The 72,089-nt window shown below is 42.6% G+C and overlaps 1 protein-coding gene and 2 long non-coding RNA genes across 3 annotated transcripts; all 3 read right to left on the bottom strand.

Moving 5' to 3' along the window:
* Positions 1 to 7,227: 7,227 nt before the first annotated feature.
* Positions 7,228 to 9,809, bottom strand: LOC123590262. Its single transcript, XR_006708692.1, has 2 exons — positions 9,353 to 9,809; positions 7,228 to 7,514 (listed from the first exon to the last, which is right to left on the bottom strand). It is a non-coding gene; the product is annotated as an uncharacterized LOC123590262 (long non-coding RNA).
* A 14,631-nt stretch (positions 9,810 to 24,440) lies between these two features.
* Positions 24,441 to 28,850, bottom strand: LOC123590263. Its single transcript, XR_006708693.1, has 2 exons — positions 28,317 to 28,850; positions 24,441 to 24,708 (listed from the first exon to the last, which is right to left on the bottom strand). It is a non-coding gene; the product is annotated as an uncharacterized LOC123590263 (long non-coding RNA).
* Positions 28,851 to 41,315: 12,465 nt separating this feature from the next.
* LOC123591773 (antigen WC1.1-like) lies at positions 41,316 to 59,470 on the bottom strand. The gene is made up of 11 exons (XM_045466450.1): positions 59,122 to 59,470; positions 58,711 to 59,028; positions 52,104 to 52,586; positions 50,415 to 50,729; positions 45,552 to 45,593; positions 45,155 to 45,469; positions 44,893 to 44,925; positions 44,185 to 44,322; positions 43,703 to 43,795; positions 42,684 to 42,818; positions 41,316 to 41,599 (listed from the first exon to the last, which is right to left on the bottom strand). The coding sequence occupies exons 1-11, from the start codon at positions 59,468 to 59,470 to the stop codon at positions 41,481 to 41,483; spliced, it is 2,340 nt and encodes a 779-aa protein (XP_045322406.1). The 3' UTR covers positions 41,316 to 41,480.
* Between the last annotated feature and the right edge of the window lie 12,619 nt (positions 59,471 to 72,089).

Below are 72,089 nucleotides of genomic sequence, written 5' to 3'. Positions count from 1 at the left end.
TGTATATAATGGCAATGTTGTGATAGATGGCACTGTTGTGTGGTTGCTTACAATTAAAATTACCATATACTTTGGTTATGTTGGGGGTGTGGCAGATACAAATACATGGTCTCCCACTCTTCCCTTGAGTTAACAAAAACATTCTCAAATCCAAATACTTCCTTCAGCCCAAAATGTATTTCCCACCTGTTTTACTTACCTCACAGCAACACAGTAACCTTTTATATACCAAACATTTAAATTTTATGAGAGGAAACCTTGGTCAAGGTATTGGTAGGACATGTAACATTCATATTGAGGGTGGGAGATGGTGGGCACAGAGAACCCAAGAATCTGGTGCTTTCTCTCCCCGTGATGCCATGAAGGGCCATAGAACAGCACAAAGGAGGGAAGAACTGACCCTACGTCGAGAGGCAAGTCACCTCATATACACAGTCTATGGAAGTTACTAGTTAACAGATGATGAGAATGATTTTCAATCTTTCTCTGAAGGTCTCGTCTCTATAGATGAGAGGATCCTGGGATCCTTCTATCTTTATTCCTATTTCAAAACCAAATTTATAACCACTGCCTGGTTATAAATCGTTTCTTTCCTTTCACCCTCTAGCATGTTAATATGGAAATTTCATCACTGAGTCAGTTGAAAGGGACCTTTAACAATAGAAAGAGAAACATCACAGAAATAGACAAAAAGGAGAAATGTTTCCACTCACAGGAATTAATGAGAGCTCAGAAGAAAAAGTCAGTTTGATACATTTTCTCCCCAGAAAGAAGGCTCAGAGGACTTAGGTTTACCTGAGACAAAGGGGAGGGCATTTACAGAGCCTATGGGGACTGTCTCACTAAGACCAGATTTCTGCACGTCTAAACTGCCTAGCACATGGGCTTTGGAACTCACCGGAGCTGCCAGGTTTTTGTACAGAAGAACCTAGACGTGAGGGCAAAGAACACTCACCTGGCCTTTCCAGATGGTCCATCTTTATAATTTCGTCATCTTTATCATTACACAGAGCATTACACAGGGACCATCTGTACCTGAGCAGGACTAAGACAAAGTTCCCTGGATCAGAGACAAATACTTGGAAACTCCCTCGTGGGTCCCCAGATTCTATAGGGTTTTTCATATTCATATACCTGGTCATTAACCTCAGCTCAGTCAGGGCCCCAAATACTTCCTCAGACTCCACAGGCATACTTAGAACAGACTTCCTAGCCTGATCCTGACCTCTGTCCCTAGGTATTTCTATCATACATGAAAGTATGATTTTTTAAGAACTCTTAGTCCAGGGACATTGAAGGATTTAAGGCACAGGGATGAGGAACTGTTTTCCCAGATCATGTGTTAAGGGACATATTTTCAAATACCTCATATTTTAATGGATCCCTCCCCTCCCCTTCCAGGCTCCACATTAAGACTCACATTTCCTTATGTGTTCATCAACCTCACCGAAGAAGGGAAAAAAATGAGAAAAAGACAATAAAAAGAACAGTGATGGTAAATAGGATATATAACCAAAAAGCCACATTTAGGGGTAAGCAGAGAGAGAGGGAGACACAGAATCAGAAGCAGGCTCCAGGCTCTGAGCTGTCAGCACAAAGCCCAACGTGGGGTTCAAACCCATGAACCATGAGACCATAACCAGAGCCGAAGTCGGACGCTTAACCGACTGAGCCACTCAGGCGCCCCAGGAAGAAAACTATCAGGCCATCTTCAATCTCAGTTTAAGTCCCAGAGGTTGGGTTACAAGGTATATTTGTTAATAAATACATCAGGCTTCTCACCACTCAGGGAACGTTTTGGAAGAGCAACCGTTTTTCTGGGAAGGACATTAGGACTAGAACCTTCATGTCACACACGAAAGATATAGGTTTAAATAACCAAGATTTGGGGAAAATAAATGGAAAGCTATTGGGATTGTGGTGTGCTTTTAGAAAGGTAAGGAAGAAGATGGTTTCCAACTTGGCAATGATTTCAAAAGGGTGGGATCTCAGCTTGAGCAAGGTTAAGCCCTCCTGACCCAGCACCCTGAAGAATCCCGGTGAAGAACAGAAAATGAAGTAATGAGAGAAGTGTTGCCACGTACATTACAGTGTACTAGAGTCACTAGGATTCTCCGGAAGATAAGCAGAGAGCTCCCCTGTGCACTGACTGGGCAACTGAGCTGTATTCCCTCTTACAAATTCCTCACTATCCCTGCTATCTTGTATGCTCTCCCTCAACAGCAGGGGCTGGAAGACTGAGAACTACACTTCCCGCAAACCTGTACGGGTGGAATCTGGGCCAGGTTGCACTGTGCTGGATTCTCCTGTCTGTGGGAGATTTTGTTTTGTAGGGGCCTTTGCACTTGCCCTGAACTTTGCTAGACTTGGTTTTGCAACACGGTGCAGTGGTTTCCTGAGGTTTTTGAAACTTCATGATGAGGAATTTGTAAGCATATAATTTCCCATAGTAAACCACTTCCTGCTTTAAATACCTGGAGGGCTGTTTGATGTCTAATTTTAGAGCCCTGGGTCTCCTTAAATTCATTCAACCTGGAGAAGGATTATGTTTGGGGGAGCAGGGCAATAGGGCCTCAGAGTTGTAATCTCTCATTCCGAAGTAGTGAAACATGAAGAATGAAACATTTGCAAGAAATTTGTTGGGTTGCTAGACAGAAAAAAAGAGAAAGTAAAAGAAATTACACTGCGTAGGAAATAATCAGAAATTTAGAAAACCGAAGGGGGTGGGGAAGATGGCAGCATAGGAGGGCGCTGGGCTCACCTCGTCCTGCTGGTCCCTTAGATTCCACCCACACCTGCCTAAATAACCCAGAAAACTGCCAGAAGAACGGACTCTCCAGAGCCAAGCATAGACAAGAGGCCCACAGAGGAGGATCCACCCAAGCTAATATGCCAGATCCCATGAAGACAGCACCCCAAGCCTGGCAGTGTGCAAGTAGCCTGGACAGGGGCCACACCACTCAACAGTGAGTCCTGCCCCTGGGAGAGGGGAAGCTAAGGTACACACCAGTCTGACTGTGGCCCCAGCAGTGGGCTGGGGACAGACATCGCATGACTGCAGCCCTACCCACCAACACAAGTTACTCCAGACAGCACAGGGGAAGTGCCCTGCAGTTCCACGCCACCCCAGGGACTCCCCAAAATGATGAAACGGAAGAACTCTCCTCAAAAAAACTCCAGGAAGTAGCGACAGCTAACTAATTGATCCAAAACGATTTAAGCAATATAATGGAACAAGAATTTAGAATAATAGTCATAAAATTAATCACTGGGCTTGAAAAAAGTATAGAGGACAGCAGAGAATCTATTGCTACAGAGATCAAGGGACTAAGAAATAGTCACGAGGAGCTAAAAAATGCTATACATGAGGTGCAAAATAAAATGGAGACAACCACAGCTTGGATTGAAGAGGCAGAGGAGAGAATAGGTGAATTAGAAGATAAAATTATGGAAAAAGAGGAAGCTGAGAAAAAGAAAGATAAAAAAAATCCAGGGGTATGAGGGGAGAATTAGAGAACTAAGTGATGCAATCAAACAGAACAATATCCGTATAATAGGAATTCCAGAAGAGGAAGAGAGAGAGAAAGGGGCTGAAGGTGTACTTGAACAAATCATAGTTGAGAACTTCCCTGCTCTGGGGAGGGAAAAAGGCATTGAAATCCAAGAGGCACAGAGAACTCCCTTCAGACGTAACTTGAATTGATCTTCTGCACGACATATCAGAGTGAAACTGCATGACATACAAGGATAAAGAGAAAATTCTGAAAGCAGCTAGGGATAAACATGCTCTAACTTATAACGGGAGACCCATAAGACTAGTGGCAGACCTATCTACTGAAACTTGGCAGGCCAGAAAGAAATGGCAGGAAATCTTCAATGTGATGAACAGAAAAAATATGCAGCCGAGAATTCTTTATCCAGCAAGTCTGTCATTGAGAAGAGAAGGAGAGATAAAGGTCTTTCCAAACAAAAACAAGAAATTCATCACCACTAAACCAGCCCTACAAGAGATCCTAAGGGAGATCCTATGAGACAAAGTATCAGAGACATCGCTACAAACATGAAACCTATAGACATCCCAATGACTCTAAACCCATATCTTTCTATAATAACACTGAATGTAAATGGACTAAATGCTCCAACCAAAAGGCATAGGGTATCAGAATGGATAAAAAAACAAGACCCATCTGTTTGCTGTCTACAAGAGACTCATTTCAGACCTGAGGACACCTTCAGATTGAAAGTGAGGGGATGGAGAACTATTTATCATGCCACTGGAAGTCAAAAGAAAGCTGGAGTAGCCATACTTATATCAAACAAACTAGACTTTAAATTAAAGGCTGTAACAAGAGATGAAGAAGGGCATTATATAATAATTACAGGGTCTATCCATCAGGAAGAGCCAACAATATAAATGTCTATGCACCGAATACAGGAGCCCCCAAATATATAAAACAGTTACTCACAAACATAATCAACCTTATTGATAAGAATGTGGTAATTGCAGGGTACTTTAATACCCCACTTACAACAACGGATAGATCATCTACACACAGGATCAATAAAGAAACAAGGTCCCTGAGTGATACATTGGATCAGATGGACTTGACAGATATATTTAGAACTCTGCATCCCAAAGCAACAGAATATACTTTCTTCTCAAGTGCACGTGGAACATTCTCCGAGATAGATCACATACTGTGTCACAAAACAGCCCTTCATAAGTATAAAAGAATTGAGATCATACCATGCACACTTTCAGACCACAATGCTATGAAACTTGAAATCAACCACAGGAAAAAGTCTGGAAAACCTCCAAAAGCATGGAGGTTAAAGAACACCCTACTAACGAATGAGTGGGTCAACCAGGCAATTAGAGAAGAAATTAAAAAATATATGGAAACAAATGAAGATGAAAATACAACAATCCAAATGCTTTAGGATGCAGCGAAGGCAGTCCTGAGAGGAAAATACATTGCAATCCAAGCCCATCTCAAGAGACAAAAAAAATCCCAAATACAAAATCTAACAGCACACCTAAAGGAACTAGAAGCAGAACAGCAAAGACACCCCAAACCCAGAAGAAGAAGAGAAATAATAAAGATCAGAGCAGAAATAGACAATATAGAATGTAAAACAACTGTAGAGCAGATCAATGAAACCAAGAGTTGGTTTTTTGAAGAAATTTAGAAAACCAAAATAGGAAAGACATGCACAAACCCAGAGATGAAGATGAGAAAAATTATTTAAAACTTTCTAGGGGCACCTGGGGGCTCAGTTGGTTAACCATCCGACTTCAGCTCGGGTCATGATCTCACCGTTTGTGAGTTCGAGCCCCGCGTCAGGCTCTCTGCTGTTAGCACAGAGCCTGCTTTGGTTCCTCTGTCTCTCTCTCTCTCTGCCCCTCTCCTGCTCTCACTCTCTCTCTCTCTCAAAAATAAAATTAACTGGGGCGCCTGGGTGGCGCAGTCGGTTAAGCGTCCGACTTCAGCCAGGTCACGATCTCGCAGTCCGTGAGTTCGAGCCCCGCGTCAGGCTCTGGGCTGATGGCTCAGAGCCTGGAGCCTGTTTCCGATTCTGTGTCTCCCTCTCTCTCTGCCCCTCCCCCGTTCATGCTCTGTCTCTCTCTGTCCCCAGAATAAATAAACGTTGAAAAAAAAAATTAAAAAAAAAATAAATAAATAAATAAAATTAACATAAAAAAAACTTTTTAAAATAATCAATATTAAAAAAAAATCAATAAAATCTAATAAATAACATATAAAAAGAGAACAAGAAAATGGAAAATGGAAAAAGAGAAATGTGCCCCCAGAAACTGCAGGAGCACTTTTGAAGAAAAAAAGATACACAGACATACCAAGAGACAATGCTCCATGCAAAGAAACAGATGCAGACACACACACGCAAAAACAATATCCCATGGCCATTTTGAATAGCATCTTAATAGGCAGCCATACAGTTTTGTGAGCATCAAAGTGAATTGAAATTTAAGTTCTTTCTCAAAAGTTATTGGAGGGGCGCCTGGGTGGCTCGGTCGGTTGAGCATCTGACTTCGGATCAGGTCATGATCTCACAGCTCGTGAGTTTGAACCCCGCGTCGGGCTCTGTGCTGACAGTTCAGAGCCTGGAGCCTGATTTGGATTCTGGATCTCCCTCTCTCTCTACCCCTCCTCTGCCCATGCTCTGTCTCTGTCTCAAAAATAAACAAACATTAAAAAAAATTTTTTAACTTATTGTAATTATTATACAATGAAGGGACTTTTCCAGACAATTTTAACATTGAATGCAATGCGGAAATCTGTCACATAACTGTTCTGACAGGTAGTGCCAGACTTTTCTTTAGAATTTCTTTTTTTTTAAGTATGAAATTTATTGTCAAATTGGTTTCCATACAACACCCAGTGCTCCTCCCAACAGGTGCCCTCCTCAATGCCCCTCACCCACCCTCCCCTCCCTCCCAGCCCCCATCAACCCACAGTTTGTTCTCAGTTTTTAAGAGTCTCTTATGTTAGTCTCTTTCATCTCACAATTCATTCCGAATCTCCAAGCTAGATATCACTGCCCTCTTTTTCCCTCCCTCCCCTTTTCCTTTCCTTCTCTCCCCCTTCCTCCTTCTCTCTCTCCACAATCCCTTATATACCTCTCCAACTAGAGGTTTCCACACAGATGCTTTAATGACCCATCATGACAAAAATATTGCACTTAGTTAAAAGAGGGGAACAGAGAGGAAGAGCCGGTAAGTAGACATATGTGGTAGGTAAGAATGAGTGAGAATCATGTGGAGGAACTTCCGTGAAAATGGTTCCATTGGTAATGAAGCAGCAGCATTTGGGGGGCCATGATGCTTTGGGTAGAAAGAGGAAATCTATACCAATCTATACCAATCCCTTCCCTATGCATCTGACTTCATGAAACTATATTCTATGCTAAGATGGAAAGGAGCCTGGCACTTATATAAGACAACAATCTGGACAGAACATTTTAGAACGTTCCGATGAATTAGCTGTGTGATCATCTTGGGTGGGGAGGAGGAGGACTCAGCTGTGGTCCTGGATTAAGTGTTTGCTTTTCTTCCCCTGAAAGAATGACTCTACATGTTGTTTAGGAGAATAAGAGAACGTAAGTCATTCGCCTAGGATTTTGCCTGAAAATGGGAAATGTGAGATTTGGATTGACTATAAGCAACTGAGGGTAAATTCGACAAAAAAATTCCTGGCAACATAGAACTTTTCTGAGAGTCTCAAAATATTTATTATCTTTCTCTCTCTCTCTCTCTTTTTTTTTTTTTTTTCAGTATAAACATACATAATGAAGGACTCAGAAGCCCTCTCATGTCTGGAATACGATGCCACAGGTGATTCCTTACAGGCTCAGCCACTCTCAAACTGATGGCCCAGGGGTGCAGATGTCAGCCTCAGAATCCCTTGATACCCTCACAAGTAGAGAGGGATCTTTTCTCATCCTGTCTTCCTTCCTTCCCAGAACGTCTCTCCTTGGAGACTCCAGAGGGCAGCCTGAAACAGGAAGAAAATTGTTTGATTATAACTGTGACCCAGCAGAATGGTGGTACCCATTTGGGACGGCAGACACAATGAAAGAGAGGCAGATCATAAAATTTTCTGTACATCATTAAACACTCAGCAAAATCCTGTCAGGACAGGACTATACGACTCTCGACCTATAGTCTGGGAAATAGTTGTCACAAGAGATTATTGTTTCTCAAGATGAATGTATAAGAAATGTTTTAATCTCGGAAGCATTTGTTCCTCAATGGCCAACCCTTTCTTGTGACTTTGTCCTGATTCTACCTATGAAGATAACCCCACCCTTTATAATAATAAAGCTATATAATGTTACTGTTATAGAATCGTTATATTGTTATAATAATTATATAATGGGAGTTGTCGAATGAGATGTAAAAGTCAATCCTCACCAAATAGCCCACAACTTTCACCTTCCATAGCAGAGAGAAAACAGAAGTTTAACATGTAACATTCCTATTGAGGGGGTGATATGAGGAACACGAAGAACTCAGTGATGTCTAAGTTCAAGGACCAAAAACGCAAGAATCTGGTGTGTTATCTCCCTGTGATGTCACAAGGGAGTCACAGAAAAGCACAAAGAAAGCTAGAGCTGACCTTACCTAGAGAGGCACGCACACAATTTTCAGGAATTATGGTCACCTGGTGGTCAGAATGTCCCCCTGAACAGTGGACTTCCAGTCCCCTCAGGCTGTTTGTACGATGATCTATCCCTACAAGGTCCTTCTGCACTTATCCCTATCACAAAGGCAATTTTATAACAGGTGCCTGGACAAGAGTCACCTAATTTTTTTTTAATGTTTATTTATTTTTGAGACAGAGAGAGACAGAGCATGAACAAGGGAGGGTCAGAGAGAAAGGGAGACACAGAATCGGAAGCAGGCTCCAGGCTCCAAGCTCTCAGCACAGAGTCTGACGTGGGGCTCGAACTCACTGACCGTGAGATCGTGACCTGAGCCGAAGTCAGACGCTCAACCGACTGAGCCACCCAGGCGCCCCACCTAATTTTTTTTTTTTTTTTAATGGTAGCTTCATCAATGAAACTATCAGGAGAAACATCACAAGTATAGATGAGTAAAGAGAAACTTTTCCACCTACAGGAGACCCTAGATTCTAAAGTCAGTGAGGGCTCAGAACCAAACTTCTGCTTGAAAACTGTTCTCCCTAGAGAGAAGACTCAGAATTCCTAGGCTAAACAGAGTGTGAGGGGGCTGTCTCACAAAGACTAGATTTGGATGTGGAGTTCTCGGCCATCTGGCACATTGACCATGAAAGTTACTAGAGCTGACAGCTTATGGACACAATGAGCCCATAGAGAAGTGAAGGACAAAGAATACTCACCTGGCCTTCTCAGTTGGTCCATCTTTATCTCATTTCCTTTATCCTTACGCACAGCATTATGCAGAGAATACCTGCATCTAAGCAAGACTAACACGAAGCATGGTGGGTCAGAGACCATCATCTGAAAATTCCTTCATCTGTCGCCAGATTACACAGAGTTTCCTGTGAACTTATACCTGGGCCTTACATCAACTCAGGCAGGGCCCTAGATACCTCCTCATGCTTTATACATGTACCACAAATGGGCTTCTTAGTCCAGTCCTGGCCTGTGTCCCCCAGATAATTCTAGCACCTGTAAGATTAGGATTTCTAAGACGTTTAGCCCTGGGTCATTAAGACCTTGAAGTTCGGAGAACAGCAAACATTGTTTCCATGTCCCCCGCCTTACAATGTGTACCTTCTCACTCGACACACACACATTCTCTCATTCAGCTCCCCTGTGTCCTAAGGCCGAGGGGAAATATACTCACATTTCTTTATATACTGTTCAATCTCAAGTAAAAAGGGAGAGAACATGACAAAGAGAAAAAATACAAAAAGCATAGCAAACAGGGCGTAGAGCCAAGGAACACCATTTGGGAGTAAATTGGCCCCGGGTTCAACTTCCGCCATTGAGATCTGAGGGAAGACACAGAATTCTCTGCCCCAGGCTGTCTCACCTCCTAGGTGATGAAGTCACAGCCTCAGGCACAATGGGAGGGATGAAGATCTGGATGGGGATTGGCCAAGCCTCATTCTATACATGCTGTATAGAAACAAGGAATCTCAGGGAGCTTAGAAGCCACAGCTCTATTGAACCAAAAATACTAGACTATCAGGCCAAAGCGGCAAGAAGGTAGATTGTTCCATAGATATTCAGAGTGTTCAGTTCACTGCACCGGAACCGTATCCATTCACGAAATGAAGGAACTGTTTTCCTAGACTTCACAGTCCCAGAGCTAGTCTTTGTCAGCAGAATGATGTCTAAGTTGAAAGAGCAAATTTTCCTGAGGAGAGAGTTCAGATCCTTCCCTAGAAGCTCGGAAATAGCTTGTCTTTGTGTGCTCATCACGTCAGGACTGTGTGTCACGTGGATCATGGGAACTTCTCCCCAGTCGTGTCAATGGGGAGGGAAGAGTTTATTTTCTTCTTCTTTTTTTTACTGTTTATTTTTTAAGAGAGAGCATGAGCAGGGGAGGGACAGAGAGAGAGGGGGGGAGGAACAGTGGATCCAAGACAGGATCTGTGCTAACAACACAGAGCCCGATGCAGGGCTCGAACTCTCTCCAACCGTGAGATCATACCTGAGCCGAAGTCCAGAGCACAACCGACTAAGCCACCCAGGTGCCCCAGGAAGAGTTTATTTTCTTTTTTTATAATGTTTTTTCTTTCTTTATTTTTGAAACAGAGAGAGACAGAGCATGAACAGGGGAGGGGCAGAGAGAGAGGGAGACACAGAATCTGAAACGGGCTCCAGGCTCTGAGCTGTGGGCACAGAGTCCGATGCGGGACTCGAACTCACGGACCTCGAGGTCGTGACCTGAGCCGAATCAGACGTTTAACCCACTGAGCCACCCAGGCACCCCAGAAGAGTTTATTTTCTAAGATGGGGGTTATGTTCTTTTAAATGAAACAGAACATTAGGCAGGAGTGTTGCTCCGAATATCACCGTTCTTTTCCTGTCTTTTAATTCCTAACCTACTACACAAACCCATCTAACATGTTTCCAAGAAGAACTTCGATCAATCGATCCCCCCCCCCCCCCCACGTTCAAAAGAGCACTGGACACTTGTCTTATGCTTCAAGCCACTTTCCCCAGAGATTCCCCGCCTGCCACAGGCAGCACCCTGTCCCAGCGCCACTCCCCCTGCCCACAAGCATCCCAATCCCCGGTCTGAACTCGACCTTCTCTAACGTCACCCGGCCACACCCGCTGACCAAGTGCCAATGTGCCTCCACGGTCTTTGCCAGCTGCCAACACTTGTTATGGACCGTCTCCGGGAGCCTTCGTGCCTAATCTCTCTCTGCCACGAATACGGGCTTCCTCCCAAAGTCCACAAACAACCTCTTGCTCACCCAGAACATCAAGGAGAAGTCGCTGACACCATCCCACTGCCTAAGAACAAAAACAGTGCCCAGTGCTGTCTTATGACAGGAACCCCCAGGCCTAAATCCTGCCCTCTAGGGGCTTCTCGTCCAGCTGAGGAAATAACACCCCAGGTGGAAAAGGCGGGGGTCATTGTGGGAAAACTGGGGAGTTCTTTATGGAACATGAGAGGAGAAAAATCTAGTAAATTAATGGAACTAAAAGGAAATGATCTCCTGAGAGTCAAAAGGACTTCCTGGTTTCAAGGAATGTAAACAGGGAACCACGACGCCTGCATGCCTTTATTGGCTTTGTTTCTAGTTGAGTCTCAGAAACGAAAAGTTCTTCGACCCGAGCCTTTTAAAAACTTATCAGGATAAGAATTAATGTCTAGAAGCTGAAACAAAACAAACAAACAAAAAAGTTGGTCATTACTGTTACCGTTACTAACAACCGCACTAGAATAAAATCTACATGATTCTGTTATTTTGTGTTGATGTCCTATACAGAAAGCCTCATGTTTTAGGCCAAACCAGTATTCCTTGACCCCAGCACATCTTTCTTCTCCCAAAAAGCTCTTTCCTCCTTATGGAGGACTCTGTTAAAATTCTTTTCTCCTTTTTTTGGGGCGCCTGGGTGGCGCAGTCGGTTAAGCGTCCGACTTCAGCCAGGTCACGATCTTGCGGTCCGTGAGTTCGAGCCCCGCGTCGGGCTCTGGGCTGATGGCTCAGAGCCTGGAGCCTGTTTCCGATTCTGTGTCTCTCTCTCTCTCTCTGCCCCTCCCCCGTTCATGCTCTGTCTCTCTCTGTCCCAAAAATAAATAAACGTTGAAAAAAAAAAAAATTCTTTTCTCCTTTTCATATAATCTGTTTGAATCTCCATGTATATAGGGGGAAAAAATCAAGGAGGATACAATTTTTTAAAGTTTTTTAATTAAAAAAATAAAGAAATACAAATAAAATAAATTTAATTAATGTGTTGATTAATTCCAGTTAGTTAACATACAGCGTAATATTAGTTTCAGGTGTACAATTTCATGATTCAGCACTTAACAGAAACACAGGGTGGATAGATACAATTTAAATAATCACGAGTGAGGACGCTTTTTAAATCAATAGCACTTGCCTCATGCTTTTAACAAGAAAGGCATTTTAAATCCCAAGGCTCGGGGCCCCTGGGTGGCTCAGTCGGTTAAGCGTCCGACTTTGGCTCAGGTCATGATCTTGCGGTCCGTGAGTTGGAGCCCCGCGTCCAGCTCTGTGTTGACAGCTCCAGCCTGGATCCTGCTTTGGATTCTGTGTCTCCCTCTCTCGCTGCCCCTCCCCCTCTCAAAAATAAATAAACATTAAAAAAAAAATTTTTAACAGCCCTCAGACCCTCAAAATTCCTACAAGGGCTTGCACCGTATTAATCACAGCTTTTACCCAACCAGACAACACCCGAAACCTTACAGCAGCATCTGGATCTTGAACTTTCTGAGGGTTCCCTGCCCATCCTCTCCCTTGCAGATGCTCCAGTAAGGCTTTGTCCTGCAGCAGAAACAAGTCTTCCCATGTTACCATTGTATCATCAATGTAATTGGCCCATGGTACTGATGTGGGGAAGGAGAACAGGGACAGGTCCCAGCAACCATTCCGGGACATATGGTGGGGCTGTGCAGGCAGCCCCGGGGGAGCACTTGAAAGGTTCATCATTGTCCCTCCCATGTGAAGGCAAATTGGTCTTAGGAGAAACATATTTGTCAGTCTTTTCCATGAATCTCTTGAAAATGAAGCACTTTTGCAGGAACACTTTTTGCCAAAGGGTCAGAGAAAAACCAGTGCTGTCTGCAAGAAACACAAGACTTAAAAGTGGCCAGGGTTAAAATCCGAGGAGAGGTCATTATAATGCGGTGAACAAAGGAACTTCTACAGAGGTATATTACAAATGTATGTTACAGATATATGTTACAAATTATGCCCCCTTTCTTTCCTTCAGTCTCTGTGGGCCAGGTTTTGATTACCTCCTGAGGAGTTTACATTTCAAAGACATGATAACATTTACAACTTGAAGGGACAGAGAAAGAATGCAAGTTTTCTAGAAGTTTTTGAGTAACTACTATTTAAAACTTTTTTTTTTTTTTTTTTTTTGGTAAGGGTCAGAAAGCATGGGGTATTTTGTCTGTGTTTTCATCAGTTACCATAACATTCTCCTCTTTTCCTTCATTTCATCACTTTCTCAAAGATTTCACCTCTTTGTGCACTAAGCAGGCTTTGCCACAAATGCCCGGATCTTAATCAGTGGCAGCTTGCACCCTCCTGGCTTTGCAAAACAGCACCCTAAGGTCTCCAACTGACTATCCTGCTCTCCCATCCCTGTCTTCCAGCCCTGAAAGTAACAGACTAGTGGACACCCCCACATCCTTCTCTAACCTCAGCTCTTCTAACTTTCTAACCTGAGCTTCACTCTCTAGTCGAGCCTGGTGGCCAGCGAGCTGCCCACAGTAGAGGCCAGCCCACCACGGCAACGACATGCTTCCCTCCTCCCTCACAGTGTGCCCTGAGCGGCTTCGCCAAGTGCATTATATCAGCCTGTGCTTTTGGGGTGTCCCTGTAGTCATGCAGTGGTCCATCTGACATACAAGTCACCCCCCCGGCCCCCCGCACACACACAGAAGTCGATGGCCAACTTAGGAGTCCCCCTGCAGATGCCTCTTGACCAAGGCCCATTTTTTTCAATCTGCTGACTGGCTCACCAATTGTTGGTTCATAATCCTCTCGGGAGATTCCCAGGTGAAAGCTGAAACCAGCCCCATATGAAGAAGGCAACTAGAGGCAGGCCACTCCGGGTTGGTAGGTGGCAGTTTTAATAAAGGAATTTACAAAAGGAATTTACATGAGAGGCTTGTCTTGGGAGGCAGCAAGACCAGTGGGTGCCCCCCACCTGCTTGGGCTCGGTCACGTACACCATGCAGGTGTTCTCATCACCACATCACTATCTCAAGGCTGTGTCCTCTGGGACTGAGAACCACCATTCCAAGAACAGGGGAAGACATGAGGAACCTCCAAGTGCCTGGGTCAGCTGGTGGTCACATCTCTTTGATGACGTTCCCAAACAATATCACTTTCAGGTACTGATTTCATTTTCTTTGGATATATACCCAGAATTGGACTGCAGGATCATATGGCAGTTTGATTTTTAATTTTTTGAGAAACTTCCATACTGTTTTCCATAGTGGCTGCATGCACCAGTTCACATTCCCACCCAAGTGAATTCACCCAAGTCAGTTCTCCCTTTTCTCCACACCTCACTAAAAGTTGTACCTCGGAGCATTTGGGTGACTCAGTCGGTTGAGCATCTGACTCTTGATTTCAGCTCAGGTCATGATGCCAGACTCGTGGGACCAAGCCCCGCATCAGGCTCTGCCCTGAGCATGGAGACTAGTTAAGATTTTCTCTCTCTCTCTCTCTCTCTCTCTCTCTCCTTCTGTCCCTCTCCCCTGCTCCTGCTCTCTCTCTCTCTCTCTCTCAGTCTTTCTCCCCAATAATAAATAAATAAATAAATAAATAAAATAAATAAACAAATACTGTCTCTTGTCCTTTTGATGATAGCCATTCTAGCAGGTATAAGGTGACATCTCATTGTGGTTTTGATTTCCAATTCCCTGATAGTGATGGTGAATGTCTCTTTACCGACTTCTTGGCCATTTCTATGTCTCCTTTGGAAAAATGGCTGTTCACATCCTTTGTCCATTTTTTAATTGTTTTTTTTGTTTGTTTGTTTGTTTTGGGGTTTTTTTTTTTTTTGCTGTTAAATTGTGTGAGTTTTGTATGTAATTTGGATAGTAACCCTTCATCAGATAGGTGATTTCCAAATATTTTCTTCCACTCCCTAAGTTGCCTTCTAGTTTTGTTAATTGCTTCCTTTGCTGTGCAGAAACATTTTCATGTCATATAGCCCACTTGTTTGTTTTTGCTTTTGCTGCCTGTGCTTTTAGGGTCTTATCCAAAAATTGGTGTCAAGACCAATGTGTAGGAGCATTTTCACTATGTTTTCCTCAGTAATTTTTATGGTTTCAGGTCTTACATTTAAGCCTTTAATTCCTACTAGTTAATTTTTGTGAGTGGTATGATATAAGGGTCCTGTTTTATTCGTATTTACTTATGAATATCCAGTTTTCTTAACACCATTTATGGAAGAAACCCTCATTTCCCCATTGAGTGTTCACGGCATCCTTGTCAAAAATTAGTCAACTGTACATGGGCTTATTTCTGGGCTCTGTACTCTATTCCACTGGTCCATGTGTCTGTTTTTATGCCATTACTATGCTGTTTTTTGATTACTACAACTTTGTAATAGTTTGAAATTGAGAAGCAGGATGCCTACCACTTTGTTCTTCCTCAAGATTGCTTTGGCTATTTAGGGATCTTCTGTGGTTTCATATGAATTTTAAGGTTGTTTGTTCTATTTTTGTTAAAAAAGTCAATGTAATTTTAGAAGAAATTGTATTGAATCAGTAGGATACAAGATACTTTTCTATTTATTCTTTTGTTTCTTAAATTTCTCTCACCAATGTCTCATCATTTTCAGTGTACTTTCACTTCCTTGGTCAAATTTATTCCAAAGTATTTTGCTTTTTTTTAATTAATTTATTTATTTTTATTTTATTTTAAATAATTTTTTGTAATGTTTATTTTTACTTTTTGAGAGAGACAGAGACAGAATGCAAGTGGGTTAGGGGCAGAGAGAGAGGGAGACACAGAATCTGAAGCAGGCTCCAGGCTGTCAGCACAGGGCCCGACGCGGGGCTCGAACTCACGAGCTGTGAGATCATGACCTGAGCTGAAGTCGTACGCTCAACCGACTGAGCCACCCAGGCACCCCTAAATTTTTTTAATGTTTATTCATTTTTGAGAGACAGAGAGAGACAAAGCGCGAGTGGGGGAGGAGCGAAGAGAGAGGGAGACACAGAATCCGAAGCAGGCTCCAGCTCAGAGCCTAACCTGAGGTTCAAACTCACAAACCATGAGATCATGACCTGAGCTGAAGTCGGATGCTTAAATGACTGAGCCACCCAGGTGCCCCAGTATTTAGTTTTTGATGCTCTTGTAAATGGGATTGTTTTCTTCGTTTCTTTTTCACATAGTTTCTTGTTAGTATGTAGAAACACAACTGATTTTGTGTATGATGACTTTACCTCCTACAACTTTACTGGATTTATTTATACATTCTAACAGTTTTTGTACCATCTTTAGGATTTTATGTAGGTAAGATCATGTCACCTGCGAACAGAGACAATTTAACTTGTTTCTGTCTGATTTGGATGTTTTCTTTCTTTTTCTTGTCTAATTGCTCTGGCCGGGACTTCCAGAACTATGTTAAATAGGAGTGTTGAGACGGGCATACTTTTCTTCCTGACATTAGGAAAAAGCTCTCATTTTTCCACCACTGAGTGAGATGATACCTGGTGGCTTTTCATATACAGCCTTTATTATGTTGATGACCATTCCTCCTCTACCCAATGTGTTGAGAATTTTTATCAGGAAAGAAGGTTGAATTTTGTCACATGCTTTTTGTGCATCTGCTTTGATGATCATATGACTCTTATCTTTTTCTCTATTAATGTGTTGTTTCACATTTGTTGACTTACACATGTTGAACCACGTTTGCAATCCAGAGATAGCTACAGCTCGATCACTGTGTATGATTCTTTTAATGTGCTGTTGAAAAACTGCTTGCCAGTATTTGCGGGGTTTTTTTTAAGTTTATTTATTTTGAGAGAGAGAGAGAGAGAGAGAGTACGAGTTTATTTATTTATTTTTGAGAGTGAGAGGATCCCAAGCAGTCTCGGGCACTGTCAGCACAGAGCCTGATGTGGGGCTCGAACCCACAAACCGTGAGATCATGAACTTGAGTTGAAATCAAGAGTCAGATGCTTAATGGACTGAGCCACCCAGGCATTCCGATCCAGTATTTTGTTGAAAAAAAAATTGCGTCTGTATTCATCAAGGATGTTGGCCTAAAGTTTTCTCTTCTTGTAGTGTCCCTATCTGGCTTTGGTATCAGAGTAATACTGGCCTCATCAAATAAGTATGTGTTCCCTCTTCAGTTTTTCAGAAGATTTTGAGAAAGATTGACATTGAGTCTTTAAATGTGGTAGAAGTCACCCATGAAACTGCCAGGCCTTGAGTGTTTCTTTGTTGGGAGGTTTTTGATGACTGAGCCAGTTTCTTTATTCACTATTGGTCTGTTCATACTTTCTTTTGTTCATGATTCAATATTGGTAAGTTGTATGTTTCTGGGCATTTATCCATTTCTTCTATGTTCAGTTTGTTAGCATGTGATCATTCATAACAGTCTCATGATCCTTTGTATTTCTGTGCTATTTGTAATGTCTTTTCTTTCATTCCTTTTTTGTTTTTAAGTCTTCTCTCTCTTTTTGTAGTTAGCCTAGCTAAAATTTTGTCAACCTTGTTCATATTTTCAAAAAATTAAAGCTTAGTTTCACTGACCTTTTCTATTGTTTTTCCGGTTCCTATATCATGTATATCTGTTCTGATCTTTGTTATTAATTTCCATCTGCTAACCTGGGGCTTAGTTTGTTCTTTTTCTAGTTCCTTAAGTGTAAAGTTAGGTTATTTATTTGAGATATTTTTTCCTAAAGCAATCATTTATCAGTATAAATTTCCCCCTTAGCACTGGTTTTCCTGCCTCCCATAAATTTTGGTCTGTTGTTTTCCACTTACATTTGTTTCCAGATTTTTTTAAATCTTCTCATTTGCTTTCTTCTTTGACCCATTGGCTGTTCTGGAGTATGTTGTTTAATCTCCACATATTGGGGGATTTTTCTGTCTTCTTCCTATTATTAACTCCTCCTTTTATAAAATTTTAATTGAAAAAAATGCTTGGTGTGATTTCACTCATCTTAAATGTACTAAGACTTGTTTGTGACATAACATATGATCTATTCTGGAAAATGTTCTATGTACTATTGAGAAGAGTGTGTATATGCTGCTGTTGGATTGAATGTTCTGAATAGATTTTTAGGTCCATTTTGTCTAAAGTACAGTTCAAGTCCATTATTTCCTTATCAATTTTCCATCTGGATAATCTATCCGTTGTTAAAAATGAGAGGTTGTAGTTCCCTACTATTATTGTTTTGTTATCTGTGTCTCCCTTCACATCTGTATGTGCTTAAATATTTAGGTGCCCTGATGTTAGGTGCATATATGTTTATAATTGCTATATCCTCTTAATGAATTGGCCCCTTATTATTTATAATGACCTGTTTCTTATTACAGTTTTTGCTAATAATCTATTTTGTCTGATATAAGCATAGCTATCCTGCTCTCTTTTGGTTTCCATTTGCATGGAATAGCTTTTTCCATTCCTTCACTTTCAGCCTGTGTATAATCTTAAAGCTGGAGTAACTTATAGGCAGTATATAGTTGGGTCTTGTTTTTTGTTTGTTTGTTTGTTTGCTTGTTTGTTTTACCCATCCAGACTCTGCTTGGCTGAGTCTGCTATTGAAGCTTTATATTGAATTCTTCATGTAGTCATTGTGTAGAATTTTTGTTTGTTTTTAATGGGTTTTTTTTAAGTTTATTTATTTTGAGAGAGAGAGAGAGACCCACGCACATGGGAGAAAGGGGGCAGGGACAGAGAGAGGGAAAGAGAGAATCCCAAGCAGGTTCTGCACTGGCAGCACAGAGCCCGATGTGGGGCTCGATCTCACAAATGGTGAGATCATGGCCTGAGCTGAAATCGAGAGTTGGATGATTAGCCAACAGAGCCACCCAGGAAACCTTGCTATTAATGGTTTCTGTTTCTTTGTTGAAATTTTTTTGTTCATAAATTGCTTTTCTAATTTTGGTTATTTGTTTATTTGTGTTTTCTTGGCCTTTCTTGTGGTGCATGACTTTCTTTAAGAGGATTTCTCTGAATTTTTTGTAAGACAGTTTATAGATCTCCATATGATTAGTTTCAATCATTGGAGCTTTATTTATACCCTATAACTCCGGAGTTCCTCTTCTGAGAATTCCTAAAAAAATAGCTTTCATCAACTTTGGGTCATACTTGATGATATGAATATCTTTACATAAATGTTTTGGTAGGTAAAGGAACTCATTTTTTTGATTCCCCATTATCTCTTACATCATCTCTACTTATAATAGTCAAACACTAAAAATAATTTAATTTTCAAAACACAGTAGAATAAATAAATTGTGATGTAGTCTTGCATTAGGTTATTAGATAGCAATTTAAAAGAAATACTGAGACATGTAGCACCAGACTTGACTCTCACAGGTACACTATTTTGCAAAAGAAGGCAGGCAAAAAAGAATTCTCACTCTTCAGGGACACCTCGGTGGCTCAGTCCATTGAGCATCTGACTCCTGATTTTGGCTTAGGTCATATCTCTCAGTTCCTGAGATCAAACCCCACATCAGGCTCTGTGCTGACAGTGTGGAGCCTGCTTGGGATTCTCTCTCTCTCTCCCCCCTCTCTCTCTCAAAATAAATGAATAAACATAAAAAAAGTCTTACTGTTAAAACAGGTCAAAATGATGATAAGAGGTCAATATAGTAATAGGCAGGAGAGGCAGGCATGACAGAACCTTTTGTGGCATGGAAAATATTCTTTATTTAGCATACACATATGGCTATATAGATATGCAACGATTCTCGAATTGTATACTTAATATTTGTGACATTTTCTCTATGTAAGTTTATCACTCTATAAAAAGGTACAATTAATATTACACTAGGCTTTTTAAAGGAGCTGGGACTTTTTATATTTTCTGCTTCTTCTACTTTTTGGTATAAAATAGTAATTGTTGCTTGAGAGTTTGATGGAACTTACCAATAAAACTATCTAGGCCTTCAGCGTTAAATTCAATTTCGTTGCTTCTTCTTGTGTTAATAGCCACTTTAAATATATTTCATAAAAATTGTGGCTTATATAGCATATTTCTTTCTCGCTTAGGAATGATAGTTGGTTCCAGATACAATTCCAAATTCAGTGTTCTTGCTTCTTTTAAGATATTACTTTGTCTTATAAGTAATGCTGCCACTGAGAAGTTTAGAATCAATCTGATTCTTGTTCCTTAACAGGTGATGTGCTCTTTCTTCCGGAAATTTTACTCTGGTACTTTAAAAAAAAAAACAAAAAACTTCTCTGTAGTTTGGGTGTGGAAGTTTTTTCTCATCTTCCTTTAGTGGCAATCCAGAAGTGCTTCCAAAATGAAGCACTCACAAATCCTTTTTATTCTGTGAAATTTCCATCTATTGATAGAATTCTTCAGCTCTTTCCTCCCCTCTAGTTTTCTGTTTCTTACTTGTAGGACCCTTGTTAAGTATATGCTGAAGCTTTTCTTCTGTCCCCTGTATCCCTTACCATTTTATATTTTCCATGTTTTTGTTCTTTTTTCACGCCTTCTTGGAAAATTACTGAAACTGATTGGGGCGCCTGGGTGGCTCAGTCAGTTGAGTGTTCGACTTTGGCTCAGGGCATGATCTCACGATGATTCATGAATTTGAGCCCTACGGTGGGCTTTGTGCTGATAGCGTGGGACCTGCTTCAGATTCTCTGTCTCCCTCTCTCTCTGCCCCTCCTCCGCGAGCACTCTCTCTCTCCAAAATAGAATAAACATTAAAAAATGAAAATTACTGAAACGGATATTTCAACTCAGCAATTTGTTCTCGGCCTATACTTATCCTTCTGTTTATTTCTTAATTGTTTTCCTTAACTTCTTAGCTTAGTAGCTAGCACTTTTGTACTTGCCTGATATTAGTCATGGACAGACACCATGAGCAGCTTGGATCACTGCCACAGATTTCTGTGTCTGTAAAATTAAAGTAAGTGATAAAATGAATTGGGGGAGATAGAAGATCAGAACTTGCCCACTGTCTACACTTTCATCCCTCCCCTCCTGCAGCTCTCCTCCTGGACTGCAGGCATTGACCACCTTCTGCCCCGTCCACTGCTCTCAGGTCACCATTTCAACCTAAGTTGGTCTCCTTCTAATGTGATTAATTCTTTAGATGCTTATTTCCGTTTTACCTCAATCACTTCTCCAGAGGTGATTTTGGGAATTGGTAGCCCCTGTTGATTTTACCATGTGGGCAGTAACAGGATTCATGGTATATAAAACAGATTTCCCACGGAAGGGGAAACACTTGGAGAAGATAATACAAATATGTGTCGTTTTGGAGCCCAGCTACACCCAATAGTATTCATTAACAAATCAAAATTCCAATTTCCAAAGTTAGTCACCCCTTTATCTGTATGACTGATCAGTGGTGAGGCTGCTAGCGTAGGGAATTCTGTAGATACTCTAGATCTTTCATAGCAATCTAACATATACAAAGTACACCACAATTTTCTGCCAAATAGAGATCAGTGAAGCCTCTTACATTACTGTTAATCAGATATTACTAGGGGATGTGCAGGATGCTTTTCTGTTCATCGTTAGGTCCATTTGCCATTATAACCACAGTGGTATGAAACAGGAAAGAAAACCTTGCTATATCAAAAGAAATAACAGCAGTAGCTTTTGCATTCAGGAAAAGGGGGTGGGTTATGGGTAACAGTAGTAAAAGTTTACTCACCATGTGTATTACAGGAGGTTAACCAGTGCCCAAATATTATGATTGGAGTCATATTCCTCACGTAAGTCTGCTATGTGGGTAAGATTCCTGTGCATATTTATAAACTAGACTAAACTATTTAGATGCTAAAGCTCTATCATATTCCAATGTGAAAATCTAGGCAGCTCCTGCTAGACCAAAGCACAAGGCTGACCTGAGCCCCAAAGAAGCAGAACATGCAAATTCTGTGGAGTGGGGACAGCTTATGCACAAAGGTAATTATAAGAATCCGGGAACCAAAAGCTGTCCAGGCAGCAGCTGATAGAAGGATAAACCTTTTCTTGGATTTCTTGCCCAAGAATCAAGCACAGGAGCTAAAGTGGATGATATTCCTCTACTTTGTCTTTGTTGGAAGAAGGATTTTTTATTGATCTACTCTCCCGCCACCTCTCGATACCTGAGGCAGGGGCAGGAGGACCAATTTCGAGAGGACTTATGAGAGCATTTCAAACCCCATCCGAGAAAGAAATTAGGAAAGGAAAGAAATTAGAGACAGGGGTAGATGTGTGCTAAGTAATGGTGACAGGGTGAATATGGAAAGAGGAACAAAGAGAAATCCCCTCAGGCAGGGGGGGCTAGGAGAAAACAGCAGCGGGACATTAAGTTTAGGTCAAATTTGGGGTGACTGGCTGGCTCAGTTGGAAGAGCATGCAACTCTCGATCTCGGATTCGCGAGTTCAAACCCCACACTGGGCGTGGAGATCACTTGAATAAACATTACAAAAAAAACTTTGTAAGATTAGGTGAAATTTGGTAATTATGTGTATCTTTTGCCAGGCTATCTTCCCTTCTTCCCACCCCCCCTTAACACTAAATTTCAGTGACTGCTGATTGCAAGAGCTTTTGATAATGTTTTAGAGGAGGAAGAAGGAGCAAGCTGTCCACACATTCGGTGACATGGGGCAGAGGGAAGATAAGAGGCCTCAGGAGAAAAGGAAAAAAAAAAAACAAAAAACAAGAGATGGAGAATTCAACAAAAAGACACTGTGAGGAAGTAGTAGTTAGAAGCATCACAGCCCAAACACACTCGAGAACCATTAGAAATTCTAGGGACAGGGGCGCCTGGGTGGCGCAGTCGGTTAAGCGTCCGACTTCAGCCAGGTCACGATCTCACGGTCCGTGAGTTCGAGCCCCGCGTCGGGCTCTGGGCTGATGGCTCAGAGCCTGGAGCCTGCTTCCGATTCTGTGTCTCCCTCTCTCTCTGACCCTCCCCCGTTCATGCTCTGTCTCTCTCTGTCTCAAAAATAAATAAAAACATTAAAAAAAAAAAAAAAAAAAAAAAAGAAATTCTAGGGACAGGATGTAGAGCTAATGATTCAAGTCACTTTATTTCTTATTTTCCAAAGGACCTGAGAACTTGGACATGTTTTTTTTTGTTTTGTTTTGTTTTTTTAATAATGTTTTTGAGTTTTTCTGAATTCATTATTTATTTATTTATTTATTTATTTATTTTAAAGTTGTTTTTTTTTTAATGTTTATTTATTTTTGAGACAGAGAGAGACACAGCATGAGCAGGGAAGGGGCAGAGAGAGAGGGAGACACAGAATGTGAAGCAGGCTCCAGGCTCTGAGCTGTCAGCACAGAGCCTGACGCAGGGCTTGAACTCACGAACTATGAGATCATGACCTGAGCCAAAGTCGGACGCTTAACCCACTGAGCCACCCAGGTGCCCCAGAACTTGGACATGTTATATGTAGATTGTGTATCTGTCCCCAGCAGATGTGTGAGCTCTAACGATTTTTCTCAGGATCCCCAGGCGATGAGCCTACTCTATTACCTGCGATCCCGTTGACTTTAACACAGCAGGTCAGACCTAAAGGACCTCATTCTTTTTTCCCCTTTGATGGATAAGCACACATTCGGATGCAATTTGCGGATGAAAGCAGGCACTTTTTCCTTGTAAGGGTTTATCATTTGACTTTCCCGTACACATAGCTTGAAGCTAAGGGGTTACTGCGTATCTTCAAAACAAGTAATTCGGAGACAGTGGTGTAGAGAGTAATTTTACAGAGACAGTGTGACTCTTTTTAGCAGCTATTTTCCCAGATGTCGTGCACCTGTTCTCACTTCTCCAGGCTATCAGGAAAGAGCAGAAACTACGTATCACTGGGTGAATATTGGCAATGCCAGAAGCCAGATTAGGGTCAGGTTTAGGAGTTAGGACATTCCTGTTCCCTCAGCATGTTACAGCCTTGGTGAATGTGGAGTGTCTTCTCAATTCATATCCTAGAAGATGCTCCGCCCGTGGGGTAATTTGAACCAATTTACATTTTCAAAGATCGCTGTGCTTGAGGATACAAGAAATAATGTTTATTTTAATTAAATGTGTAACACACATGTGCTACACCCAAAAACTCAACTATGAGAAGACAATTAGGTTTGGAAGCAAGTTGAGGTATGAGTATCTTCACAGACAAAGTCACAAAGTTAACCTAAAATCATTCTCCTTCCAAGTGACCTGTACTTTCCTATTCCAATTATGCCTCCGCGAAATTTTTAGATTTATTTATGTTTACTAAGAAATTTCGGACATACCCACATCTACCCCAAGTGAATTGAAATTCCAGAGTCTGTAGGGTGGAGGGGAGGGGCTGAAATTATGTAAGAAAAGATGACGTAATTAGGATAGAACATTTCTGGAATCTTCAAATGTTCTTACTGTGATGTCATCTTGAGGAAAGAAACCTCAGCTCCGGAGCTGGATTCAACGTCTCTTTCAGTGTGACCACAGATCAATCACCTAGGATTTCACTCAGGAAAAGAAAATGTATACTTGGATTAAAGCAGCTAGGGTATGAATTCCATAAAAAGCGGTTTGTGTTAGAGTCTCTAGATGTTCACAAAGATTTCTTGATAACACAGAACTGGTCTGGAAGGACCCAAGTATTTATTATTGGACATTTTATATAAAGATAGACCACAAGTTAGCACTGTCCTATCCTGATGTAGGCAGTGATATTTTCTGAACGTCTAGCCTGGACCAAAATGTAATAGGAGCTTCAATATAGGCATATTTGTTCTTCAGATGACACCCCATTGACTCCAATCTCAACATTCTCACATACAAGCTCTTCTTCATTCAGGAGTTTCTCCTCTTCCAGACCTTCTTTCTCTGAAGACCGTGAAAACCAACCTGCAATAGCAAATTCAGGGCCCTGTTGTAATTACAACTCAGAGACTAATCAGAGCCTTCGAGAGGCATCAGAACCATGGACAAGAGGAAAACAGCACCCTGGGGGACCCAGATTGAGATAATTTCTGCATAATATAAAACCCATCAGGAAAATCATCCATACAAACTGTTGATTTCAAACCGTTGTTTAGGAAAGATCTGTAATAGAGACTAAAGACCTCTGAAGAGCTGCTTCGCAGTCAATACAAATAGCAGAGACATGAAATTGGAGAAGGAATGGTGAGCATCCTACTTTCTCAATTAGATTGGGCCACATCAAGGGAATTTGGTAACAGGAAGGTATAACTCTATTACCATGTATCCCATGAAGTCACCTAGACACCAGATCCTGACTCCCCCAGTGTCCACAAGGATAATCCCAATCTTTTCTGAAAGTCCTTAAATGGGTATAGCTGCTTCCGCTTCCCCTGTTGTTCTCCTCCCAAGGAACCCCACAACCTTCAAGAAGGCTGTGGTAGCAGATGATCTGTTGGGCCTTCCAACTCTGAATAGTGTGGATCCAGCTCCATGGACATGTAGCTCATGAGGTTGTGTAGGACTCCATGCTCCAGAAGGCCCTGTGCTTGGTCTCACATCCTGTTGTCACCATCTTCAAAGTCTTAGTATTTTTGAGGGGCACCTGGGTGGCTCAGTCGGTTGAGCCCCCAACTTCAGCTCAGGTCATGATCTCAACAATCGTGAGTTTGAGCCCCGCAGCGGGCTCACTGCAGTCAGCGTAGAGCCTGCTTCAGATCCTCTGTCCCCACTCTCTCTGCCCCTCTCCTCCATTCACTCCCTCTCTGTCAAAAATAAATAAGAACAGGAGTGCTTGGGTGGCTCAGTCATTTGGGAGTCTGACTTTGGCTCAGGTCATGATCTCACTGTTCGTGAGTTGGAGGCCCACATCAGGCTCTGTGATTACAGCTCGGGGCCTGGAGACTGCTTCGGATTCTGCGTCTCCCCCTCTCTCTGGTCCCCCCTGCTTGTGCTCTGTCTCTCTGTCTCTCAAAAATAAAAAAAGGATTAAAAACATTTAAATAAATACATTAATAATTGTTGAACAAGGAATCCCACTTCATTTTTCACTGGGCCCTGAAAATTATGAAACCAGCCCTGCCATAGGTCTTAAAGAAATACGGAGTAATTCTTGCCCTTCACCCAAAACCTGACCCCATGGAAACCCATACTTATCAGAGTAATCTTAATATATTATTAGCAGCCATAGAATATCAAAAAGTAGTCTAACGTTAATGTTTTGCCATTTTAACTACATTTCTCACTTTGTCACATTTTGAATTTCCCTCCCCCAAAACTCTTTTAATAATCTATGTGATTGCTGTGATTGGGAAAACATGACCACAGCATCAAAAAGTACATGCATGGCCACAACTGCAGGAAAGTCCCTATCACCAGATCCAGCCCATTCCCATTCTCCCTAAAGATGCTAAGAAATAACTGAAATGACTTGGGAAGCTAACTCTCTCTCTGATTAAGAGATATTCTTTTCCTTGTCGGTAAGGGACTATTTTACTACTTGTCTGTGAGGTGCTATTCTCAGGATTACATAATTTGCAGGGCCTAGTGCAAAACAAAATCAGAGCCTCTTGTTCAAAGACCATCAAAAAGCTCAAGATGGCAACAGGAGGGCAACAAGCCAAGTGTGAGGTCCTTCTTAGTGTAGGACGTGGGCAGTTGCACAGGTCACATTCCCATGAAGGTGGCCCTGAGCAGGTCTATCTCATCTGTCCCACATAAAGAAGTCTTGGCAAGAATTTCAGGGACGGGAAATCCTTCATTTATGTAATTGTATTCCGGATCACCTGTCTCTTGTCCTCTAAGAGCAGGCTAGGGCCTCTGGTGGAGCACATAAGTAGAGCGGACCTACCCCCAGGAATCAGGATAGGATCATTCTGGATCTAACAGTGACCTCTTGCGTGACCTTGAGAAAGTCACATCCTATCTACTTTCAGTTACTTTATCTATGTAGTAGTGGTTGATTATACAATTCCTCTGCTCCCTTTAAGTACCAATAATCCCTGAGGCTATAATTGAAGGCATTCTGGATAATTGGTGGATATATCAGCTTCTGGGGCGTCTGGGTGGCTCAGTCGGTTGAGCGGCCGACTTCGGCTCAAGTCATGATCTCGCGGTCCGTGAGTTCGAGCCCCGCGTCGGGCTCTGGGCTGACAGCTCGGGGCCTGGAGCCTGCTTCAGATTCTGTGTCTCCCTCTCTCTCTCTCTGACCCTCCCCCGTTCATGCTCCGTCTCTATCTGTCTCAAAAATAAATAAACGTTAAAAAAAAATTATAAAAAAAAAATCGGCAGCTTTCGCCCCCTAAAATACCAAAAGGTTCGCCAAATCCCAATATATTTCAGCAAAATGATCTCTCAGTTGCCTCCCACCCTGGAGTTTTACAATGTTTTGTCAAACCAGATATCTTGGTTTGGGAAATACCTATATGTTAACATATAGCTGAAACCATCAGAGCAGCTATGCACATGGAGAACTGTCTCTTTCTTACTCTCTAAAGTCATGAGGTGTCAGGAGAAAAACAGTTTAAACCAGCCTGAGAAGTAGTCATTCAGTTCCTGAGACAATGGTCCCCAGGAAACCAGACTTCCCCTCTCAGAGGACTGAGGTTGCCATCTCCCAAAACTCTATTCCCCCTTCAGTCCGTCTTCCACACAGGCCTTCCTACCCCCACTCCAGTCCCCAAAGCAGACTACCTGCCTTGCCTATAACGTTCCCAAATCTAACTCTGTCTTCATACTCTTTGGCGCACGGTAGCAGCTTGGCCACAGAATTATCTGCCAGGCGAGAAACCTTCCCAGAACAGACGTGAGAGGATAAATCTGCATATATGAAAAGTAAATAAAGATTCATAACAGAACCTCGGGCTTGAAATGGTTTCTTTCCAGAGAGAAGACTCCGCGTTCACTGGGGAGCAGAGAGAGCTGCTGAGAGCCTGAGAGTGTAGAGAAAGGTATGGTTCTAAGGAGGGTTGCAGGAGTTGTATGTGTAGATGCTGCACCACGGATGCTGTGAATCACCCTAGATAGTGGTTTATGGCCAGAACGTGCTAGGGAGGGCAGGGACATCCACCCAATTCCAGCTGTTTCTCCTCCCTAGTTCCATGGTCATTATCAACGATTTCACATGCAGCCCCGTGTGGATACTATTCACAAGTGGGCAAGATTGATACAAAGGTTCCGAGTCAGAAACTCACATGCTAAAACACCTTCATATAGAGCCACCTTTGAAGTCTCTGGGGCTGCTCTCAGCTCATCAGAGCCCCTTCCTTGTTCATGCTTTATGGACATACCCTGGAAGAGTCCTAACCCGTGTCCCTATTCCTGGTGCTGAACTCACTGCTGTCATGGGATACCATATTTCTTTGGTCCTTCTAGTCCAAGGTCATTGAGGTTTAAAGTCCAGAGCAATCCACGTATCACATTTTCCAGAAAATGCAATAAGGACAAAAGGCAGCTTCAGTATCCACATCACAACGGCCCCTTCTCATCCACAGCCCACAAGCTCTCCTTTTCCTCATCCCCTTTTTAGAGCCTACCTTTGCATTTTATTTTCTTTCTGCACGGCCGAATCACCAGGAAAATGAGAAAAAGGAAGATGCAGGGTCCAAAGATGAAACTGAGGATACCTGTCACAAAGAAGATCCCAGGGCCAGGATTTGAGCCTAAATTGGACTCTGAAAAAAACATATTCTCAGGATGGGAAAGGACATGGGGGAAATCCTGCCCCTACTGTCACCTGGTGGGTTTTCAGGATGGTGAAGTCACAGCACAGGCACAATGGGAGATTGTGAGATCCTGGCAGGTACTGGCCCAGCCTTTGGCTTTCAGAGAGCCCAACCCTATCCAATACTACCTTGAGAAGTTGTAGGAGAGAATGCCAAGGAATGTCAGGAAGCTTCACAAATTGCCACACGCATAGGTTCAGAAGCACTATATCCAACCCCCCTTTCCAGGAATGGAGCCCACCCAGGGAGAGAGAAGAGAGCAGGGAGAGAGAAGGCTTGGAGTGCTCTTGTTTAGGATGAGAATATTCCCGAGCAAACAAGACCCACGTGCACGGCAACTGGTTTGTTTTCCCAAGTTTTCTGTTCTAAGTCAACCCAAGGAAGGGAAAACTTTCCCAGGAAGGGACTCCTGATCCTTTCCTGAAAGGTCCAGTCTTCCTCAGGGCACATCCAACCTTGTCTAAAATGTGTGCACCAGAGATCATCTTAGAATAGCTCTCCTGCCCTGTGGGACAAAAAGAAGGGAACACTGTCTTCATGTGAATATGAGGCAGATTTTCCCTATTGTCTGGACAGTAAAGAAAGAGCTTAAGTTGTCCCATTATCACCAGAAAGCCCACCCTCATCCTTCACCCTGTTCCTGGGATGTCCTAGGTGCCCCTCTTTCAAAAGTACCTGGAGAAATCCATCAATTTAGGCACATAGCCTCACCTGGTATAAGAACTCTTACAGTTCCGTTGAAGCACTTTTTGAAAGAACATTTTTACATTCCTACCATGTTTCCTAAGTCTGCCATAACAAAGTCCACACTCTCTCTGGAGGCATTAGGGAAGGATTCTCCCTTGCCTAGTTTCTGGTGCTTGTTGGCAATTTCGGGCATTCTTCTGTTTGTAAATGCATCACTCCAATCTCAGCCTCCTCCATCACATGGCAGTCTCTGTGCGTCTGGTCTTCACACAGTGTTCTTCCCTGTGTTTGTGTCTAAATGTCCCTTTTCTTATAAGGGTACCAGTCATTGGATTAGGGCCAACCCTAAGATGCTATTTCTAAATAAAGTCACATTGTGAAGTTCTGAATGGACATGGATTTTGGAGAGATATATTCAAACCAGTAGGTAACTAATCCCCAAAACTGTCAAGACTAATTCTCCTTTACGAAGTTTCAATCCACAACCCAATCTTCTTCACTCAACAGACAACCTCAGTTGATACCGCAGGGAGATGGAATGGCCCTTCATATTTTTTCCAAATAGAAACAGAGATCCATGCACTGAAGAGTCACTGGATAGATGAGGACTGTCCCCAAGGAGGGGACAGCCACCGACACTTACAGCAGCTCGAAAATGAATGCCTTAGTCAGACAGGGGGTTACACCAGAGCCTCCACCGCAGCCACCTTTTGTACCTTTCCAGTTCATTTGCTTTATGCATTAAGTATGCATTTTTACATTAAGTTATGAGAGCTTATTCCTGCTGGATTCTTGTACGCTTCTTTTTCTGGGGTATTTTGCAAGAGGAAGGTTAGCTAAGACAAGCTACAGGTCCCCACCACAGCAGTTGGGTCTTGAGTCCACAAATCATCACCTCCCTCCTATACTACATTCTAGATTTCCTTCATCCTTTATTAGCACCTCTGCTGGTCTAGGTAGCTTAGCTGGTGGGATGATCCAGACCCTTACCCTGAGTGATCTAAAACTCTGGCCACCGTATACTTCTCAGGCTGTGACTCATGCACTAACTAGTATATTTATTATCAAGATGGGGCAAGGAAGTGCCAAGAAATATCCAAACATATGTGCCAAGTATATTCTTGTCTGCACCTGTTGTGCGACAGTTTTCGTCTTCCTGATGATTAGGGTCATTTACCCCAATAATGAGGTTATTGTTTTCTTGCTTATTGATAATTTGTCATGGATATCCTGATGTGACTGGAAAGGAGCCATGGCTTAAAGTTTAATGTGGCACTTATGTGATCCCTGGTGGAATCATTTTTCCTTCTGTGAACCAGAGCTTCTACATCCACAAAGCCTAGACTTAGAAGGTAGAAATCCCAGGGGCGCCTGGGTGGCTTGGTTGGTTGGGCCTCTGACTTCGGCTCAGGTCATGATCTCACGGTCCGTGAGTTCGAGCCCCGCGTCGGGCTCTGTGCTGACTGCTCAGAGCCTGGAGCCTGTGTCAGATTCTGTGTCTCCCTCTCTCTCTGCCCCTTCCCTGTTCACACTCTGTCTCTCTCTGTCTCAAAAATAAATAAAAAAATTAAAACGTTAAAAAAAAATTAAAAAAAAAAAAAAGAAGATAGAAATCCCAAATACCTCAAGTGGACCATTGGGAATGAAGGTAAGCATAGCCACTCCTATTTCCACTTGTTCTTGGATCCATGTATTCTTACCTGTTGGCCATATCATGGGTAACCACATAATGGTAACTTATTTTGAGAACATACATTGTACTGTGGATGGTGGGCCCCATCCTTGTAGGGTATCATCTCCAAGCTGTTTTTCAGCTACACCTTCAACAGGCATTTCCATCACTCTGTCAGTGGATAGGTGATAGGACCCTTGGATCCGACAGTCACATAATGCCTGCCAAATCTCCTTTGCCATAAAATGAACCCTTGGTCCGAAGCAATGTGGTGCAAGGTCCCACATTAATGAACTAAACACTTTATAAGACCCCAAATAGCGGTGCTGGCTGAAACCCTGCAGGACTTCCGGATATCAAAAATAAAAAAAGACATTACTAGAAAAGAAAACTACAGGCTGATATCTCTGATTATTATAGATGCAAAATTCTCAATAAAATACTAGCAAACCAAATTCAGCAGCACATTAAAAAGATCATTCACCATAAACAAGTGGGATTTATCCCTGGGATGCAAGGGTGGTCAACACCCCCAAACCAGTCGATATGAAGCATCACATTAATAGAATGAAAGAAAAGATTCATGTGATCATCTTAATAAATGCAGAAAAAGCATTTGACAAAGTTTAACACCCATTCATGATAAAAATGCTTAACAAATCAGGCATAGAAGGAACATATCTCAACATAATAAAAGCCATATCTGTCAAGCCCACAGCTAAAAAGCCTTTTCTCTATGATCAGGAACAAGACACCAGGGCCTACTGTCTCCACTCCTATTCAACATAGTGCTGAAAGTCCTAGCTAAAGCAATAAAGCAAGAAAAAGAAATAAAAGATATCCAAATCTGAAAGGAAAAAATAAATTTCTCTCTATTTGTAGATGACATGATTTTTATATAGTAAATCCTAAAGACTCAACCAATCTAATCAATGAGTTCAGTAAAGTTATGTATCCAAAATTAACATGCAAAAATTAGTAGTTTCTAGACACTAACGATGAATTTCCTGAAAAACAAATAAAGAAATTGATCTTATTTATAACATCAAAAATGATAAAATACTTAGGAATAAATTTAACCAAGAAATTAAAAGATCTCTACTTGGTGAAAGAAATTGAAGAAGGCATAAACAAGTGAAAAGATATCCTATGTTCATGGATTGGAAGAATTAATATTGCTAGAATGCTCGTACTACTCAAAGTCATCTTCATGTTAAACACAATCTCTATCAAAATGCCAATGGCATTTTTCACAGAAATAGAGAAAACAATCCTAAGATTCATATAAAATCACAAAAGACCTGAAATAGACAAGTCAATTATGAAAAATAAGAACAAAATCACACACATCACATTTACTGATTTTAAACTGTATTACAATGCAATAGTAAATTAAGCAGTATGGTACTGTTATAAAAAATACACACACAGGCCAATGGAATAGAGTATAGGGCCCAGATATATATTTCTACATATATTGTCAACTAATATTTGACAAGAAAGCCAAGAACACTCAGTGGGGAAAGGATTGTCCCTTCCACAAACTGTGTTGGAAATACTGGATAACTACATGCAGAAACATGAATGTGGATCTCTGTCTTCCATCATTCACAGAAATTAACTCAAAATGAATTAAAAATGTTGACATAAGATTGATAAAGTGAAACTCCTAGAAGAAAAAATAGGAAAGAAGTTCCTTGACATTGGTCTTGGTGATGAATGATTTTTTTATAGATATGACATATATTAAAAGCACAAGCAACAAAAACAAAAGTCAACAAGTGAAACTACATGGTAAGTGGGCATTATGCCAAATGAAATAAGTCAGAGAGAAAGGCAAATACTGTATTATATCACTTATATGTAGAGTCAAAAAAATCAAATTCCTATAAATGGAGAGTACTTGTTGCATACCAGAGGCTGGGGGTTGGGAGAATTGGGAAGATGTAGTTTAAGAGTACAAACTTGCAACCAGTAGATAAATAAGTCCTGGAGAATTCATGCACAGCATAATGGCTATAGACAATAATGCTGTGTTATAAACTTCAAAGTTGCTAAAAGACTAGATCTTTATTGCTCCCCCACAAAAAAATAAATTATGTGATGTGATAGAGGTGTTACCTAATGTTATGGTGGTAATCATATTGCAATATATAAATGTATCAAATCGACACATTGTACACCTTAAATTTACACAAAATTATATGTCAATTATATCTCAATAAAAATAACTTTTTAGGCACGCCTGGGTCGCTCGGTCGGTTGAGCGTCCGACTTTGGCTCAGGTCATGATCTCACGGCTTGTGAGTTGGGGCCAGCATTGGGCTCTGTGCTGACAGCTTAGAGCTTGGAGCCTGCTTTGGATTCTGTGTCTCCCTCTCTCTCTTCCCCCTATCTGCTCGCATTCTGTCTCTGTCTCTCTCAAAAATAAATAAACATTAAAAAAAATTTTAAAAGAAAAATAACTTTTTAAAATGGTGAAAACATGATCAGTACTTGTTTTGTTGATAGCAAGGGTATGATAAGCAATTTATGTAAAACAGATTTCATTTCCAAGCACTGTAAGACATTTTTATTATTTACTCAAAGGCCTGGAAAGAATGTGAAAGTGGTAGACTGGTTTATATGAAAATGAACAGAAGAAGGGGAGGCAGAGAAACAGAAATGTTGACGAAGAGGACCTAAGAGTAGAAGGGCATATACTTTCTTTTCTTTTTTTTAATTTTTGAGACAGAGAGAGACAGAGCATGAGCAGGGGAGGGGCAGAGAGAGAGGGAGACACAGAATCCAAAGCAGGTGCCAGGCTCTGAAGCTGTCAGCACAGAGCCCGATGCGGGGATGGAACTCACAAACCGTGAGATCATGACCTGAGCTGAAGTCGGACACTGAAGTCAGACTGAGCCACCCAGGCGCCCCAGAAGGGCATGTACTTTCTAACCAGATTGCCACAGTGTAAAATGGGGATTCATTTTGTAACTGATTTGTAATCTATAGGTCCACCATGTCCGGGGAACTATAATTTATTCCCAGGTGACATGTCCATAGTGGCCATGGTAGTCTTGAGGACAAAAGGTTCTCTGTGATGTGATGGAAAGGAAAGACATACCTCACACTTGCTACCCTCAGGAGTCCTTGATCTTTATAAGGCTTTCACTTACCAACCAGAAATGAGAGGAAAGACCCAATGATCATGTTCCCTTGAGTCCATCTCACCTTTTTTTTTTTTCATCTTCTTGAGAATTTTTTTATCCTTCTAATCCCAATTTTCTACTCTTCTGATTCTTTGTTCTGTTGGATACTTATCATTTCTTTAGGGCCACAATATGTTGTTCATTGGACATTGGAGACCTAGGCTTCATTAAACCAAAAAAAGCATCTTTTCTTGGGCTATATGTGGTAGAACTGACTCCAAAACAGTGTATCTGACTGTCAATAACACCAGCTGAGCTGAGCCAGCCATTGAGTCAGACTCTGGGGATGGAGAAAAGAACAGCATATTTTTTTAACATTTATTTAACATTGAGAGACAGAGAGACACAGAGCGTGAGCAGGGGAAGGGTAGAGTGAGAGGGGGAGACATAGAAGCTGAAGGAGGCTCCAGGCTCTGAGCTGTCAATGCAGAGCCCGATGCGGGGCTCGAACTCACAAACTGTGAGATCATGACCTGAGCAGAAGTCGGTCGCTCAGCCAACTGAGCCACCCAGGCGTCCCATGAACAGCATATATTTTTTGATGGAACTTTTTTATAGGAGCTTTGGAGACAAAATGAGACCTAATGTCAGGAAACCTTGTAGCTCATATAAGGAGATATTTAAGAGTCAGCATGTAATCGGTGTTTGTATTTCAGAAAGTTTACTTTTTATATAGTCTCTGATGGCAGAGGAGATGTTAAACAGGATTTCTGTTGGTTCCCAGAAAATAGTGAAGCCAGGGATGGGACTATATAATTCCCTTCCTGCTGTAGGAGCCCCATTAGGGACCAGGAGAGTCCCTTGTATGGTTTGAAGAAGCTAAGGCTATTACCTGAAGGCATGAGGATCTGAAAAACCATGAACTTAGTCTGCTTTCTCCAGGGAATTGCTTTTCTCCTATTCAGTATCCTAGTGAGTGCTCAAGGTTAGCATAGCCTCAATTCTTAAAATCAGCAGAGATATTAGATTAGCTCAAAGAATCTGGAGAGCTATCTCTGGGGTTGTAAAGACAATGCCTTTTTACTGACCATTTGGTTTTGACTAAATGTGACCTTTAGTAACAATGAATGTTGGTTTTTCTCCTGTGAGGGAGAGACTCTGTTTTTCAAGTTCAGCAGTGGGATGTTCCAGACATATGAAGTTGGTTTTCTGAATCAGCCCCCACAACACCGAAAAGCTCAGTGAATGTCAAATCACTTCCAAAGTATCCCGTAATGGATTGTGGCTGAGAGGCTACGTCAGGCTGGATCTCTGATCTATCCTTCCTATACTCTGTTACCCTTTAGACTATGGGCATCTGTGTCAGACAGGGGTTGGGGAGTGGGGTGGAGGAATCAGGTGAAGGGGAGTCTGAAGAGGAGGAGAAGGCTAAATGCGTAAGCAGAAACATGTCTGCCTGCTGAAAGTCAATTCTTGTAGGTAATACTCCATAGAACTCACATTGTCTAAGCCAGATTGCTGGATTTGGTGGTGAAGGTGGCGGTGGTGATGAGGATACATATGTATGTGTATATGATAGGGCAGATATAGAAACCTTTCTGCCTATAAAGAAAGTCCTCCCAGGGTGCTTGGGCAGCTCAGTCAGTTGAGCATCTGATTCTTGGTTTCAGCTCAGGTCAGGGTTCAAGCCCCACACAGGGCTCTGTGCTGTCAGCACAGAGCTTGTTTGGGAGTCTCTCCCCTCCTCTCTCTCATTCTCTCTCAAAATCAAGAAATAAATAAACTAAAAACAAGTAAAATAAAATCCTCCCAATAGGAACTATAATTACACCCCCAGATAACCCCGTGCTTGCAAGGTAAGCCTGACTTTGACTTTCTTTTTCTTCCCCACACACCTACAGCTCAGCTGTTTTTCTTATTTACTGTGATCTTTCCCCAGCATTGGGTTCTTGGCAGAACTGTGTCTTCCTGCCTGTTATGTTTTTGCTTTTTTTTTTAAGTTTATTTATTTATCTTGAGAGCGAGAGCATGAGCGTGCAAATGGGGGAAAGGCAGAAGAGGGGGAGAGAGAGAATCCCAAATAGGTTCTATCTCACGAACCATGAGATCATGACCTGAGCTGAAATCAAGAGTCAAATGATTAACCAACTAGCTACCCAGGCGACCCTGATGTTTTCCCTTCTTACCTCTTGATCATTCTGCAACCTCACTGTGCAGCAGAGAAAAGTGATGTCAAATGTAGGTGCCCTTAGATGGACTGACATTAGCATTGAAGGCAGAAGAGGGCTAGTCTTAGAGACTTCAGGATGTGTCTCTTTGGTTAATTTTTCCCTGCCCTAGTGAGGTATTCAAGCTTGTTTGGGGACGTCCTAATGGATTCACTCTTTAGGAAGAATGCTGTGCTTAGAACATGCTTTGGGAAATTTTGTCCCTTGTAGTTCCCCCGGATCCCATGTGAAATCTTGTCTCCACTGAGCCCCTGACTGAGGAGAATACAAGATATCAGTGCTTGAGCTTCCGAAAGGACAATCTAGTCACATGGCTGGAGAGCCAGCCCTTCCAGATGTGTGCCTTGGTCCCTGGCTGCTGTAGCAACGTCCCTCAACTCTCTATCCTTTCCCTCACCCTTTTTCCTCCTGTTTCAAACCCCTCCAACCACAAGTCTCTGTCTCTCTTCTTTGGGAAAGTCTATGCCTCCAAACGGGAGGGAGAGGTTCTGCTCCTCATTTCCTTGTTGTATTTCTTGGAACTTCCAGTTCCTCAGGTTTGGGCCATATGCTAATGATGGTTGTCCTTCTGTAGGCTTTGCAGGCTTTTAGGGGTTGAAATGTAAAATTGGTGCTCAGATTCCAGGTTGGCCTCTCCAGCCCCAAGAACAACGAATGCCTTTCTCATTAGGCTAAGAAGAAATCCCATGTCATCAGCCAAGCGCATTTTTTTGCAGAGAGAACTTTTTTAGAATCATGTTTTTATGGAGCATGTTCGTATGTTAAAGCATTCGGTTCACATGAGTTTACCCCATCTACTTGTGACACTTCAACTTTGGTATCATGGTGTCAAAGATCATCAAATATTCCCCAAGCCCACCACGTACAGGACAAGTCAGGGTCTGCCAGCTCCCTTTAGATTCTTTCTAAACACTAAATCTCTGCTTTAATAGAGGGCACATCTCAGTCTCTACACACGTGTGTGTGCATGCATACACACACACACTCACACTCATAATTGGATCATAAAGTACACAATTTTATATACACTTTCAAAATTAACAATATTTTTTTTTATTTTTTAAGGTTTATGTATTTTTGAGAGAGAGAGACAGAGCACAAGTGGGGGAGGGGCAGAGAGAGAGACACACACACACACGCACACACACACACACACACACAGAATCTGAAGCAGGTTCCATGCTCTGAGCTCTCAGCATAGAGACCAATGCAGCACTCGAACTCACAAACTGCAAGATCATGACCTGAGCCGAAGTTGGACGCTTTACTGACTGAGCCACCCGGGAGTCCCTTAACGATATATTTTAAATTTCTTTCTGTCAATTAAAATATCTTCTATGTCATTTGTATTGTTGCCGGTGTTACACTGTATTACTGAATCATAACTTATTTTGCTAATCCCATTTGTTGTATATTTATGTTTTCAATTACAATACTGTGATGAAATTTTTATGAACATCTACATTGACCGAATAGAAAAGCCATTATTATTTTCTCAAGATAACCATTCTGAAGCCTCTGATATATATTGTCTAATAGCCATCAAAATAGCTATCAGTAGCTTTGATTTTCAACATTAACTGAGAGTATTATTTTCTTCATAACTTTGCCATAAGTGCATTATATCATGTTTTTATCCATATTGATCCTATACATCAAAATATTATCTTATACTGTAACCTTAAAATGTCTGTCATAACATTTCTATTTTTTCTTTAGAATGTTTTTCATTTTAGTATTTACTTATAGGAATTCTTTAAATTTTCTTAACTTTTATTTTTGAGAGACAGAGAGAGACCACAGCAAGGGAGGGGCAGAGAGAGAGAGGGAGACACGGACTCTAAAGCAGGCTCCAGGCTCCGAGCTGTCAGCACAGAGCCTGATGCAGGGCTTGAACCTGCAAACTGAGAGATCAGGACCTGAGCTAAAGTTAGATGCGTAACCAACTGAGTCACCCAGGTGCCCTGACTTATAGGAATTCTTTATAAACTAACATCATTTACTATTTGTCTTACATATTTTCTAAATATTGCCCCCATTTTTGCATATTAATGTTTTTAGGGTTATGCATGTGTTAAGGGGCTGTTGTGTGATCAAATTTATAATCCTCTACCTTTAGGATTTCTGTCTTTAATGCAATGCTTCAAATGCCATTCTTCATACCACAATTACTTTTAATCAATTTTATTTTTCTATAAATAATTGTATAGTTTCACTAGAGAACATTCAAAACCTTATTACATCTCAATTTATTTTACTGTATGTAATGGTGTTATATCAATTGCACCAAATAAGAATATTTTAGATAGTGATATAAGAATTTATGAATTACTTCTTCAAATTAAAAAAAATTAATGTTTATTTTATTTATTTATTTATTTATTTATTTATTTTGACAGAGCATGAGCGGGGGAGGGGCAGAGAGAGGAAGACACAGAATCTGAAGCAGGCTTCAGGCTCCAATCTGTCAGCACAGAGCCGGACGCGGGGCTCAAACTCACAGACCGCGAGATCATGACCTGAGCCGATGTCAGATGCTCAAACGACTGAGCCACCCAGGCGCCCCTGAACTAATTACTTCTTAAGATGCAATATTTATGACCACAAACCATTACCATTAATTTACATTTCCTTTGTTATTTTGCTGATTAACAAGAATTTAAAAGAATCATATTTTACTGGACTTTATTCATCCATTCATTCAATACATATTTATCAAGCGCCTATAGATAGTATTTAGAAAAGGTTCTCAATGCATGCTGTTGAAGAATGTGCCAGGCACTGTCCTAACAGCAGAAACACAGAGGTGAATAAGGCATGCAGAGTCTTTCTTCTCATGGAGCTTGTGTGTGTGTGTGTGTGTGTGTGTGCGTGAGCATGTGTGTATGCACATGTCTGTATTTTACTTGTTGTGGAATGTGGAGAGTGATAAGTAGACAGATAAAACAATTTCAGGCGGTGTTAAAGGCTATGATTTGGTCAACGTCTCAGTAACTCAGCCCATTAGATTAATTCCGAAGACTGTTATTTTCCCTTGCCACTTGGACTGAAGCCAGGACTTCAGATCATCTTGTTCGGGGGCAAGATGGCTCCCAGCTGTCCCTGACCTAGCGCTTCCCCACTGTCTGCTTCTGCAGGAATGAGACCCAGGAGCTGTCCAGCAGCTGCCCCCTGCACAGGTACATCAGTCCCTCCTGCCTCCCCTGCTGGCTCCTGCCTTCCCACCAGGGGTGGTAACCGAAGGTGCTGCTGCCTTTTCAGACCACGAGAAGCTCCGACTCAGGGGAGGAGACACGGAGTGCTCAGGGCGAGTGGAGGTTTGGCACGATGGCTCCTGGGGCACAGTGTGTGATGACTCCCGGAGCCTGGCAGAGGCCGAGGTGGTGTGTCAGCAGCTGGCCTGTGGCTCTGCCCTGGATGCCCTGCAGAGGGCGGCATTTGGCCCGGGAAATGGGAGCATCTGGCTGGATGAGGTGAAGTGCAGGGGCAGGGAGTCCTCCCTGTGGGATTGTGCTGCCAATCCCTGGGGACAGAGCGACTGCAAGCAGGAAACAATGCTGGAATGAGGCGCTCTGGTTGAGTAGAAGGACCATGGTATTGGGTGAGGATCCAAGGACATGTGAGTTTGTATCCAGAAGTACTTCCTGTACTAACTTTGTATTGTGCCCTGGCGCAGTACAAATACAGGAGAGGCTCTTGCTTGACCTGGGATCTGGGAGAGAACAATAGGACTCTGATGTAGGTGTAGCCTATGGCTTTTCCAGGCCAAGTCAATACAGTGATCCCATTCTCCTTCTCTTCTCTCCAGGTGTGAGGACAACCATTCTCCCCCATTCATGGAAGTAAGTGGTTCTTCTTCTGTCCTGAACTATGTCAAAGAGGAGACACCCATATTTTTAGGGACCTGCACTATGGTATCTACATATTTCTGGGAAAATTGACCATTTCAGTATAGGAAAGGCCTAATGATAAGGTGTTCATAGTCCTATTAAGTTGTGACAGCTGCAATGCTCCAAAGATTTACTGGCTTTAATTTTATAAAATTCCCTTAGAACCAGATTCAGAAGAGAGTTGACACAGCTCAGGGCAGGACCTAGGTCGATCACATCTTGGGATTCAGACAAATCCACTGTATCTGAACGGTGATTTCATGGTCTTGAGGACTCAGGAGGTGACTGGGATAAGGGGGATTCTCTTGGGCTTATGGCCTTCTCTAAAATCTCATGGCCCTCTTTTCTCCTCAGACAACAATTCAGGCTCAGCTCTTTTCCCTGGCATTTTTTCCCTACCTGGGATCCTCTATACCAACCTAGGGGACCTTCTTTCCCCAGTCCTCATCATCCCAGTGATTCAGCTCTGCAGATCGTGAGCAGAGCACTGAGGCAGGCCTTAAGGATGCTAAATGATCTGGAAAGTAGTGGGAAGACTATGAAGCCAGGTGGGATATCAAGAAAAGTGCACAAGTATTGGTCTCCATCCTCATTATCTAGCAGAACTCCACCTTCCCTACAATGGAGTTCAAGATTTGAAAGAATTCAATCCTTGGTCCTGGGTTGAATGTAAACTCTCTCAAAAATTATGACTTCTTATGTGAACATGTTAGTGGAAACTGGAAAACTAAGGGAAACTGAAAACTTATAGTAGCCGATTTCTATTTGGGCTTTGTTGACATCATGCATCAGAAGTAAAATATAATAATCTTGGTGGGCATACTTTATTCCATCATTGAATTCATCATTTTCCTACGGCAAATGGCCGTGTATATTGCACCAGGAGAATCCTTGAGCATCTTCCAATCCCCATGTCCTGCCAAAAATTATGAAGATTGCAAAAGTGAGTGTAGGTTGGACCGCCGACCCCCAACAACATCCAGAGCCATCAATTAAGTATAATAGGTTGGGCTTGGTAAGAATGAGGGTATGGGTATGGACCAAGTTTAGAGTCCCCTGTCTAAGAAAGAGAGACCTGGAACATTTGAGAGCCTGGGCAAAGTAATGCCTTGAGTAGCCTATAGAGGAAGTGAGAAAACAGGTCAGTTTATTCACCTTGTATTTCCTTTGGGAGAAACTGAATCAACATGAAACTTGCTAAATTATCATCAAAGCAAAAAGTACTTTATTCAGAATATTTCATTTTAAGTAATTTCCATATAATACCATTATAGGTCAGCACTACTCTATTGAAATACAGGCAATTAGAATATCTGAGGCCTTATCTCATTTTTAATGCAACATCAGGTGAAAACCACGGTAGATGTTCAAGGGGCATTTAGTTCAACGTCATCATACCCCGGGTCACCTTCTTCCCCCTGGAGCAGCCAGGGACTATCTTCTTTCCCAGGACCAGCTACCTCTTCAGAGAACTGCAGACAGGAGCCTGAAACAGTAAAGAGAAGTTTGACTGGAACTGTGACAAAGTGATAGGACAGTGCTCCACGGTGGAAGCAAGTTAAGTAAGTAGTGATGACAAAGCATCCCTGGAGACCCAGTAATGCTCAAGGAAGCTCAGACAATTTAATATTAGTTATAGCAAAAATATATCAATCAAGGTTATCCTATCAGAATCCAGTCCATATGGGTTTCTGGGGCCTCAGCTTATCTGGGAAATGCTGTTGTCACAGATCTATGGCCAACACAGGGGCTCTCTGAAGACATGTTTCTCAGCAAATGGATGGCCCAAGAATGGTGAAAATCTTAAGAAGGGACATGAAAATTTCTCCTCTCACAAGGTACAGGTCTGAATTCAGAAGGAAAAGGACAGGAGACCTAGGAGAAATCTCAGGTCCTCACTGGATATTCAACTCTGCTCTTGTGTCCCCAGATGCCCATAGAAACAATCACAGGATCCTTCCTTCCATAATTGCCACCTCTCCAGGAATTACATGGGCCTTCAGATGGAGAAATACTCTTCTCTGGAGAATGAATGTCTTCATTTGACCATTGAAATGTCTGCAGCAGATTGGCTCCAGTTATCCACAGACAACTGCCCACAAATCCAGTCTCTATACTCCACCACCATGGCTTTAATATTCAAGGCCACCATATATCATAGACTTTGTACATATTAGGGCTAACATATGATTACAGAGCATCTCAAATGATCAAAATGCCTCACAAATTCCAGTATTCCAATATTGCTTACATCTCTAAATGCCTTTCACATATGAGACAGTGCAACAATGTTATTAGAACAGTTGCTTTATTTTTGGATTTGGTAAGTTAATCTATAAGTCTTAATGCAAGCACATGAAAGACGAAGTTATGGAGACTCCGATACCAAGAACACAGAGTGATTCCTCCCTCCCCAAGGAATGTGCCAGCACTAAAGAAAGGAAGATGGTTGAAGGATATGAGGTCATCCAAATTTTGAATCTATAGGAAGGGCGGGCAATGAGGATCTCAAATTCACCCTTTCCAGGACAGAGACAAAAGATTACAGGAGATCGGCTAACCCCACTCACCTGTCTGAGAGGCCATCATCCCATTCTCCTCTGGGGGCACGTCCCCCTCGCTCATCCAAGAGGCAGGAAGAGCCTCAGGCACTGGTACCTCTTCAGCATTATCATAATCCTCAGCAGGAGTGTCAGTCCCCTGAGCTGGGTTTTAAGAGCAGACAAGGGGGTCAGATGAAACCACAGTAAATGGGTTGGCCTAGGAAATATCTGAAATCCTTCTGCTGCAGAGATTCTGAAGGCTGCTAAAGTAGAGGCACTAACTACCCACTCCCTGTTTTAACAGGTCTCATCCAAGGTCATATATTTCACTCTGATGTGTCCGTAAGCCAGCAAAATGATCCAAACACCTCAATATTCCCTTATTAAAACTACATATTTCAGAGAAACTCTTACACCAATGGATTACTAAATATTTTGTCAGTTACACTTGCCAGACGATATTTTTCAAAACAATGTGTGTGAGTCGTGGCTGAATGAGGATGGTGTTGAACACAGAGAGCCCGGCCTCAACGTGAGGCATGTTCAGAGCAACCAGAGAAGGAGGAGAGAAGAGACCTCTCTAATCCTAGTCAAAGGAAGACGGTCCCTCTTGGATCTCATCTCTAGGAGGGAAAGCCCCCTGCCCCTAATATCCAGCCAAGGCAGAGCCACCCGTACCACCTGGAGCAGATTTAAAGTCACTGTCCTCCTCACCATCCCCAGTGTAATATGACAGGGTAGTCACTGAGTCCTCTGACAGGGACGCTAATGTGGAGACAAACATCACAAAACAAGCAGAACATGCCTTCTCACGCCCGGGGGACCTGTGGTAAGGCTGAAAAGAAATGCTGGCGCGGGCAAGGCTCCCGTAGAATAAAGAGAAGGCTCAGCATTCACAGAGGCTCAAGAGGGGTCCATCCTGCAGCCTTTGGAGGGGCTGCTTCTGTGAGCCTCGGGCACATATGGGGTCTGGCACGTTCTGAGAAGACGTGGCTCGCAGACAGCAGGGACCAGAAGTCCCAGGAAAGCAAAGTAGGGATACACACCAGTGCCGCCCAGCAGATCTTCCTTCATCGTCACAAGATGATCGATCTCCTCGTACACAGCCTCACTGAGAGCATCTTCGAAACTGGATAAGGCTGAGCAAACCACCAGCAAGTGAGAGATCGCCACCTGAGTTCATCCCTGAACCAACAGGCTGATCGTTCTTCCCAGGGCTCACAGGTGGAGAAGCCCTCGGGGCTGCCAGGATGCCTTCAGTCTCCAACCCCATGCACCATATCTGCACCTTCTCCCTTGCCTACCCTGTGCCCACAGCTCAGCTCCTATCCCTTCCTGTCCCACATAGAAGCCATGACTTACGAGGGTTCACACGCCAACCCTCAAAGCCTCTGTAGATTCAGCCTTTTCAGTTTAACGTAGAGCAGCTGGAGTTTTTCAAACACAGTTTCCGCCCCCCCCCCCACGCCTGGCCCCATCTCCTGCTTCCACACACTTTCCATGTTACCCAGTACTCCCTGTAGCCCACCTCTGCTCGCTGCTCTCCATCTGTACAGCTGAGTTACCAGGATGATGAGGACCAGGAAGAGAAGGGCCCCCAGGATGAAACAGAGCATCTCAGACAGGGAGAAGATGCCACGGACAGGATTTGGGCCTGGTCTGGTCCCTAAAGAGAATAAAACCAATAGAATTTGGAGAAGGGCAGGGGCCTCGGGAAACTCCTTTAGCATTTCCAGAGGTACCCAGGATGAGGAAGTCCCAGACTCAGGCATAACAGGACTGACCACGACCCTGGTGGGCACTCCAAGCCTTGTCCTGAGATAAATTCAACTCCACTCCAGTGAGGTCCAAGGGAGCGCTAGGATTATCAGAGAGCTTCCCTGCTGCAACAGCCTCCGAGCACCAAGCCACACAAATGCAGCTCCCTTTCTTTGGGCTTCGCCAGACCAGAGCATCAAACAGCTCCTGGAATAGGCATCTTGCTTCTGAGGAGTGACACTCAACAGACAAATGGGAAATCCTCAGATCCTGCAGCACGGGAACCAGCCTGCCTTGGCCCCAGGGCAAGAGAAACTTCTGGTGCAATGGGCCAACGAAAGGAAAGCTTCCCCAAGGAAAATGCCCTAAGACTTCCCCACCAGCCAATGGCTCCTCAGTATCTTTCTTTTTCTGAGTTGGCTAATTCTGTCAGATTCCACAGAACAAGTCCCCAGAATCTGAATACTGGGCACTGTACCTGCTTTAGAAGACAGCAATGCTTTTCTTTCACCTAGAGGGAAAAACAGTACAGGAATTGGCCAGAGTGCAGGGCCGTCCATTTTCCCCACCTTAGTCCCTGAAATCACCCCTCGATTACCACAACATCAATGTGGAGTCCTCCCCCGCCCCTCCATTCGCGACTCACAGCACCTCGATGCTTTCAGAATGCAAACTTCCGAGGACAACCCTGGCCCACCCCGTTGGCCCACCCCTGCCCCAGCTCAACCGGAACAGCTCACCAGAGCACCTCACTCCAGCATCCTCCTCGTGCTTGCAGTCGCTCTGTCCCCAGGGATTGGCAGCACAATCCCACAGGGAGGACTCCCTGCCCCTGCACTTCACCTCATCCAGCCAGATGCTCCCATTTCCCGGGCCAAATGCCGCCCTCTGCAGGGCATCCAGGGCAGAGCCACAGGCCAGCTGCTGACACACCACCTCGGCCTCTGCCAGGCTCCAGGAGTCATCACACACTGTGCCCCAGGAGCCATCGTGCCAAACCTCCACTCGCCCTGAGCACTCCGTGTCTCCTCCCCTGAGCCGGAGCTTCTCGTGGTCTGAAAAGGCAGCAGCACCTTCGGTTACCACCCCTGGTGGGAAGGCAGGAGCCAGCAGGGGAGGCAGGAGGGACTGATGTACCTGTGCAGGGGGCAGCTGCTGGACAGCTCCTGGGTCTCATTCCTGCAGAAGCAGACAGTGGGGAAGCTCTAGGTCAGGGACAGCTGGGAGCCATCTTGCCCCCGAACAAGATGATCTGAAGTCCTGGCTTCAGTCCAAGTGGCAAGGGAAAATAACAGTCTTCGGAATTAATCTAATGGGCTGAGTTACTGAGACGTTGACCAAATCATAGCTTTTAACACCGCCTGAAATTGTTTTATCTGTCTACTTGTTTATCACTCTCCACATTCCACAACAAGTAAAATACAGACATGTGCATACACACATGCGCACACACACACACACACACACACACACACAGACTATCAGAAGTAGGTCATAAAGAATTTTGGGAGAGGTAAAAGCATTTAAATTGTGAAGGGGATGTCTCGCCAAGGAAATGACATTTAATGTAACAACTGAATGAGGAGAGCACCTGGGTGGCTCAGGTCATGATCTCACAGTTCGTGCGCTTGAGCCCCACATTGCGCTCTGCACTGACAGCCTGGAGCCTGCTTCGCATTCTGTGTCTCCCTCTCTCTCTGCCCCCTCCCCTGCTCACACTCTGTCTCCGTCTCTCAAAAATGAATAAACGTTGACAAGTAAGCAAAGCAGATAGAACAGCTAATGCGAGGTCTTAGGATGAACAGTGCCATCTGCCTGGTACAAGAATACCGAGGCATTAAAGGATGGCCAGCCTGCCTTCCCTTACTTCCCGCAGGCCTGGCTATTTCAGGGACACAAAGAGAGTCAATATGTGTACCGACTGAGTGGAAGAGTGTTCCCAGAAAAAGACTGAGTGATGGGTAGGGAACAGATCATATATAGCTTTGTCAAACAGTATAGGAACTCTGAGTTTTACCTTAAGTTCAACATGAAGCCCCTGGAGGTTTATAAGCAAGAGACAGGATAAAAGCTAATTTTTTAAACTTCTCTCTGACAGATGATAAGGCACTAAGATGATAGTGACAATGGAAGGTATAGAAGCACTGAGGATATGGGAAGCACTTCATAGGGGAAGTAGAGGGTGAGGGAAGTAAAGAAATTAAGGCTGACTCGTATATATTGAGCTTAAGTAACTGAGTAATCGTAGCGATGTTAACTGAAATGGGGAATACTGTGGGGAGGAAAAATCAGGAGCAGGAATTGAGAAGGTGGACTCAAATATTCTGCTTTAGACTAAATTTGAGCAGCCCGCTGATACTCAAGTGGAGATGTCAGGTAGCAAAGGACTATATGAGTTTGTATGAAGAACAGAGATCAGCTGTGATGATATATATTTGAAAATTGTTAGTGCAGAGATGCTGTTTGGGCCATGGGCCTTAAGGAGGGAGTATAGCTAAGAAGGATAGACAGTCTGATACTGAGCCCTGAGAGTCTCCAAGATCTAGAGGCTGAGCACAGGAGCTACAACTCTGTAAGCATAAGAACAGCAATGAGGCAGAATTGGAACAACAATCAATGAGGTAGAGTGACTGTCAGGAGGGGTTAAAAACGAGAAGGAAAGAGGGGTGCCTGGGTGGCTCAGTCAGTGGAGCGTCCGACTTTGGCTCAGGTCATGATCTCGCGGTTTGTGAGTTCGAGCCCCGCGTCGGGCTCTGTGCTGACAGCTTGGAGCCTGAAGCCTGCTTCAGATTCTGTGTCTCCTCCTCTCTCTGCCCCTCCCCTGCTCATGCTCTGTCTCTCTCTGTCTCTCAGTAATAAATAAACATTAAGAAAAAAAATTCTTTTTTTAAATGAAAAGGAAAGAGAAGTCAGCCTGTTGAATGCTGCCAAACAGTCATGAGTAATGAAGACAGAAAAGTTTGCTACATTTCATTACCTTACCAATTCGGAGGAATGGTGGACCCTACCACTTAATTGGGATGAGTTCAGACCAGTAAAAGACAGAAAATTGTGAAAACAATGAGTGATTACTGACCGTCCTTTTACATTTTTTTTTAATGTTTATTTACTTTTGAGACAATGCGAGAGACAGACTGCAAGCAGCGGAGGGGCAGACGGAGGGAGCCACGGAATCCTAAGCAGGCTCCAGGCTCCGAGCTGTCAGCCCAGAGCCTGACACAGGGCTCGAACTCACGGACCGTGAGATCCTGACCTGAGCCGAAGTCAGGCGCTCAACTGACTGAGCCACCCAGGCGCCCCACTGACTGTCCTTTTAGAAACTTGGCTGAGGAGGGGTGAGAAGAGGGATGGGCAGCAGCTAGGAAGGGAACTGGAGTCAAAGAAAACTCCGCAGGTATTTTTCAAGATGTGAGATACTCAAGCCCATATATACATTGATGAGAATAAACCAGGAGACAGGGAGGAAGTTGATGGTACCAGGAAGAGGGCATAATGGAAGTGAAGACTTTGACAAGTGTAATCAGGCCCCACAGCCTGAGCAGAAGACCTGGCCTAAGGTAGGGACGGAGGCCACTGAACCAGGAAGCCAAGCAAGCAGAGAGTGTGCACAGAGACCATAAGTGAGTAGATTTGGTAAAAGGGAGATGAGGGGTTCACAGCTGACTGTTCTAATTTCTTAGCGAAGTAAGAGGCAAGATCATGACTTGAGAACAGATGGTGGGGATCCAGGTGTTGACAATGTGTGGAGAGCAGAAAACATGTAAAATATAATTTTAAAGATAGGGCAAGCCCACATATTGGAGGACTCAGGGGACACTGGGGAATGCCCACTAGAGACTGTCCGTGAGTTCCAAAGTAGACTGGCACCACGACTGTGGGCCATTTTCCCACCTTTCCGTTAGTCAAGTGCAGACAAGCAGTACTCTAACCAGATCTGGAGTTTGCCAGGTGAGGTTGACAAAGAGGAGGCGAGGGAGTTGAATAAGTTAAAGGCAAATGGTTACAATGCTGGATCATATTATCTCAGTTGGCTAAGAAAAAAAAAAATGTGCAGACATGGAGAAGACTAGAAAAGTAAGAAAAATGGTTAGGGGGAAAGACTGGGCATCTCCAAGAGGACGAGAAATGACTTGAAATGGAGCATTCTAGGTTAGGAGCCGTAAGTTTAAGAGGCACTGGCCAGAGACTGAAATACAGAAATCAAGATTTCCAGGTATACAGTTATTGGTGGTCAGTAGTGTTTAAATAGGCAGAGATAAGCTGGAAGAAAAGGTGTCTGGAAATGAGGAAGTCAACGAACCGCGAGGCCAGGGTGTTGTCTTGGTTGTGTTTAAGGGCATTGAAGGACCCCCCCCCACCAGTTCCAGGAGTAAGACAGAGATGAACAACTTGGTGAGTGTAGTGCTGCAGTCTTCGGTGGACAAGGGGAAGTGGCCAGAAGGTTAGGATGATGACAGCAACAAGCGCGAGCAGTGGGCGGTGTTGTCTCGTGGTGTGAATTTCCAGCGGTTGGGTGTTGAGAAGACAGACAGAAGAGGAGTTGTTGAAAGTGACACCTGCGAGCCAGGAGCATACCTCCTCCAAGTCCCAGCCCAGAGAAAAGAGTGTTTTGAGAGAGAAACAAAGAGCCTCCAGGTGACAGGCAAATCAGTGTTCCCAGGGAAAAGTCGGGTTTTGATCACAACGTGAAAGTGAAGGGAACATTGAGGGCATAAGGGAGTTTGAAGATGTCGGGCTCCAAATTCCAGCAGGCTCTGCAGAACATTTCGGGAGAGCTGGGTGAAGGGGACAGATTAAGTACATGGTGGTCAATGAAAGGCCCAGAGGATACAGGATCAGCCATGAAGACTGGGATCCTACGGCCTCTGAGAAGAGCTAAATTCAAGCAGAAAGACATGGGGGCATGAGGTCGCTGACCTCTCAGTTCCCCAGGATGCAGCAGCCAAGAAGATAAGCAAATTCCTCTCAAACAGGAATGTCTTCCTGGGCCCTGCCTCACAGAGGTCTCTGGTTCTGTACCGCTCTCCAAGGTCACCCTATACCGCTCTCCCTCCCTCTTTTCTGCTCTGGTCCTGATGGGATTTTTCTCAGTGCCTCAAAGACACCATGTTTCCTCCCACCTCAGTACCTACACTGACCCAAGTGATCTCTCCACTTTCTTCCTTTGAGATACTCTTACTCAACCTTCAGGTTTCCACCTAAGTATGAGTTCTTCCCTTACCCCAATTCCACACTTCCACGGCACTTTCTAGCTCTTCATGAAATTTCTGTCGAACAAGAGTTTTCAACGCTGGATTGTAAGCTCCGTGATGGCGGAGACTACGTTTTCTTCTCTTCTCCATCCTCCTGCACGCAGCATAAATTTGTGCCTACAAGGCACTCAATTACTATCTACCAACAGACTGACTGCAAAACTAGTCTGCCTGGTGTCAATGCATTCCAGAGTAAAATACCATCAGCTCAAGAAACAAAGCAATCAGGAAGTGTCTGGATGGCTCAGTAGTTTAAGCATCCAATTCTTGATTTCGGCTCAGGTCATGATCTCACAGTTGTGGGATAGAGCCCCGAGTCGGGGCTTAGCATGGAGCTTGCTTAAGATTCTCTTCCCTCTCCCTCTGCCCTTCTCCCACTCACACAGGCACACACACCCATTCTCTCTCTCTCTCTCTCTCTCTTAAAAAAAAAAAGAAAAACAATCAGGGTTGATTTTACTTTAACCTGTTGGGCTATTCCTAATTAACTGTTCCTAATTAATTAGCAATTGCTTAGAAAGTTTATCAGGGTATTACTTATTCTTTCTGGTACCTTTCATGTAAACTCCTTTTGGCACAGATTTCCTTATTTTTTCCTTCAAAACAACATTGGAACATGTGAATCAAATAATCATCCAAACTTCATTTTGTAGTCTCATACTGAACCTATCCCTTAGATTCGAAGACATAAAATCTCACTAACAACATCCTGCACGACTGGGACGGACACATAGAAACAGTAAGTTACCTGCACACGAGATATAAGCTTCCTCTTTTGCAGAGCATGATCTGTGTTTCCACGGGCCAGAAGGACATTGCCAGAGAGAGAAATCGGTTTTCCGACACTGGATTTGATCCACCCACCGAAGCCTAGAACCCTCTCTGGGAACTACGGAAGAGTCGAGGGTCCCACTGTCTCCACAGCCAAGCTGTCTACAGATGATGGACAAGGTCATGGGTGTCATGGGGCTGTGGCAGACGCTGCCCCAGGTCCCGTTGTAGAAAACTTCCAGCCACCCGGCACACTCCTGGTCCTCGCTCACCATCCTGAGGTTCAGGAAGTCTACATCGAAAGGAGAGAGAGGGGGAAACAGTCCACAGTAAACATTCCACTCAAATGCTCTTGATTTTTTTTTTTTTTCTCTCCATGCCAGGGATGGTGAACATTCATCGCTGACTCTGCTGAGGAAGCACCCACGGGATGACAAGGCTGAAATCTGTCTCCCTTCTACCTGCTTTTGTCTGTTTGTGTCTGTGTTTCTATTTCCACCACAATGACGTAATGGACTATGAACAGAGAGGGCACTCTCCACGGAGGGCAAGCTGAATCCTGCTTCCTGACAAAACTTCTAACAGAGTCTGGGAAAGAGAGTGTGGAAAGTGGGATGCTGGCAGAATAATGCCCCCTCAAAGGTGTTGTGTAAATATGTTACCTTACATGGCAAAAGAGACTTCACAGATGTGATCAAGTTAAGGACCTTGGGATGGTGACATTAACCATAACGGAATATGTGGAATATAACCATAGTGGAATAGTGTGGGTTAAGCAGGTGAGCCCAAATCCAATCACATCCTTAAAACCGGGAAGACTTTTCCAGCTTCAGTCAGAGGGAAACGTGACTATGGAAGAATGGGAAGAATGCTCAGAGGGAGCAACGTTGTCAGCCTGAAGAAAAAGAGAGAGAGCTAACTACCAGCCAGGGAATGCACACGGCCTTAAGAAACTAGCAAAGATGGAGAAAAGGAATCTCCCCTAGAGCCTCCAGAAAGAATGCTGCCCTGCTGACACGTTGGTTGGAGCCCAGCGAGACCCTTGGTAGACTTCTAACAAACAAAACTCTAAATTCATCAATTTGTGGGGCGCCTGGGTGGCTCACTCGGTTGAGCGTCGGACTTCGGCTCAGGTCATGATCTCGCGGTCCGTGAGTTCGAGCCCCGCAACGGGCCCTGTGCTGACAGCTCGGAGCCTGGAGCCTGCTTGGATTCTGTGTGTGTGTGTCTCTCTCTCTCTTTGCCCCTCCCCCGCTCGCGCTCTGTCTCTCTCAGTCTCAAAAATGAATAAATGTTTAAAAAAATTGTTTTTTAATTTAATAAATTTGTGTGGTTTCTACCACTAACGGTGTGGTCATGCATTTCAACAGCAATGGGACCTCAAGACTTTGCCGCCACGGAAAACTGAAGAGCGGGCCCTGCTTTCGAATGGAAACTGTAGGAAATGGCTGTCAGGAGGTCTTGCTGAGAAGGAAGGACCTCAACCCCAGCTGCCACAGGAGGAAAAGAAAGCATCTAAGCTTCACATCTGCTAGAAAGCCCGGCACTAGGGCAGGAAGCTTTCTTCTCCTCTGGCCCTTTCAGCAACACCCCGTCAGGGCTCAGCCTCCCCTCCTGCAGAGCCCCCCACCTCCTCGCCCAACCTGCAGACGGGGTGCGGGAGGACCTGAGCAGATGACCCCGGCGTCTTCCTTGTGCCTGCAGTCGTGCTGCCCCCAGCCCCGGGCGGGGCACTTCCAAATGTGAGACTCCTTTCCTGTGCAGTTCACGTCGTCCAGCCAGATGGAGTCTGATCCCGCCCCGAAGTGAGCGGAGACCGTGGCATTGAGGGCCTCGCCGCAGCCCAGCTGTCTGCACACCACGTGGGCGTCGTTCAGGTCCCAGCTGTCATCACAGACGGTGCCCCAGGAGTCCTGGTAGCGGATCTCCACTCTGCCAGCGCAGGGACCGCCTCCGTCCACCAGGCGGAGCTGTCTGTGATCTGAGGGGAGAATCAGGCCACTGGGGCATCGAACAGGAAACGGGAAGGGCTTTCTGGTCCGGTGGGACCCCTTACCTGAGCAGTTGGGAGCACTCTCCCGGGAACCCGCAGAGGCCGCCGGCTCAGACACAGAGTCGTCGCACTGGGGCAGTACCTGGGTCTGGTTTCCTGCAGAAACAGCAAGGTCAGAGGGTTACTAGGGTTGGAGAACAGGAAGCTGACTTAAACTAAATATGGAACCTGGGGCCGGGGTCTGAGATGAAAGCTGTTACGTGAGAGTAATGTTATCATAATGGTAGAATTCACTTCCTGCTTCTGACAAGGCCAAGATTTGTCTTTCAAGCCAAGTGCGGCACTAAGCATGAATTGTAAAATGTGGGAATGTATCGGGGCACCTGGGTGGCTCAGTCGGTTAAATGTCCTACCCTTAGGTTTTGGCTGAGGTCATGATCTCACTGTTGACAGGTTCAAGCCCCTCATTGGGCTCTGCGCTGGCAGCACTGAGCCTCCTTGGGATTCTCTCTCCTCTCTCTCGGCCCCTCCCGCACTCACGCTGTCTCTCTCTCTCTCTCTCTCTCTCATAATAAATAAATAAACTTAAAAAAAATAAGTGGCAATATATCAGTACTGCTTGAAAGCGTTGAAGATCTACCAAGGCAGTGAGAATTTGGGGAGCCAAGCTCTAAGAGAAAAGACGGCCAGAGGTGAGCCACTTCCCCTTGAGGCCTTTGTCAATTCCAAGACTCTAGCAAAGATGCGGAAAGGTTCAGCACAGGTTTTGCCAGACTCACAGGGCTCTGGGAATAAAAGAATAATTGAGGGTCAGCCAAGGAGGAGGCACCCTATTAACCAGAGCCCTTGAACCATAGAAAGAAAACTGAACTAAAAGTAGACTACTCCTCACCAGGATAGATGCACAGCATCTAATTATGCAATTCCTTTAAATAAGATGATCTGGCCATAAACAGGTGCCAGGAGGAAGCAAAGTAAAATCCTTTCTGAAGGATTTCTATAATGTTTCATCTATGATGTCTGCCAATCAAAAATGCCCAGGCAGAGGGGCACCTGGCTGGTTCAGCCAGTAGAGCATGAGACTCTTGATCTTGGGGTCATGAGTTGGAGCCCCATGCTGGGGTAGAGATTACATTAAAAAATTAAAATCTAAAAATAATAATAACCAGGAATAAAAGAGAAGAGATTTGACAAAAATCCAGGAGGATAAAAGAGGCATTGGAAAGAAATGTACAGGGTATCCAGTTGTTGGAGTTACCTGACAAGGAGTTTAAATTACCACGAATGAAATGTTTGTGGGGGCGCCCGGGTGGCTCAGTTGGTTACGCGTCTGACTCTTGATTTCAGCTCAGGTCATGATCTTACTTCATGAGATCAAGACCCACATTGGGGTCTGCACTGACAGCATGGATCCTGCTTGGGATTCTTTCTCTTCCTCTCTCTGTCCCTGCCATCCTCCATCAAAAATAAACTTTTTAAAAATTTTATCTAAAAAAAATGCATCTAAAAGATGTATAGGATATACTAAGATATATATTGCCAAATTATCTTCCAGGAATTTTGTAGTCTTTTGCTCTTCTACTAAACTATATTTTTCTACTGCCCCATACCTACCACTAACATCAAATATCTTAATATTTTTAAATCACTGTCAACATGGTAAAATAATCTCTACTTTGAAAAAAGACAAATCCAATTTGCACTCATGCAGGATGGAATCTAATATCAATTTACCATGCTTATACAAGATTTCATTCTCCTGACTATGGCCACAACTCAAATTGGAAGGAGATTCTACATAATAACTGGCTCGTATTCTTTAAAAAATGTCAATGTCATGGGGCGCCTGGGTGACTCAGTCGGTTGAGCGTCTGACCCTTGATTTCGGGTCTCGGGTCACGATCTCACAGTACATGGGATCGAGCCTCGTTTTGTGCTCCATGCTGAGCATGGAACCTGCTTAAATGACTCTCGCTTTCCTTCTGCCCCTCCACCCTGCTCATGCTCTGTCTCTCTAAAAAATAAGTCAATGTCATGAAATACAAAGTGAGATTCAGGAAGTGTCCTTTATTAGAGAAGACTAAGGGGTATGACAACTGAATGTAGCATATTACCTCACCTCTTTTTTTGCCGCGAAGTATGTATTTGGGACAGTTGTGAAATTCTGAATAAGGCTTGTGAACTAGATAATAGAATTACAACAATGCTAATTGATCAAGAGATGCATGGATAAAGAAGATGCATCATATATATAATGTAATATTATTCAACCATGAGAAAGAAGGAAATTCTGTCATTTGAGACACCAGGGATGGATAGTGACGGCATTATGCTAAATGGAATAAGTCGGAAAGAAAAAGATGGGTAGTGCATGATATCATTTTTATGTGGAATCTAAAAACAACCAAAATCATAGAAATATGGAATAGAAAAGCTGTTGCCAGGGGGCGTGGGGTGAAGGAAATAGGGAGAGTTTTATAAAAATGTACAGACTTCCAGTTATAAGATGAATAAGTTCTGAGAGTCTAATGCATAACACGGTAACGACAGCTGATAACACCATATTGTATAACTGAAATTTGCTACAAGAGTTGAACTTAAATGTTCTCACACACACACAAAAAGATAAATGTGTGAGGCTGAAGCTGTATTAATTAACTACATTAATCGTCTCACAATGTACATGCATATCCAGTCACCGTATTGTACCTTTCAAATGTCTTACAATTTTGTCAGTGACACCTCAGGAAAGCTGAAATTTTAAAATATTTTTGCTTAAAAAAAACATGATTACATTTTGATTGAGGTGGGATTTAATCTACAGATGAATTTTGAGGTAACCAACTTTGACAATATTTAGTATTTTCAACTCATTTATATGGTGTGTCTGTCCATTGTTTACATCTTCTTTAATTTCTCTTGAAGATCTTTTACGTTTTTGATTAGCTTTTCTCCCCAGTATTTTATGTTTTGATCTTTTTGTGAGTAGTACAGCTTTTTATCTATTTTCTACTTATTGATACTATTTATTAAGAAAATTATTTTTTGCATATATTTTGTGCATGGGCTTATACTTAGCAATGTTATAGTTAGACTATAACTTCTAATAATCTAACTGTAGATTCTCTTGGGTTTTCTTGCAATCATGCAGTCTATAAATAATTGTTTTGTTTCTTCCTTTCTAATTCTTATACTTAAAAATTTTTTGTGCTCTAGTAAACTGTTGGATAACAATGGTGATAGATATTAATATCATCTCTCTCATCGGAGGGAAAAATATTTCAATATTTCACCATTAAGTGTGACATTTGCACCAGATTTTTTTTATGAGGCCTTTGTAGACTGAAGAAAGTTCCTTCTATTTTCAATATGCTAGGAGATGTTCTCATGCATCATTCTCAAATCTTTTCAAATGCCTTTTCCACATCTGATGGAAAGATTACATGGTTCCTTTTTTGTTTAGTTTTGTTAGTTGGTATATTTTACACTAACTTTCCATTTCTGGGAAAACTCTGTTTGGTTGTGGTGCATTCATTTTTGTACATCTCTGGATTCAACTTGGTAACATTTTCTTCATGAATTCTGCATCCCTATAGAGAAATTGGTCTGTAATTCACCTTTCTTCCAATGTCCCAGATTTTTACATTTATGGTTCTTGCAACTTTTCTGTAAGTTTGTGTTCATTTAAAACTAAAAAGTTTAATACATTGGAAAAAAAGAGAATTAACACTCAATCTTCCAAATAATTAAAAAGAGAGAGAGTATAACTCCTACCTCATTTATGAGAATTGGAAAAATGTATACGTGGGAGGTGGTGAGTTTAGCAACTTCACATGTCACCATGTTGGACTCGATCATCAAGCTATTTTTTGGTGAAAAATGACAAGCTAAATTTAAAAGTTTATATGGAAGGGACTCCTGGATGGCTCAGTTGGTTGAGTGTCCAACTGTTGATTTTGGCTCAGGTCATGATCTCACGGTTCATGAGATCAAGCCACCCATTGGACTCCATGCTGAGCGTGGAGCCTGCTTGGGATTCTCTCTCCCACCCCCTGCTCACTCTCTGTCTCTCCCTCTCTGCCCCTCCCCTACTTATGCATGCCCTCTCTCTCTCTCAAAAATAAACATTTTTTTAAATAAAATATATATGGAAAAGACCACAAATGATCCACACACTTGAGAAGAAAAACAATGAAGTTAAAGGAGTAACTTTACCACTTATCAAGACATACTACAAAGTTACAATAATTATGGAATGGGGGCATTAATGCCAGAATAAACAAGGATACAATAGAAGAGAATGGAGTCCAGAAAAAGACTCAGACATGCGTAGACTCATTATGACAAAGGAGGCACTGCAATGGGGAAAAGTGTCTTTTCAGGGAAGGAGTCTGAGTCTGTTGGGTATCCTGATAAAAATATGAAATTTGACCCCTATCACACATGAAAATCAATTCTTGGACCATACAATTATATGTGAAATAAAGGTAACTAGACTTCTATAAATACCATAGAGGAATATCTTCAGGATCTTTAAAGTTCTCTTTAAAAGGACATAAGAGGGGCGCCTGGGTGGCGCAGTCGGTTAAGCGTCTGACTTCAGCCAGGTCACGATCTCGCGGTCCGTGAGTTCGACCCCTGCGTCGGGCTCTGGGCTGTTGGCTCAGAGCCTGGAGCCTGTTTCCGATTCTGTGTCTCCCTCTCTCTCTGACCCTCCCCCGTTCATGCTCTGTCTCTCTCTGTCCCAAAAATAAATAAACGTTGAAAAAAAAAAATTTAAAAGGACATAAGAAGGCGCACCTGGGTAGCTCAGGCGGTTAAGCATCCGACTTCAGCTCAGGTCATGATCTCATGGTTCATGAATTCGAGCCCCACATCAGGCTCTGTGCTGAGAGCTTCAGAGCCTGGCGCCTGCTTCGGATCCTGTGTCTCCCTCTCTCTCTGCCTCTCTACCGCTCACACTCTGTCTGTCTCAAAATAAATGAACATTTAAAAAAATTTTTAATAAAAGGATATAAGAAGTATCGTGTGCCAAAAAAAAAAAGTTGACACACTAAACCTTGTTAAAGTTAAGAACTTGGCTTATGAGTAAACACCATTAAAAGAGCAAAAATAAAAAGACAAGAGTTAAGGGGCGCCTGGGTGGCGCAGTCGGTTAGGCGTCCGACTTCAGCCAGGTCACGATCTCGCAGTCCGTGAGTTCGAGCCCCGCATCAGGCTCTGGGCTGATGGCTCAGAGCCTGGAGCCTGTTTCCGATTCTGTGTCTCCCTCTCTCTCTGCCCCTCCCCCATTCATGCTCTGTCTCTCTCTGTCCCAAAAATAAAATAAACGTTGAAAAAAAAAAAAAAAAAAAAAGACAAGAGTTAAACACCCAAAATAAATACATACATATTTGCACCACAAGTCACTGTCACAATTAGCTGTAACATCACGATTTGCAATAATTAAGAACTGGAAATAAATCAAAACTCCACCATCAGTTGATGGATCAATACCTGGTCACATGGTCAATCAATGGAACGCTTTACAATAAAAAATGAAGGAAGCACTGCTATAAATAACTCATGCATGAATCACAAACATAGTATGGAATCAAAGAAGTTAGACACAAAATGAAACATACTATATGATTTTATATGAGGCTCAAAATAGAAAAAAACTATCCTCTAGCATAGAAGTTAGGGGACTGGTTTTCTTCAGGCAGGAGGGCAGGGATAGTGATTGGTAGGGTATGAATGTGGCTTTTGGGGTGCTAATGATCTCTTTGTTGATCTGGGTTGGGGTTACACGGCGTTCATGTTATTATGACTCATCGAGCTGCACACTTACTACTTACATACTTTCTCTGTAAATACTCAGATGTATCTAAATAATAGTGTTAATTTAATTTTTTTTAATGTTTATTTTTTGAGAGAGAGAGAGAGACAGCGCACTAGCAGGGAAAGCAGAGAGAGAGGGGAAGAGAGAATCTGAAGCAGGCTCCACACTTTTAGCACAGAGACCAATGAGGCTCGAACCAGCGAACTTCGAGATCATGACCTGAGCGAAAGTCAAACGCTCAATCGACTGAGCCACTCAGGCGTCCCAACAGTGTGTTAATTTTAACAGATATCCCTCTTAAATTCCTTGCCTTGACCTAAAGGCAAATAGTAATGAAAAGAACCATATTTTATCATGGATTTTCTCACTTTTAAAATAATTTTTCCACACTCTTTGCTCATAAGGACATTTCACTCAAAGAGCATCCTGAGTAGCAGTTAGCCCTTCCCTCTCTCTTACCTGAGCAGATCACAGAGGCTGTGTTTCCATGAGCACAATCAGGAATGCCCAGGGCAGTCATAGGACAATTCCACAAGAAAGACTCAGCCCCCGAGCAGTGAAATCGAGCTTTCCAAATCTGATCACCTCCTTCCACAAAGTATGCTCCTTTTGGAGCAGAGATAGCAACTCCACAGCCAAGCTGTTGACAAACAACATTGGCATTTGCCATATTCCAGTGTGAGGCACAGAGGGCTTTCCAATGTCCAGAAATATTCATCTCCACTTGTCCCTCACACTGAGAGGTGCCATTTTTCATGAGCCGGACTTCCGTGTATGCTAGTAAGAGAAGACAGGGTTTCGGTGAGGGCTCATGTTTTTCTTACCCCAGCAGAGTATGCAGCGAGGTTGAAGTCCTGCTCTGCATCTCACCTGAACAGGAAACTTGAACAGCCCTGCGGTGGCAAGCACCTCCTGGACAGCACACTCTAGGGCAGAAGCGGAGCTCAGGTTCATCCCCCTTACACCGGAATTCTTCAGGCCACACTTGTCTATCTGACTCCCTGAAGGACACATCTCCCAGGAAAGACACAGCTTTGCCACACCCCAGCTCTGCACAGATGATCTGGGCAGTGAGGAATGTAAAGTTCCCATCAGATACTAGAGTCCAGTCTTTTCCAGAATGCACTTCTACCTGCCCTGAGCAGGGTCCATCCCCACCAGCTAGACGCACAAACCCTAGGAGAAAAAACAACAACAACAAACACAGGTAAATATTCATGATTCTGGCTTGGCAATTAGAAGTGACATGTCAGGGGTGCCTGGGTGGCGCAGTCGGTTGGGCGTCCGACTTCAGCCAGGTCACGATCTCGCGGTCCGTGAGTTCGAGCCCCGCGTCGGGCTCTGGGCGATGGCTCAGAGCCTGGAGCCTGTTTCCAATTCTGTGTCTCCCTCTCTCTCTGCCCCTCCCCCGTTCATGCTCTCTCTCTGTCCCAAAAATAAATAAACGTTGAAAAAAAAAAAAAAAAAAGAAGTGACATGTCATGGACAATGGTATATGACAGTGACATGTCAAAGTAAAAAGTTTTTCTTTTCCCAGGCATTGGCACAGAGGAAAGGATTTAACAGTTGGTGGCAGAATGGGACCTCCATGAGTGAGTTTCTGAAGACAGACTATTTGGAGTAGGTGAATACATTTTGGGGTTGGTTAGAGAAGTGAATTCCTCATCTACAAATCTTGGCCCAAGGAAACTGCATAATACATAGGCATTCAGGCTTAAGTACAAAGGTATGAAGAACAGAACCAACCCAGTAGGACATGGGCTATGAGACAGTAGAGATGTATCAGCCAGACAAGGTTAGAAAGTCATCCTGAGACTTGCAGGGCTCAAATTCTGGTCAGCTTTCTCTCCTAGGAGTCAATCCTCAAGTGGCTGAGGATAGGGAAAATCATGAGGGCTGTATCCATGAATGCATGACAACCTGTTGACAGACTGATGGCTCAAGATTAGAAATATAGACATTATTACCGGTCCACAGTTATGATTTCAAATTTTATCTTTCTGATAATTTTGGATGCAAAATATTCCATGAACTTCTTAGGTGACCGACATGGGAAAGAAGATGAGTATGGATGTTAAGAGAGCTCAGAGAGTCAGGAGAGGAAGGGTGTTGCTAGCCAACTCTCTTGAAACCCTAGGACATAAGAATAGCCACCTTGCGGGGCGCCTGGGTGGCTCAGTCGGTTAAGCATCCGACTTCAACAATAGCCAAATTATGGAAAGAACCTAAATGTCCATCAACTGATGAATGGATAAAAAAATTGTGGTTTATATACACAATGGAGTACTACGTGGCAATGAGAAAGAATGAAATATGGCCCTTTGTAGCAACATGGATGGAACTGGAGAGTGTTATGCTAAGTGAAATAAGCCATACAGAGAAAGACAGACACCATATGGTTTCACTCTTATGTGGATCCTGAGAAAGTTAACAGAAATCCATGGGGAAGGGAAGGAAAAAAAAAAAGAGGTTAGAGTGGAAGAGAGCCAAAGCATGAGACTCTTAAAAACTGAGAACAAACTGAGGGTTGATGGGGGGTGGGAGGGAGGGGAGGGAGGGTGATGGGTATTGAGGAGGGCACCTTTTGGGATGAGCACTGGGTGTTGTATGGAAACCAATTTGACAATAAACTTCATATATTGAAAAAAAAAAGCGTCCGACTTCAGCTCAGGTCATGATCTCACGATCCATGAGTTCGAACCCCGTGTCGGGCTCCATGCTGACAGCTCAGAGCCTGGAGCCTGCTTCAGATTCTGTGTCTCCCTTTCTCTCTGACCCTCCCCGTTCATGCTCAAAAATAAATAAACATTAACTTCATTGTATTGGGCTGCTATACGTCTAGTCGAACGTATTCATGTCTCTACCTGTCCCATCACTCCATCAGATGGGATGACCCTTTTTTAAGCCCCAACAATCTACCTTAGGGAATTCACTGTGATATCTGATAATGTCTTCTTCAAGTCAAGCTGTTCTGATGGCATTAGTGACAGATATCTCATCAACCACTGTGATAACTGAAAACATCTCTGACAAATAATGACACCACCCATTCACATGCTAGTTTCATTGCTGTCTTTACTGCCTCCACCTTGGCACACGTCAAATACACTTAGACGTTACTGAGCACTTATTATGTGTCACCTCAGGTTCTCTTGGCCTCACTGCCCTTAGTATTTCCTTTGCTCCAGCTACTATGTTATAAATTTTTTAATTTGTATTTTCCTGCTGCCTCAATGTCTTCACAAACAGGCTGTGAGCCCACCACCCAGGTGACCAGGTGTACCAGTGAGATAAGGCTGACACCTGCCACCACTCCCCTTTCCATCCCTCCCCTGAGTGTGACCTAGTAAGATTCAAATGCACCAATGAAATCCCCTTATGCCTTTTGCTCGTGTACTCCACCCGGAGCCCCAATAGGGTCATTTGCCCACAGGTCATTATTCTGTTTCTTGGCTCCCCACCTGCTTGGTTGAGCCTGTTCCCCTAGCACTTCTCCCGTGGCTCTGTTGCAACATTAAGTGACTCCACCTCTCTAGGACCTTTAAGTGTAATAAACTTTGTTTCCCTGAACCTCTCCCATGTCCCCTTTTTTTGTCTGTACCTGACTGACCATCTCATGAGAGAAAACAAAAGAGCTACTATGATGAAACTTATTTCATCAATCTCTGGGTTGTACCTGTATGAAACATTTGACTCCACCTTCCTACTTTTTATGACAGATCATAGAGCTCTGAATGGCCTGTGAGCCATAGGTGTGGAGCCTTCACTGTCCAGGGCCAAGCAAGTCCTTATGCTTCCTTGAGCACCTAATACTCTAGGAGTCACTGTGTGATTGGTGTCTTCACCCAAATACATGATCCTGCATTGTTAGTTATTCTGGGAATGAAACCAAGGCTACTCCTACTGGGGATCCCCCACCAGACCACACAGGCCTTACCTGAGCAGACTACTGCAGCAACCTTACTGTGGAAAACATCTTCCTTGCTGTAGTCTTGAATATGAGAAAAATTACAGTAATTAGGAGTTGATTCTGTCTCTTCACAAACAGAATCTGCAAACCAAATAGGCCCAACCCCTGATCCAAAATGAGCCCCTCTGGGAGCTTCAAGAGCATCTCCACATTTCAGGTGTCTGCACACCACATTTGCAGCCTCCAAGTTCCACGTGTCATCTTTCACCATGACCCATTTTCCACGATATTTCACTTCCACTCGCCCCTCACAGCAATGGCTCCCATTCTTCAGCCTCAGCTCCAAAGCTGCAAGAGAGACACATACACAGAACACAGGACACAGGAGATTTTAGGAGACCGTGCAGTGGTATTCTGGTAAGTATGAAAAAATGAGCTCTCTGGGTAGGGTGGAGGGGTGAGGGGGACCTTTCATGTATAACATTTGTTGATTTCTGTATTATAAACACTGTGATCAATTTGAAGCTACCAATGTGGCATCACTGAACATGGAGTTGGAAGAGATACACAATTATTTCTCACAAGCCAGTAAGACTCAGCTCCATGCATACCAATGAGGACAGACCTTCAGATGACTCTAGGTGCTACTGCCCTCCCAGTAGATTTGCATAAGGCTGGTAGGGGCCCAAATTCCTCCATCTCAGTTACAGTTCACAGCCCCCGAGGTCAGTGGAAGAATCTTCCCTTTCCTTCTCTGTCTCATGCAGAAGACTCTCATCTAGCTTTAGAAGAGAGGACCATGGTAAGCAGCCTCTAAACTGTCCTGATTATTCCTGCTTCCTGATATTCACACGCTTATGTAATCCCCCTCACACTTGAATGCGGCCTGAACCCAGTAACATTCATCTAACAATGGAATTTGGTAAAAGTGATGAGATGTTCCAAGAGGACGCTGGTTTCTCTCATTGACCCATCTTGCTCTCTCATTTGTTTGCTCTGATGAAGCCAACTGCCATATTTTGAGCTGCATGTGGAGAGATCCACATGACAAGAAACTGAGGGAGGTGCCTAGTCAAGAGTCAGCAAGGGACTGAGGCTCTAAGTTAGACACTCCACCAGTGGCTGAATGCTGCCAATAACCAAGTAAATAAGTTTGGGTGGCATTCAGTCTCATTTGAACCTTAAGGTAATTGCAACCTTGTGAGAGATCATGAGGAACCAGATCAGAGATCAGAGATCAGAGATCAGAGGAACCAGAAAAGCCATGCCCAGATTCCTGGCCCATAGAAACTATGAGATCCTAGATAGTTGTTGTTTTAAGCTTCCAAGTTTGGCAGTAATTTGTTGTATAGCAATATACTACTAATTTAGGGCTTCCCTCCAGGGTCAGAAAATAGCAGGGTGGACAATATGGAGATTTATATGAGTGGCTTAATCATTTCATCCAAATAAGACTTCTTCCTAAGTGACCAAATCTGTGATCTTGGTCCTACTTGGAACTGGGACCCAAACCACCTCTTTCTTGTCATATCAGCTTGTCATCTAGTAGACTAAGTTCCTGTTCTCCTGTCAGGAACAGAGAAGTGGGTTTTCTGAGGCCCTAGAATCATCTCCATTAGCTTTGAATTGGGGTTAGCAAAATGAGAATTTTTCTCATAATATAATCAAGGCTTTGTCCCTGGGGTACCCATTTGCACTGCTCAGGTCTATACCTGGCTCCATATGCTTCCACTCTGGAAGTTAGAAGTGGTGTATCAAAAAGGGAAACATCTGGGAAGATGCTGAACTTGGAAAGACTCCTAGTGTGCTATTAGTCTTCTCAGGCAGGCTGCCATAACAAAACACCATAGACTAGGTGCCTGAAACAGAAATTTATTTTGTCACAGTTCTATAGTTTGGAAAGTCCAAGATCAAGGTGTTAGCAAGGTAGTTTTCATTCTGAGACCTCTTCTCTTGGTTTGTAAGCCACTGCATCTCACTGTGTGTTCACATGACTTTTTCTCAGTATGTGTACACAGGGAAAGATGGAGCTAGATAATTCTCTCTCTCTCTTCTCTTGTTATGAGGGTGGATTAGGGCCCCACTCTTATGACTTAATTTAACCTTAATTACCTCCTACAGACCATATCTCCAAAGACAGTCACATTGGGAACTAGGGTTGCAACATCTGAATTTTGGAGGGGCACAATTCAATCCACAGCACCTGTGGAGGTCCATTCTAGGAAGGAAATGGAAGTAAATAGGAAGAAGGTAAAAGAGTAGAAGAAGGGAGGCATCCTATGAAGCTTACTCAGTTTTTTAAAAAGTCTGACATGAGGTAATACATTGAAATAGGATTCTAAAAGTATACAAGAAACTGTTATTAATAGTAACATCATAAAAATAATGATGATGATGATGATGATGATGATAACACTGATTGAGAAGCAGGTCCTGTGCTAAATGCTGTAAATGTAGAAAATAATAAGATAATGTTTTTGCCTTCAGGCAGCTTATATCTAGTTGGTGACACAAGCAAGAGGATGATTTCATGACTGTAAAAAATTCCAGAAGACTTTCTCAGTAATAGTAAGTTCGGTTATTTGAGGCTATCTGTTCTGCTGAAAATTAAAAAAAAAAGTGGAATAAAGCATACTAAAAGTGATCTTAAAAGATTAAAGACCTGATAAGATAGGAAGGAAAAATCAGGCCAAATCTGAAGGGAAAATGGGAATTCATTGCAACACAGGAGTATGCAATGTTTTTGCCTGGATAGAATTACCCTATACAAGAAAATGTGGCTTTCTCATGGCCTTTGATGGTGAGGAGGCATAAATCAAATCCAAATCTATACCCAGATGAGACATCTAACAGTCTCCACAATAAGCTGGGATACCAACTGAAATAGACATGCCCTTGTATAAAAGTATATTTAGTATTTGAATCTCTAGATTGTCTAGATAATATCAGTTTTCTACTTGTATTAAGGTGGCCCACCACTAATAATGCTATAAAATCATGGGAAAAATTAAATCCTCGCAGAAGAAATTCCCTTCATGCTAGGCCTCAAATCACTTCTATAAATATCATAAATAAAATGGCCAGTACATTGTCAAGAATAAACAGACACACAAAGAAACAGAAGTCCATTAACAATAACCAAGAGAGGGGTGCCTGGTTAGCTCAGTCGGTTGAGTATTCAACTTCAGCTCAGGTCATGATCTTGCGGTCTGTGGGTTCGGGCCCCATGTCAGGCTCCGTGCTGACAGCTCAGAGCCTGGAGCCTGCTTCAGATTCTGTGTCTCCCTCTCTCTGCCCCTCCCCCACCCACACTCTTTCTCAAAAATAAACATTTAAAAACAATTTTTAAGCAATAACCAAGAGAAACTACTGAAATGGGTAAATACTTCTAATATTAGATATATCAGATATAGGCTATATAAAAACCATACATACTATATTTAAAGAAATAAAAATACACTCTTAAAGAATCTTCAAGGAACTAAAAAAAAAGTGTAGAAAAAAATTTTAAACCCAAAAGAACTTCGAAATTAAAATTTTTTCATCAGATTAAATTCAGGTACAGAGAATTATTGATCTGAATAATAAGTCAGAAGAAATTATCTAGAATACTGCACAGAGAAACAAAAGAACAAAAAATACAGAAGAGAGGATCAGAAATATAAATGGAGCAAGAAGGTTTACACTAAAGTGAAATTGGGAGGGAAGACAGGAAGACAGAGAAAGACACACACACAGAAAGAGAGAGAAATGAGCAGAAGCAAAATTTGAAACATATTGCTATAAATTTTCCAGAACTTATGAAACACACTAATGCTTAAAGTGAATAAACCCAACAAAACTCAAGTAAGACATAAAAACGAGTTTATCTGCAGACATATCATAGATGTGGTAGACATGACTAGTGTTCAGCAATATTTCTGGTTTTCTCTGGACACATGTAAATATCAATACTTCCTTGCCTGTTTGAAGTTAATCATGACCTTGTGATCTGCCTTTTGAATGAAGTGTGAAAAGAATGATGTGTGGCACTTCCAGAAAGAAATATATAAAAGCTTGGGGCACCTGGGTGGTTCTGTCAGTTAACCGTCCAACTTTAGCTCAGGTCATGATCTAGCAGTTCATGAGTTCAAGCCCCATGTCAGGCTCTGTGCTGACAGCTCAGAGCCTGGAGCCTGCTTTGGATTCTGTGTCTCCCTCTCTCTCTGCCCCTCTCCCATTCACACTCTGTCTCTCTCTCTCTCTCTCTCTCTCAAAAATAAATAAACGTTAAAAAAAAATTTTTTAAGTGGTGGCATAAGAGAGTGAGGCATTCAACAACTTGAGAAGTTGAACAATTATAAGCAGAGGCCCAGCAAAACTGGACAGAATGTGTAGTGTAAGAATAAATAAATTTTGTTTATTTAATTCTTCTGAAATTTGGATTATATGTTACTACAACATAACCTAATTATTCCTGTTAAGATGATGAGAAATAGTAGAAACCTGACAAAGAAAAAATGTTTAAGAGAATTGGTACACATAACCTCCAACTGAGCAACATCTATACTAACATTTAAGTCCTCAAAAACAGAGAGATACAAGTATAGAGTAGAATGAAGCTTTAGATGATCCAAAAGAAAAACAAATTACCAATCTAAATTGCTATACTCAGGAACACTCTATTTACAAACAATGGTCTCAGAAGTGACATCACCAAAATGGCAAAGTAGGAGACTCTATTCCCACCACCCCACAAAATGATCAACAATTGAATAGCTTTCCATGAACAATAGCACTCTCACAAAGCTCAGAAGTCCACTTAAGAAATTTTAGAAACATTAAGAGTGCATATTTTGGCAGTATCATCCCATCCCTCAAGCCAGCATTGCTTAGCACATAGAGGGAACTTCCTAGCTAGAAAGGGTTCCCCTCCAGCCCTACCTCCACCTAGCCTGATCCCTATCCATTAGCCCTAGAAGCACTGCTGAGGCTCCAGCAGCCCTTGCAGCCACTGCAGACCCTCTGCAGTGCTTGCTAAGATCCATGCAGTTGTCAAAACTATGGCCCTCAGGAGCCTGAGCTGGAGACATCATGCTCCCCAGACCTACTGCTGCCACACACCCCTGCATCACTAGACCTAGGTTATAGCATGCTATAGTATGCCCCCACTCACTGGTAAAGGTCTTCTCCTACCAAAGTCAGTCTGTAATATCTGGAAGAGGTTACTGCTCTTAAAAACACAGATACGTATGTGCAAGGCTACAGGGATTAAGAAAAAACAGGGGGAAATGATTTTACCAAAGGAATACAGTAAACGTCCATCCAGTACATGATTCCAAAGAAATGGAGACACAGGAATTATCCAACAAAAAAAAATTCAAAATAAATGTTCTAAAGATGCTCAGAGAACTACAAGAAAACACATATAAGCAATATAACAGTATCAGGAAAATAATACACAAACAAAATGAGAATTTCAACAAAGAGATAGAAAACATTAAAAAGAACCAACCAGAAACTTCGGAGCTGAAGAATACAATGACTGAAATGAATAAATCAATAAAGAGCTTGAATAGCAGTCTTAACAAAACAGAAGAAAGATTCAGTGAGCTAAAAGACAGATCAATTGAAATTATCTAATCAAGATGAGCAAAAGAAAAAGGAATAAAAAGGAGTGAAAAAAAGCCTATCAGACTTACAGGACACCATCAAAAAAAACTAGAGAAGAGTTAACATGGTGGAGCAGCGTGGAGACCCTGAGCCTGTCTCATCCCTGAAACACAGGTAGATCAGCACCAAACCATTTTGAACACCTAGGAAATTGATCTGAGGATTAATGCAACAATCTGCATAACTTGAGCCACAGAACTCAGCAGGTACATGGTGCAAAGAGGTGAACTGGAGAAGAGAAAAGACGCAGAGAGTAGGGAGCTGTTTTTGCAGAGAGAGGTCAGAGAGAGAAAGAGAAAGGGGGAGAGTGCTGCACATTGGGATCATGCAAGAAAAGCACTCTCCCTGAAAGTAGCTAGAAAGAGAGAGAAAGAGTGAAAGTACTCACAAGGGACTGAACAAGAAATCTGTTACCCAAAACCATTGACAGGGAGAAAGGAGAGGGTTTCAATACCACCTGGATTCTATAAACGGTGGAGCACAGAGTCTGAAGTTTTGGAGCTCAGTGCCTGGTGGTGCTCTGGTGAGGAAGTAGAGTGAATCCCCAGAAGCAGGCAACGCAGTCTGAGGGGTCCACGTGCCACACAGGGAGAATTGGTTCCCTTGGAGTGCATTTGGAAGAGACTATGTGGCCTCCCCACAAGCAATAGTCACATTGGATCCTGGAGAGCAGCCATGATTGCTGGTATTTTGTCCCTGTACAAACATGCCACAGTGTGGCAAAACCTAGCACCGGATGTGTGTTGTGATTTGCCATAATCTCTGAAACTCTGCCACTGCACAGTAACATGAACATTTTCTGGGGCAAGCCAGCACCCAGCCATTGCTCAGCAAGACCCTCCCCCAGAAAGTTGGTGCAGATCCAAGCTGCAGGTGTCTCTTAATTGTGGGGTTTTGAAACACAACCCCAGCTGAGAAAAAACTCTGGAGGGAGGTGCCGTCTGGCAAGGGGACAACTTAGACATGGACAGGGTAGAGGCAGGGAGTATAAGAGGCCTGAAACAAAGGAGAGGTGCTTGATCATGGGTCAGTGAGAGCACGAAGTTCCAGTGCCAGAGACTAGGGAGCTGGGTGAAGCCATTTCCACCACTCCCATGCACACACATGCCTGCACGCACACTGATCCACCACAGTAAGCTGATCAGTGCTATCTAATGGAGAATGGAGCTGTTACACCAAACCCCACCAAACTAGGCCCTGCAAGCACATCCCCCAGAAGACCAGCACAAGTCACTCCACCTACTTAGTGTATGGACTAAAGAGTGCTTCACAGTTTCAATTCTAGGGGAAACTGGATATAACTTCATTCAGGTTTCATTCTGTTTCCTGGCTCATTTATTTAGTCATTTTCTTTGCTTCTCTTTTTTACCTAAATTGTTTTTTTTTTTTCTTTCTTTCTTTTCTTTCTCTTTTTTGGATATAGAAAATTTTATTTTTTTTTACTTTATTTTTATATTTTTTAAATTTTGTATTTTATTTTATTCTATTCTATTATATAATTTCTTTTTATTTTTAAATTTTCTCTTACCTTTTTTTTCTTTCATTTCCCTTTTTTCTCTATCTTATCAAGTGTCTTTCAACAAGCAGGCGAAAACATACTCAGGATATAGCTTCCTTTATTTGATTCTTTGTTTTATTTTTCATTTTTTTATTAATTTTTTTCTTCCTCCAAAATGACAAAATGAAGGAATTCACCCCAAAGGAAAGAACAGGAAAAAATGACAGCTGGGATTTAATCAACACAGATATAAGTAACATGTTGGAACTATAATTTAAAACCATAATAACAAGAATACTAGCTAGGGTTGAAAAAAGCATAGAAGACATCAGATAATCCCTTCCTTCAGAGATAAAATAAATAAAATCTAGTCAGTCTGAAGTTAAAAATGCTATAACCAAGATGCAATCTCGAATGGATGCCACGATGGCAAGGATGGATGAAGCAGAGCAGCAAATGAGCAATACAGAAGATAAAATTGTGGAGAAAAATGAAGCAAAAAAAAAAAAAAAGAGGAAAACAAAGGCAAAATATCACAATACAAGACTTAGAGAATTTCAGTTACTTATTAAAAGGAATAACATCCAAATAATAAGAGTCCCAGAAGATGAAAAAGGGGCAGAAGGTTTATGTATGCAAATTATAGCAGAAAACTTTCCTAATCTGGGGAAGGACACAGACATCAAAATCCAAGAAGCACAGAGAACTCCCATTATATTAAAAAAAAATAAAAAACGACCATCACCAAGGCATATCATAGTCAAATTCACAAAGGAAAGACAAGGAAAGAATTATGAAAGCAGCAAGGGAAAAAAAGTCCTTAACCTATAAGGGAAGACATACCAGATTCATGGCAGACTTATCCACAGAAACGTGGCAGGCCAGAAAGGAGTGGCAGGATGTATTCAATGTTCTGAATTGGTAAACTATACAGCCAAGAATTCTTTACCCAACAAGGCTGTCATTCAAAATAGAAGGAGAGATAAAGAGTTTCCCAGACAAACAAAAACTAAAGGAGTTCATGACCACTAAACCAGACCTGCAAGAAATTTTAAGGGGGACTCTTTGAGTGGAGAAAAGATAAACCAAAAAAGAGCAAAAGCAACAAAGACTAGAAAGGACCAGAGAATATCACCAGAAACACCAATACAATGGCACAAATTCATACCTTCAGTACTCACCCTAAATGTAAATGGACTAAATGCTGCAATCAAAAGACATTGGGTATAAGAATGGATAAGAAAACAAGACCCATCTATATACTGCTTACAAGAGACTCATTTTAGACCTAAAGACACCTGCAGATTGAAAGTAAGGAAACAGAACCATCTGTCACGGTAATGATCATCAAAAGAAAACTGGACTAGCCATACTTATACTAAAATAAAGACTGTAACAAGAGATAAAGAAGGGCATTATATCATAATTAAGAGGCCTATCAACTGAGAAGATCTAACAAATGTAAATATTTATGCCCCCAACATGCACCCAAATATATAAATCAATTAACCACAAACATAAAGAAACCCATTGATAATAATACTGTAATAGTAGAGGACTTCAACACCCCACTTATAGCAATGGACAGATCATGTAAATAGAAAATCAACAGGGAAACAATGGCTTTGAATGATACACTGGCTTGGATGAACTTAACAGAACATATATTCAGAACATTTCATCCTAAAGAAGCAGAATACACATTTTTCTCGAGTGTACATGAAACATTCTTCAGAATAGATCACAAACTGGGTCACAAATCAGCCCTCAACTAGTACAAAAAAATCAAGATCATACCTTGCATATTTTCAGACCACAACGCTATGAAACTCAAAATCAACCACAAGAAAAAAATTAGAAAGAACAGAAATACTTGGAGATTAAAGAAAATTCTACTAAAGAGTAAATGGGTTAACCAAGGAATTAAAGAGGAAATTTAAAAGTACATGGAAGCCAATGAAAATGAAAACAAAACCATCCAAAACCTTTGGGATGCCACAAAGGTGGTCATAAGACAACAGTATATAGCAATCCAGGCCTTCCTAACAAAGGAAGAAAGGTCTCAATTACACAACCTAACCTAACACCTAAAAGAGCTAGAAAATGAATAGCAAATAAAACCCAACACCAGCAGAAGACAGGAAATAATAAAGATTAGAGCAGAAATCAATGCTATCAAAAAAAAAAAAAAAAAAAAAAAACAAAAAACAAACAGTAGAACAGATCAATGAAACCAAAAAGCTGGTTCTTTGAAAGAATTGACAAAATTGATAAACCCCTAGCCAGTGTGATCAAAAAGAAAAAGTAAATGGCCCAAATAAATAAAATCACGAATAAAAGAGGAGAGATCACAACCAATACCACAGAAATACAAACAATAGTAAGATAATATTATGAGCAATAATATGCCAACAAATTGGGCAATCTGGGAAAAATGGACAATTTCCTAGAAACATATAAACCATTGAAATTAAAACACAAAGAAATAGAACATTTGAATGGACCCATAACCAATAAAGAAATTGAATCAGTAATCTAAAACCTCCCAAGAGTCCAGAGCCAGATGGCTTTCCAGGGTAATTCTACAAAACATTTAATGAAGAGTTAACACATATTCTTTTGAAGCTGTTCCAAAAAATAGAAATGGAAGGAAAACTCCCAAACTCATTCTACGAGGCCAGCATTACCTTGATTCCAAAACCAAAAACCCCACTAAAAAGTAGAACTACAGACCAATTGTGCTGATGAACATGGATGCAAAAATCCTCAACAAGATAC

The sequence above is a fragment of the Leopardus geoffroyi genome, chromosome B4, assembly GCF_018350155.1.
Source record: "Leopardus geoffroyi isolate Oge1 chromosome B4, O.geoffroyi_Oge1_pat1.0, whole genome shotgun sequence".
In the NCBI taxonomy this organism is placed as follows: Eukaryota; Metazoa; Chordata; class Mammalia; order Carnivora; family Felidae; genus Leopardus; species Leopardus geoffroyi.
The sequence above is the reverse complement of the archived record's forward strand: the minus strand, read 5'-3'. Positions and strand labels throughout refer to the sequence as shown.

Excerpts from the sequence above, each read along its gene's own strand:
- LOC123591773 (XM_045466450.1), bottom strand. The coding sequence starts at position 59,470 with ATGAATATTTACCTGTGTTTGTTGTTGTTGTTTTTTCTCCTAGGGTTT. Across the intron at positions 50,730-52,103 it reads CGCCGGGGTCATCTGCTCAG|ACTTCCTGAACCTCAGGATG; the intron begins GTCCTCCCGCAC and ends CTTTCGATGTAG. Across the intron at positions 42,819-43,702 it reads AGATCTGCTGGGCGGCACTG|CTCAGGGGACTGACACTCCT; the intron begins GTGTGTATCCCT and ends CTTAAAACCCAG.